General features: G+C 35.0%; 9 protein-coding genes and 1 long non-coding RNA gene across 20 annotated transcripts in view; 4 read left to right on the top strand and 6 right to left on the bottom strand.

Annotated features, from left to right (window-relative positions):
- Window positions 1-1075, top strand: part of LOC140976934 (NADH dehydrogenase [ubiquinone] 1 alpha subcomplex subunit 8-B) — a 3073-nt gene extending 1998 nt beyond the window's left edge. The window contains exon 3 of the mRNA XM_073441373.1: window positions 727-1075. Coding sequence (XP_073297474.1) covers window positions 727-856 — 130 coding nt within the window. The 3' untranslated portion in view covers window positions 857-1075. The remainder of the gene's footprint in view (window positions 1-726) is intronic.
- A 7886-nt stretch (window positions 1076-8961) lies between these two features.
- On the bottom strand, window positions 8962-14320 carry LOC140976933 (uncharacterized). The gene is made up of 7 exons (XM_073441372.1): window positions 12670-14320; window positions 11944-12361; window positions 11287-11431; window positions 10765-10880; window positions 10602-10680; window positions 10029-10262; window positions 8962-9658 (listed from the first exon to the last, which is right to left on the bottom strand). Exons 1-7 carry the CDS (start codon window positions 13790-13792, stop codon window positions 9329-9331), a joined length of 2445 nt encoding a protein of 814 aa, XP_073297473.1. The 5' UTR covers window positions 13793-14320; the 3' UTR covers window positions 8962-9328.
- A 767-nt stretch (window positions 14321-15087) lies between these two features.
- LOC140976932 (protein PHR1-LIKE 1-like) lies at window positions 15088-20027 on the bottom strand. Of its 4 annotated transcripts, none has more exons than XM_073441369.1 (8): window positions 19466-20027; window positions 18288-18966; window positions 17920-18118; window positions 17132-17208; window positions 17005-17044; window positions 16253-16310; window positions 16055-16124; window positions 15088-15629 (listed from the first exon to the last, which is right to left on the bottom strand). In XM_073441369.1, exons 2-8 carry the CDS (start codon window positions 18867-18869, stop codon window positions 15258-15260), a joined length of 1398 nt encoding a protein of 465 aa, XP_073297470.1. In that variant the 5' UTR covers window positions 18870-18966; window positions 19466-20027; the 3' UTR covers window positions 15088-15257. The 4 variants fall into 4 exon arrangements, with proteins under 4 accessions (XP_073297470.1, XP_073297469.1, XP_073297471.1 ...); XM_073441368.1 differs by having other exon boundaries at window positions 19720-20027; XM_073441370.1 differs by having other exon boundaries at window positions 19724-20027.
- A 1165-nt stretch (window positions 20028-21192) lies between these two features.
- Window positions 21193-26899, bottom strand: LOC140977725 (histone-lysine N-methyltransferase SUVR4-like). Its single transcript, XM_073442469.1, is given in 10 exon segments — window positions 21193-21400; window positions 21831-21881; window positions 22006-22072; window positions 22353-22597; window positions 22599-22619; window positions 22738-23152; window positions 23154-23270; window positions 23272-23783; window positions 24571-25716; window positions 25895-26899. Coding segments are annotated over 9 exon segments (1785 nt in total). The 5' UTR covers window positions 24832-25716; window positions 25895-26899; the 3' UTR covers window positions 21193-21304.
- Window positions 26900-34719: 7820 nt separating this feature from the next.
- LOC140976930 (uncharacterized) lies at window positions 34720-43662 on the top strand. Its single transcript, XM_073441366.1, has 3 exons — window positions 34720-35013; window positions 42061-42168; window positions 42674-43662. Exons 1-3 carry the CDS (start codon window positions 34945-34947, stop codon window positions 43355-43357), a joined length of 861 nt encoding a protein of 286 aa, XP_073297467.1. The 5' UTR covers window positions 34720-34944; the 3' UTR covers window positions 43358-43662.
- Window positions 36182-37986, bottom strand: LOC140976931 (uncharacterized). The gene is made up of 2 exons (XR_012175344.1): window positions 37871-37986; window positions 36182-36425 (listed from the first exon to the last, which is right to left on the bottom strand). It is a non-coding gene; the product is annotated as an uncharacterized lncRNA (long non-coding RNA).
- On the top strand, window positions 43373-48404 carry LOC140977724 (wall-associated receptor kinase-like 21). The gene is made up of 8 exons (XM_073442468.1): window positions 43373-43493; window positions 45543-46106; window positions 46303-46329; window positions 46431-46877; window positions 46964-47079; window positions 47224-47484; window positions 47794-47994; window positions 48114-48404. Exons 1-8 carry the CDS (start codon window positions 43373-43375, stop codon window positions 48180-48182), a joined length of 1806 nt encoding a protein of 601 aa, XP_073298569.1. The 3' UTR covers window positions 48183-48404.
- Window positions 48405-48804: 400 nt separating this feature from the next.
- LOC140977568 (uncharacterized) lies at window positions 48805-52327 on the bottom strand. The gene is made up of 5 exons (XM_073442318.1): window positions 51909-52327; window positions 51766-51816; window positions 49927-50060; window positions 49439-49539; window positions 48805-49340 (listed from the first exon to the last, which is right to left on the bottom strand). The coding sequence occupies exons 1-5, from the start codon at window positions 52269-52271 to the stop codon at window positions 49159-49161; spliced, it is 831 nt and encodes a 276-aa protein (XP_073298419.1). The 5' UTR covers window positions 52272-52327; the 3' UTR covers window positions 48805-49158.
- Window positions 52328-53621: 1294 nt separating this feature from the next.
- Window positions 53622-57339, top strand: LOC140976929 (probable UDP-arabinopyranose mutase 5). Of its 2 annotated transcripts, XM_073441365.1 has the most exons (3): window positions 53622-53831; window positions 54956-55089; window positions 55304-57339. In XM_073441365.1, exons 1-3 carry the CDS (start codon window positions 53718-53720, stop codon window positions 56352-56354), a joined length of 1299 nt encoding a protein of 432 aa, XP_073297466.1. In that variant the 5' UTR covers window positions 53622-53717; the 3' UTR covers window positions 56355-57339. The 2 variants fall into 2 exon arrangements, with proteins under 2 accessions (XP_073297466.1, XP_073297465.1); XM_073441364.1 differs by lacking the exon at window positions 53622-53831 and having other exon boundaries at window positions 54956-55085; window positions 55160-57339.
- LOC140976928 (sterol 3-beta-glucosyltransferase UGT80A2-like) lies at window positions 56988-63475 on the bottom strand. 7 transcript variants are annotated; one of them, XM_073441363.1, is made up of 15 exons: window positions 63206-63475; window positions 62936-63076; window positions 61436-61611; window positions 61055-61297; window positions 60718-60829; window positions 59795-59965; window positions 59651-59714; window positions 59410-59467; window positions 59132-59309; window positions 58710-58840; window positions 58389-58433; window positions 58197-58273; window positions 57941-57988; window positions 57701-57850; window positions 56988-57336 (listed from the first exon to the last, which is right to left on the bottom strand). In XM_073441363.1, the coding sequence occupies exons 1-15, from the start codon at window positions 63213-63215 to the stop codon at window positions 57333-57335; spliced, it is 1608 nt and encodes a 535-aa protein (XP_073297464.1). In that variant the 5' UTR covers window positions 63216-63475; the 3' UTR covers window positions 56988-57332. The 7 variants fall into 7 exon arrangements, with proteins under 7 accessions (XP_073297464.1, XP_073297458.1, XP_073297457.1 ...); XM_073441357.1 differs by having other exon boundaries at window positions 58389-58491; window positions 63156-63474; XM_073441356.1 differs by having other exon boundaries at window positions 58389-58491; window positions 63206-63474.
- Window positions 63476-70400: the final 6925 nt, after the last annotated feature.

Here is a 70400-nt window from a genome sequence, read left to right as displayed (position 1 = left end):
ATAAGTTGTTATTGGATTAATTAAGAACTGAATTCATTGAAATCTTTGAATGGTTGTGCACCCAAAATGCAACCCCATTTTTTATGCATTCTCATAATTGAAATATCTCGTTCTGTATTCCTTTTAAAATCATTTGTTTATTTCTTTCCACACTTACAGTCAGTGAGTCACTATCTTCCACAACTCTTTTTTGGAATTTTTCCCTTCTCCTTTTATAATTGGTTTCTAACTGTTCATTTCGAAAATATTAAAGCTTCATCACCCCAGTTGTGTACGTGAAATCATACATCTTGCTAGTTCTTTGAGTTTGCACTGATTATTTGCAGATATAGTTTTTTGTCTTGGTATGTGTATTTTTCTTGTCTGATACCGGTTTGTCAGATAGTGACCCATATTTAACGTATATGACAGTTTCTGGATAACATTGATGAGATAAAAAAAGGCCTTCTTCAATATGTCGATGAAACCTTCAAACCTCATAGAGAATTTGGGGATTTTTTCCGCTTGCACCCATAAGGAAATCTATGAGAAAAATCTCCTCTCTCTTTCAAAGTCTAGCAGATTCGCAACATGGGGTTGAAATGCTTATGATGAAGTTGAGACTGAAGTAGGAATAAAAAATGGAAAATGTTGCTTGAAACTCAACTTTCTCTGGCTAATAAATCTCATAAATGTCGAAACTTTTGCTTGTGCATTTATGGATTCACTGAGTTTTTATCTCTGCAGACTTAGAGATCTTCACCAGAGTTGCAACAAAGAATTAGATTCATATGCTGGGTGCATGTATTACCACACGAATGAATTCGAACTATGTCGCAAAGAGCAAGCTGAGTTTGAGAAAGCCTGCCCCTTGTGATGAACTCAACATCTCCCATCCTGTGAACATAATAAGTAGTTCTGCAAGAAGCAGATGTTGTTCGATTCGATGTACTTGGAATGGATCTTTTTCTTTGTTGTATGGTAAAGATTGCTTGCCGAATTTGCATTTCCGTGTCCAGAAACTCACCCTGTTTTGATGTGAAGACTCTTTAATTTATTCTTATCGCTCGGTTCAAGTTTAACCGTGTTTCATTTTTTGGCTGCCTTTATAGGTCGGTTTTCTAATTTCCGGCTGAATTGCAAAATTACTAATGTTGTTAATGATAATAATTTTTATATTCTTTAAATAAAAATCCTAATGATATTGATAAAAAAATTAAAAAAAATCATATGAAATAAAGTATTAGGACTAATGGGCTAATAGCATTCGTTCAACACACTTGTGAATTTCATGTATAGCACAAAATCTCTTATAAAAAATTAGTTAGCTATTAATGTTCATCTTTCAAAAATAGGCTAAAAAACACTTGTGTAGAAAATGTAGTTATACGTGTGTGTGTAGAAAATGCTTGAATTCACATCACGTACTCGTGCATGGAAAAAACTCGCAGTTTTAGTAGAAAAACCCGAAAAAATTAAAGATCGATATATATTTTAAGCTATGTCGGCAAACAGGAAATGCAATTATTGCATTTCTTGTAGTGATTAAATGCATGTCGCGAGGTTTGTCAAAGTTGGGTGGCTGATTGGCATTATTTGACTCAGGAAAGTTCGAGGAAATTTATCAAACGCGTTTTTCACACTGACAGGAAGCTCTATAAATAGAGCTCCCTCCTTTCATTCTAAAATCATCCATTCTTCGAGTTTTCTCTCATCTTATAATATTCTATAATATTTGTGAGGTGTTTGTTCTCCTGTATTAAGAAAGTGTGTGTTCTCTTTGGAAACACAGTGAGTGAGTTGTACACCACAAAATATTATAGTGGAAATTCTTTTCATCTTGCCCGTGGTTTTTACCATAATAATTTTTAGGGGTTTTCCACGTAAATCTCGGTGTCCAGTTTATTCTTCATTTTCGGGTTTTATTATCTCAAATTCCGCACGTGGGACCAACAAGTGGTATCAGAGCCTTGGTTTAAAATTTCTTAAAATTCTGAGTATGCTTTGTGGTTGCAGCCTAGACTGATCTTACACATCAGAAAAGATTTTTTGAGATTTTTTATTTAAGGCGGGATTATTTTGTCCAGTCTACTAAAATTGTTGTAGACATAATGGCGGGAAGGTACGAGATAGCAAAGTTCAACGGAAGCAATTTTATGCTGTGGAAAATAAAGATACAAGCAGTTTTAAGAAAGGAGAATTGCTTGGCAGCTATTGGAGATAGACCGGTGGAGATTACGGATGATGGAAAGTGGAATGAGATGAATGACAACGTTGTTGCCAATTTACACTTGGCTATAGCAGACGAAGTATTGTCAAGTATCTCTGAGATAAAAACAGCCAAAGTTATCTGGGATACTCTGACAAAGATGTACGAGGTCAAGTCGCTACACAACATGATTTTCCTAAAGAGAAGGCTTTATACTCTTCGGATGGCGGAATCTTCATCGATGACCGACCATATCAACATACTTAATACTCTATTTGCCCAACTCACTTCCATGGGGCATAAAATAGGGGAAAATGAACGTGCGGAGCTTTTACTTCAAAGTCTACCAGATTCATATGATCAACTTATCATCAACATTACCAACAATATTCTTATGGGCTTTCTAAGATTCGACGATGTATTAACTGCGGTTTTCAGAGAAGAAAGCCGGCGCAGGAATAAGGAAGATAGGTTGGTAACAACGAAGCAGGTAGAGGCTTTACCGATGATGAGAGGAAGATTTATGGACCGTGACTCCAGTGGGAGCCAAAGACGAGGTAGATCAAAGTCGAGAAGTAAGAAGAAAAATATTTACTGCTTTAAATGTGGCGGTAAAGGGCACTTCAAGAAAGAGTGTACGAGTATCGAGAAGAGTTCTCAAGGAAATGTGACCAGTACTTTAGGCAGTGGTAAAAAAACTGTCTATACAATCATGAAAAATAAATTTCTAGATCTCGCATCTACTTAAAATTGTGAAAATATGAAAATATCTTTCATTGTAAGAATTTTCTATTACATATTATTCAGCGAAGCAGCAACTGTTGCAGAAGGCAGACACAAATTTTGTGACACATGGATTATGGATTCAGGAGCGACGTGACACATGACGTCTCGTAAAGAATGGTTTGATCATTATGAACCAGTCTCATGAGGATCTGTATTCATGGGAAATGATCATGTCTTGGAAATCGCTGGGGTCGGTACTATCAAAATTAAAATGTTTGATGGAAACATTCGCACCATACAGGAGGTACGACATGTGAAAGGACTGACGAAAAATCTTTTGTCCTTGGGGCAATTGGATGACATCGGGTGCAAAACTCGGATCGAGAACGAGATCATAAAAATTGTGCAGGGTGCGCTTGTGGTTATGAAGGCGGAAAAGATTGCTGCAAATCTGTATGTACTTTTGGGAGACACACACAAGGAGGCAGAACTAGCTGTTGCATCAAATGGTTAAGGAGAAGAATTAACAGTGTTATGGCATAGAAAACTCGGGCATATGTCAGAATGGGGGTTGAAAATTCTCTCAGAACTGAAGCTGCTGTCGGGACTTACAAAAGTGTCATTACCCTTTTGTGAGCATTGTGTTACCAGTCAACAACACAGATTAAAGTTTGGCACTTCTACTGCCAGGAGCAAAAACATATTGGAGCTGATTCATTCGGATGTTTGGCAAGCACCGGTTGTATCCCTAGGATGAACGAGATACTTTGTCTCGTTCATTGATGATTTTTCTAGGAGATGTTTGGTGTATCCAATCAAGAAAAAATCAGATGTTTTCCAGATCTTCAAAGATTTCAAAACGTGGGTTGAACTTGATTCTGAAAAGAAAATCAAGTGTTTGAGGACTGACAATGGAGGAGAATATATCAGTGACGAGTTTGATGCATTTTGTCAACATGAAGGCATCAAAAGATAGTTCACAACGGCTTATACACCTCAACAGAATGGAATGGCGGAGCGGATGAACAGAACCTTGTTGGACAGAACAAGATCTATGTTGAGGACTGTGGCTCTAGAAAAGTCATTTTGGGCAGAAGCAGTCAAAACCGCTTGTTATATTATCAATCGTTCTCTTTCAGTGGCGATTGATCTGAAGACTCCGATGGAGATGTGGATTGGCAAGCCGACAGATTATTCTCATTTGCATACATTTGGAAGTCATGTGTACGTTCTGGACAATGAGCAAGAAAGATCGAAGTTGGATTCGAAATCCAGAAAATGTATCTTCTTGGGTTATGCTGATGGAGTTAAGGGGTTTCGCTTGTGGGATCATACTGTTCACAAGCTTGTCATCAGCAGGGATGTTATCTTTGAGGAAGATAAAATAAAGGGAGACAAAGGCACACTGAATTCATAAACTACTATATTTCAGGTGGAAAATAGGACGGATGAAAGTCAAAATTCTTGTGAAGCAGGACCAAAGCACGAAGAACAAGAACATGTTGAGTCTGAAGTTTCCAATGTGAGGCAGTCAGCTCGAGACAGAAGACCACCAGATTGGCTTTCAGATTATGTCACTGAAAGCAATATTGCATATTGTCTATTATCAGAGGATGGTGAGCCATCGAGTTTCCACGAGGCTACTCAAAGCTCGGATGTATCCTTGTGGATGATAGCAATGCAAGAAGAGTTGGAGGCATTAGACAAGAATAAAACTTGGGATCTTGTTACACTACCACGAGGGAGGAAAGCCATTGGAAACAGATGGGTCTATAAGATCAAGCGTGATGGCAATAACCAAGTGGAGCGGTATCGTGCTAGATTGGTGGTAAAAGGGTATGCTCAGAAAGAAGGCATTGACTTCAATGAGATATTTTCTCCTTTGGTTCGGCTTACAACAGTCAGAGTAGTGTTGGCATTGTGTGCGGTGTTTGACCTACATCTAGAACAGCTAGATGTGAAAACAGCATTTCTTCATGGAGATCTTGAAGAAAAAATTTATATGCTTCAGCCAGAAGGTTTTGCGGAAAAAGGCAAAGAGAACTTGGTTTGCAGGTTGAACGTGTTGGTACAAGAGATTTGATTCCTATATCATGAGCCTTGGATACAACAGACTGAGTGCAGACCCTTGTACGTATTTCAAGAGGTCCGGTGATGATTATATTATTTTGCTGTTGTATGTGGACGACATGTTGATAGCAGGCCCCAACAAAGATCAGGTCCAAGGATTGAAGGCACAATTGGCTAGAGAATTTGATATGAAGGATTTGGGACCAGCAAACAAGATTCTAGGGATGCAAGTTCACCGAGACAGAAGTAACAGAAAGATTTGGCTTTCCCAGAAAAATTATTTGAAGAAAATCTTGCAACGCTTCAACATGCAAGATTGTAAGCCAATATTGACCCCTCTTCCTGTTAACTTCAAGTTATCCTCTGAGATGTGTCCTAGCAGTGAAGTAGAGAGGATGGAGATGTCTCGAGTACCATATGCATCAGCAGTGGGAAGTTTGATGTTCGCTATGATCTGTACAAGACCGGACATTGCTCAAGCAGTGGGAGCAGTTAGTCGGTATATGGCGAATCCTGGAAGAGAGCATTGGAGCACTGTTAAGAGGATCCTTAGATACATTAAGGGTACCTCGAATGCTGCATTATGTTATGGAGAATCGGATTTTACACTCAGGGGCTATGTTGATTCAGATTATGCTGATGATCCTAATAAGAGGAAATCTACTACTGGTTATGTGTTTACACTTGCAGGAGGAGCAGTAAGCTGGATTTCAAAACTGCAGACAGTTGTGGCGTTATCTACAACAGAGGCAGAATACATGGCAGCTACTCAAAGTTGCAAGGAGGCAATATGGATTAAAAGGTTATTGGAGGAGATCGGGCACAAACAAGAGAATGTTCCTTTGTTTTGTGATAGTCAGAGTACCTTGCACATCGCAGGAATCCAGCCTTTCATTCCAGGACTAAACACATTGGAGTACAATTTCACTTTGTGCGGGAAGTAGTAGAAGAAGGAAGCGAGGATATGCAGAAGATCCATACAAATGATAACATAGCTGATTTTCTGACAAAGTCAGTGAACACTGATAAGTTTGAGTGGTGTAGATTCTCAAGTGGTCTAGCGGAAACGTAAGCAGCAGGGAATGACAAGATTGAAAGGATGTGTGGAGATGTGTTTGATTCTCGATCAAATCTCCAAGTGGGAGAAATGTCGTCAAACAGAAAATGCAATTATTGCATTTCCTGTAGTGATTAAATGCATGTCGGGAGGTTTGTCAAAGTTGGGCGGCTGATTGGCATTATTTGACTCAGGAAAGTTCGAGGAAATTTATCAAACGCGTTTTTCACACTGATAGGGAGCTCTAAAACTTTCATTCTAAAATCATCCCTTCTTCGAGTTTTCTCTCATCTTATAATATTTTATAATATTTGTGAGGTGTTTGTTCTCCTGTATTAAGAGAGTGTGTATTCTCTTTGGAAACACAGTGAGTGAGTTGTACACCACAAAATATTATAGTGGAAATTCTTTTCATCTTGCCCGTGGTTTTTACCATAATAATTTTTAGGGGTTTTCCACGTAAATCTCGGTGTCCAGTTTATTCTTTATTTTCGGGTTTTATTATCTCAAATTCCGCACGTGGGACCAACAAGCTATACATGCATGCAACGAGTTCGGTTTCGCATAAAATTACATTATATTTTCTTCCATGGACTTCCCAATGATTGCAGATCAGATGCAGTAAACGACTAGCATGGTGTATGAGTATGAATTCCAGTGCAAGGCTAAGGGAACCAGTGTACGGCTGCACCGGCACGATTTATCAGCTTCAACAGCAAATAATGGAGCTCCAGGCCGAGCTAGCCAAGGCACAGTTGCAAGTGTTCAACATGCAAACCCAAAATTCAAGTTTATCCCAACACATGCAGAAGTTATTCAAGGCATAAGACCCTAAGGTGCCAAGTTATTTTATTCCAAAAAATGGATAAATAAAAAAGATTATCTTGTTAAAATAAATACATTTTCAAAATATATCCAATAATATTTTGTTCCTTAAATTTTTTTTGAATATATTCACAATTGTTGGAACTCAAAAACCCATGAAAATATATAGATCTAAACTTGACCACTACGTAATAGTATTCTTTCAAAATTGTGAATGACATATATCGTAAATGAATTCGGAAAACTTAGAGGATTCAGAGTGCATTTTGACTGATTAATATGCAATCCATGGATTCGAAATGCATTTTTATTGTTGATACAATTTATGAAAGAAATTCAAATTTGTTTGCATTATTAATTTTATTAATCACAATGAATTTCAAATTTTAAAATACTGAAATTATTTGAAATATGTTACGACTAATATAATCATAATGTAAATATGTTGGAGATGAATTTGAATTTGCTTTGTTTAAGTTATTTAGCAATGATATAAATTTGAAATCATGGATTTCAAATGACTCAATCCAAATGCGTTCAACATGATATAATCACATCATTCCACACAACACACATATTTTATCATGAAGTATAAATCGAATTAATTAACAATTTAAAATTACTGAAGCGAGAGATAAATTTGGAGGAAAAAAAATAAAAAATCATTAGAGTGATGGTATGATTTTGAATATTGTCGATATATATTCGGCATCAAATATCTAATTTCAATAGATGGAGGATCAAAATTTAATTTAGAAGAACTTATCTTGGCTAATAATTAACCGTCACGTCCTTAATAATTACTTATAACACTTTTTAGATTCATAAAATTACAAAATTATACTTTTACCTTCCAGACGCAAGAAGTGGAACTTGGTAGCCAATGGATCGTACTTGCTTGTATCTTTTTGACTTGAATAGGGAAATATTGATGATTTTCATACTATGGAAATTTAGGCAGAAAATTATAAGGTAGAGATGGAATAATATCAATAAATTTATTTTATTTTTTGAGTTGGGTAAAAAAAATTTACTGTTGAATATCAAACTCGATATCTTGTCTTTGCTAGCCAAATTGCTAATAACAAAAATACAGAAGCAGTGACCAAAAGTAATCTCGTAGAGACAAAACACTAAATGAAAATAAGTATACTATTGAAAGTATGGTTATCGTGTATAAAAGAATAATAAGAAAATAGTAACTCAAACCGAGACATGTAACAAGTATAATTTTCTTAAAACAGATTCATCCCATCTGGTATATGTTTCGAGGATTTAGTCGGATGACTATTTCCCAGGATACAATGGGCAGAGTTGTAGCAATGTTACACAAATCATCACACTGAAGAACGAGATAGTACCAGAACGCAGAACTACAAGCAGCTTGCGTCGGTTGTAAACATAAGAAAGAAAGCAGGAACAAGGGACATATTGTATGTTCCTGGTTTGTTTTCGATCTTGGCAGGCAAAAGCTGATTGTGTCCATATACGAAAGGTCACAGTCAGTCAAATGGAACACCAACAGTCATGCATGTGGAAGGCCTCACATGGCACGTGAAAGGTCTCTTCCGGAAAAAAATAAAAAAAGATGTTGGCTAATGGAGAGATAGTTGAAGAAGTGACAAAACCATATACTATATATATTAAATTGCCATTATGGGCAATATATGTCATATATGTGCGTTAAAAATGTCTCAAATAATAGTTATAAAATAAAAATGCATAATAATCCCCCTTTTTAAGGCCAAATTGATTTGACAATGTTCAAATTTAGAAATACGTCATTTTAATTTAATGAGTGCGAATACAAAAATGTCTAGAACACGTCTTGACCCAAAAAAAAAAAATTAAATAAATGGATGAAATTGGATATAAAATATATATCTTAAAAAATTTTGATTTGGAAAAGTTTGTTATTGTATTTTATTTCAAACAGAAGATGATATATTATTATCTAAATATAATAATGAAAAAAAAAATTTTTAAAGCAGAAGTGAAAGCTCCATAAGCCTTTTTTATAGGCGTATTATCATGATCATATTCTGAGGCTGTGGGATGATTCCATGGATTGAGTTTCAACTATAAAAGTAAAATGAAAATAGGGATAAAGTTTCCCTTGTACGTCCTGTCGATTCATTCCAACTAAAGTAAGTGAAAAGTAATATTTACATTTCACAAGTTCAAAACACAGCCCAGAAAAGCGATGTGCTCCCTCGAGGACGAACCCGAGTTCGGAAAACTAGTTTCCAGAATAAATGGATCCAAGCATCTGTGACTGGCTCGAGATTGAAAAATCGAAGAAAATGATGACTTAGCGACGAACAAAAAGCAGAATTTTCGATGAACCAAGAGTGATTAAGCTACTACATCAAAAGGAAACAGCTCAAAAAAATATTTCCTCAATGCAGCTTCCAAATGCTGTGAACTTACAAAAACAAAGGCTCGTAAGAAGTGGAATTTGGCTACTTCTGCACAACTGGTTCGCCAGCTTCCTCGTTTTTGACCATCGCTTTTCTAGTGAGCTCATAACCAGCAAAGTTCATGGCGCCTAATGGAGCAATCCAAAAGAATCGAGGCACAGCTCCTTTGAATAGTCCAAGGGGCCCTTCATGTTGTAAAATAGAGAGGGCTACCATTGATATTGTTATAGGTCGCCCTGGAGGAGCAGTCATCATTCTTGTCTTCATAACATCAAATGGAGTTGTTACGACAGCAGCTAGCCCTCCGGATAAAGCTCCGACTGCGATTGTTTCCCAAGGCTCGAGTTCTCGTTCTAAAAGCTTCTGGACAGCCTGGAGGGGAGTCATTGATAATCAGTGGAAATAAGGAGTTAGATGTAAGACCAAATTCGATGAGAGATCATGCATGATAGACATAAGATGTAATATACCAAAACACCAGAGACTTGCATGATTTGCTCATGAAATCTGACATTTCCGACATGATGCTTAAAAGTCTAAAGCATTGGTAATCTCTCCTAATTTAGATATTATAACAAAACCTCCACCTCTTTATATGGTTATGAACACTTGAAAACAAATCTAGGAGAAAATCTTGTTCACAGCTAAATTATAATAAAATAATATCTAAGATATGTATCATAGTCCAAATTCAAAATCAGCACATCGATCTAACAGTTTTCAAATCAAGAATAACGAATACCTTCTTTGACTCAGCATAGAGGCCCATGCCTGCAACATAAAATGGAACCTCGCGAAAGAGGGTTGCACCAGTACCACGGAAAAACCCCTTGAGACCATCTTGCTGCAACGTTCCGACAATGGCTTCCCCTACATTTTCAAATAGACCAGCTTGCAGCCTTTGCTTCAGCACCTCACAAGGTATCCGAACCGCTGTTCCCAAAAATGTGCTGCAGAATGATGCTATAGATTGAACCTAAACATCATCCACTGAATAAGAAACTCTATATTTCATAATGCCATTAAAATTGAAAGGGCAGGTTAAAACTACATATCCCTAACCCAATAAAGCTTAAACAACTACAAATGAGGAACTTTATAACAGTATATCCTTACACAAACAGAGTCAAGAAAACATACAAATACAGCCATGATGAATGAAACTAACAATGCTAATTTTGATAACACCAAGGCAGGAAAACACAGTTGAAGGCACTTTTTTAAGGTAAAGGAGAAGAAATTCAAATGATTGAAAAATTGCTAAACATATAATAGGAAAGTGGTACGCTTTACAATGCACATTCATGACCTGTACCTGTAATTCTGGAAGTGTAGGTGCAACGTTTATTAAAACAAGCTTGCTTGCTTCGAAAATTCCCGTTCGCAAACCATGGCTGTGGTGTTCATTACATCAAATCTCAGAAAAATAGAGTAAAATCATTTCAACGAAAAAGAGAAAATAAGATGTTCAGATGTACCTTGAAAATTGACCTAATATAGCTGGAATGGAACCTCTATAAAATCCTCGAACTCCAAGTTGAGGAAGATTTGATATAACTTCTGAGAAGGTAAGGGTTGAAGCTTGCACCCGTGTCTAACAACCATTGAAAACAATCAGATCGCCTATCCGAATTATGAAATTATGAGAGAAGCAAAACACATATCACATATTCACACATCTATTAACCTCATTCATTAGTTTTATTGCATGCTTTTACTCGTGGGACATGTTCCAGATAATCATGAATTATAACTAATCAAAACACGAACGCACATTATCATCACATGATATGCCAAAATTTCATAAAATAGATTTAGTCAATAATGCACATTTTTACCAAATACAAGAACACAATTTTAATTTTTAAGTGTGCAAATGCATTTAAGAAATTTAATTCAGGAGGAGAAATCAGACGTTTTCAGTAAAATATCCGAAATACCCCGAAGATATCAATATAATAAAAAAAATTGCACGATTAAGTTGTTTCTCAAGACTGTACCTTAATTGTGTCAACTGGATACAGGAAAGATGTAGACAATGCAGAAGAAAGCCCTCCAGCCAATGCTGATTTTAAAACACTTCCGGCAGGTAATTCTACTGGTGGAGGAACAGCCACCACCGTCGCAGCTTCAAACCAGATACTTCTGCACATCATTGATGAGTCACAGTAAGTCTCTATCAGCGAGTTGATTATACCATGCCATGTAAGTCTCAATGCTCACACCTAAATTCTCCTAGGAAAATTCTTAAATAATTTTAGATACCAGATTCAACAACATAAACATTTAAGTAGTTTCAGGTTTGGTGATTTGAATCCCATTTTGTTTCATGCCTGAAAGAAGAAGAAATGTGAAAACAAGAGCAACTCTTGGAGTTTTCATGGAAGAAGTTCACATAAAACTCGATGTTTTACGATAATCCATCTAATAATAACTAGTATGGTAGTACAAATACGACTAATGAACCAACCCTAAAACTTTTGACAATTTCAGCATCTAAAATGCCTTCTTTGAATCTCATTCATCCCACCTGCTCCAAGTTTACGCAAATGAATTTTATCAAATAAGCAAAGTAAACAAGAAATTCAATATGGTATCAATACTCTGAAAACATTTCGACAAAGGCTGCACAAAAGGATATAGTAACTTTGAATTACCGTGGGTCTTCTTGAAGTCGGTCTGATGGGAGCAATAGCATAAAATTCCTGAAATGCCCATAAGATATCGATTCCTCAGCATCGGCTTTCAGGAAACGCATCATGGCAACAGCATTATCTTCATTCGCTGGGAGTCCAGCATTCTTCAGTGATGCCAAGATCTCACTTTTCTGTAAAGTCCCGGACTTGCTCAAACAGAGACTGGTGTAAGCACGAAGTATTGTTGGTTCTTTCTGTTCCATCAAGGATAAGAATTGTTTCCAACCAAAAGATTTCGAGAACAACTGACTTCTAGCACGGCGCATAAATTCATGAGCATATCTCTTTGGCAGTTTCCTTTTTCTCATAGCAACTTCAAGATCTTCCATTGTAACTTGTCCATCTCCATCTCGATCCAACTCCTGAAAAAACCTCCTTCCTGAAAAAAAATTAAAAAAGAGAGAGAGTGATGTAGTCGAGATTCAATGTGAGACTGATTATTTGATGATGAAATTTTTTTGAATTTAAGGGGGAACGGTAAAAACTAAAAATACTTTTGAATAGCATTATATGGGGTACAACCAAAACACATCTATTTTACAGGGACAGAGAATAGACGAACTTCGGTCAGTTACTGAATGTGAGTACGTGATACGAAAGAATTAAAAATTAAAAACACTATACTTCACAACACTGCTCATTCTTAATGTTAGTGAAAGGTGACTTGAACAGAATAGTAATGCATACCTTCAGCTTCTGTATACCTGAAGAAATCCTGGACTGAGAAAAGTTTCTTTTTGTCAGGGTGGTCTTCTTTTGAAGACCTACCTATCTGAGGTAGAAGCTCAATTAATTCTGTAAATGAGACAGTAGATAGAGTCGATCTCAATCGCTCAACATTGGATAGTGGAATACTTAGCAAACCAGTTGACACCTTTTGTGGAGAAGTACCTCCATTATTATTATCTACCTGATTAGCATCATTACAAACTCCATCATCCCCCACATCCTTTACAGAAGGCACTTCAACAATACCAGATGGCACACCTCCAACTCGTGCAAACTTCATGTTTCCCAAAAATCCATTCACATCTGCCGTTTTACCTTCTAAAATACTGGTAAGTGCCTTAAAGTGGTCAAACTGGTTAATGGGAGGGATCGAAGTTTCGTGATCAGCATTCGCACACTCATGTTCCGGAAAACCCCCATCAAACTTCGGCAAATGACTCAACTGATCAAACATTATCCCTATAAAATAGTCAAAAGACAAATCTTTTCCTTCTTTAACCTTGGACTCCTGCTGCTTGATTTCACTAGCAACTCTTGGTTTTGCTTCCACTTGCGCTCCTGACCCATCACAACAAGAACTATCCCTGCGACTCATCTTCTGTGTCCATGTTTTCCCAGATTTGAATGGGGTTGGGATTCCCTGAACAAATCCATTAATAAAAAACGCCCATGCCACCTCGATGTGAAAGCATTTCCAATTTTCTTTCTCACGATCATCACTTCCAAATCTCTGCTTCACCCCTTTCTTCGACGAATGGACGTTCATATCCTCAACCCCAACTCTATCATCATTACACACACCATTGGCACGATTTTCCGTAAAAATCCCTTTCCTCTCATCAACTTTAATCACCATAAGTTGATCAACACTCGCACCACTCTTTCTTTTCACATTTAACGGAGCTACCACTAGCTCTACATCATTGTTATTATTACTATTATTCAGATTTCCATTTTCTGAAACCCCATGAAAGCAACTCACAACCTTACGAAAATTGGATTCAATGGGCAAAAAAGCACTCTTAAAAACCTGAATTGAATTAAAAAATGACTCCAGCGGGTCATTCCCTGTCACAACCATCACTAAAACCCTAGCTCACGAACACATAAAAGAAATCCCACAATCCAACCAATGAAAAAATATCAACAAAATCCAAATAAACCGAAACCCATCAAGGAAACAACACCTTTTCAACGAGCTTATTCGAATAATCTTATGAAATCTGCGACGTATAGTCAACTCTGAACGCCCATTTGTCAGTTCTTCTTGTGCTGTGTGTTCTATATTGCATTTACATACATGTAAATTTTTGTGGATGGGTTTTTCCGAAATTTAAGCATCCAGATGCTTTTGTTGTTTGCACATGTATATATATATATTATATATATATATATATGTTATATATGTACATTTGAACAGAAGTAAAGATAAACTTGGATAATGGGATGAATTTCTGAGTCACCAGAGAGATTAACATTTACATGGAAAGGAAATTTTTTTAAGCTAATATAATGAGATCTTGATAAGGGATTTTTGTAAATTTGCGTTTTCGATTATAAATCTAACCTCATTTCAGGAAATCCCAGTGCAGATAACGAACTTTAATTCACATCGAATATTGAAGTTTATGTCTTGGAATCACCTCCAATAAATATTAAAATAAATAATTATTTAAACACAAATTTTATGTATTTTTTTCCAAAATTTATGTAACTATTATTATATATAAACTGTCACATGGATTTATTCGACTATATCTTTAGTATACTACCAAAAAATATCCTATGTAACATGGGCACCTTAAAATTTTTTTTGAGTACACATGGATATGGCAAAATCCGTGCTGTTGAATTTTTTTAAGGTTGACCAGTTGGACGCGACAATAACACGTTTCGGCAAAAAAAAAATTTGGTTTTTCTTTTTTAGATAACTGCTCTGAAATTTACATTGTTATATATTTACATAAATATGTATATATATTTCTACAATATATTTATATAAATATTTATATATTTTTTTAATAATTGTCGCATTCTAACACTTTCGTGTCTTATATTTTCAAAATTTGTCGTATCGTCGTATTCGATACGATACCCATATCCATGCAGCATAAAAAATATCAATCCAATAGATCAAATATTGAGTTAATATCCGAACGTAGGATCGAACTAACCCTGAATATGAACTTCATTAGTAATTTTTTCAGTTTTTAAAAATCTGGTTAGTGTTTATACAGAGTGTAACGTTCAACAAACTAGTGCTGGTGAAGATACTATCTCCATACATCATACAATTTGCAGAAAACACTTCCCATTTCAATAGTTCTAATCAGTCATTCACACAGCACCCTGAAAAGATTTGAGTACTATATGAAAGAAAAAATATATATGTTCAAATCATATTACATTACAAATTCAACATCTCATATCAGTACTTAAAATAATGTCACAATAAACTATTCAAATTGGTTTTAAAATTTGACAACAAATGTATCCATGCTAAACAAATTACTCTATAAATACAAAGATTCCCCATCAAGAATCACTCAACTGGTGTCTTTTTCGTTGAACTTAGCTAGTTTCTTTATCAATGGACGATCAAATCCACTAGAATCAAGTTCATGATCCTCGAAGGATTCCCTTTTGGGCGACAATGAGTTCTTACATGAATATTCTTGATCTGTGGGAAGGCATGGATCTGATGTAACTTCTTTTATGTTGGAACGGTCATTGATTGAGGGCCCTGGCTTGTCGTTAACAGAGGAAGGTGGATTTTCAACCATTTGACACTGCGAAAGCTCGTTTGAGTTTTGTAATGATGCTTTAGACTTGTTTTCTTCCATCTTTCTCTGCTGCTCAAAGATCTTTTGAAGATGTTTCCCTTGCTCTTCAATTCGCAATTGAAGATTTCTTTGAATCTGCAGAGAAAAGGGGACTCCATACATTTTCAAGACTGTTGCTTATTAGCGTATATAAAAATGCTCATGTTTACGAGATATAATCCATAAACAACAATTTATTTTTATAACTTTGGGAAACAAAAACGACCCCTCATGCAGGAGAGCTAATATAGAAGAACTCCTATTAAATTAATTTGGGAAACAAAAACGACCCCTCATGCAGGAGAGCTAATATAGATGAACTCCTATTAAATTAATACTTCCAGTAAAACAAAAGAAAACCTTATATGTATATATATGTGTGTGTGTGTGTGTGTTGACGAAAGTAAAACTCTGAACTACAAAATCGCACATCCAATCCTCCACAAGGAAAGACAGTCTCTTCTCAGGAGGCAAGAAACTAACATTCAACTTAGTTGGCAACACGAGCATCATTTGCATACCTCAAGTTGTTCATGGAGTTGCTTCTGCACTTCCATCTGCAGTCTAAGCGCTTCAGTTATTCCCATGGTCCTGCCACAAAAATAAACGATATTAATATTTAAAACAACATTGTTTCGAATCCCAACCGAACATAACAAAAGAAAAGGTCAAATGTGAGAAATATGCCATGTGTATGAAAGAGATAGAGAGAGATTTACGTCTTCAAGTCCAGGGACATCATCTCTGCCACATTTTTTGATTTCTTCTCCGACGCTCCTGACATCATAAAGGATCATTTTTATAAAATCTAAAGAAAAAATAGGAATCTATTAATGGAAGAGCAAGATCAGATTCAGTAAGTCATTATTTATCATCGAAATATTACGAAGATAGCACTATGTCAACTACACCAGCGTCTAGCAGGGTAACACTGAAGGATACATAGTTTTTTTCATGATTTAAGGGTAATTGTCAAGTAACCGCATCCAAATAGTTAAATAATGTCTTGCTGTATACAGATATTGTTAAAATATCCTGACAAAAAATATAAATTAATTAAAATATAAAATTCTTTATTGGGTCACATCCAATGAATTCCAACTTTGAAAAAAGTGGTTTCTAACAGTATTGGAAACAGATTGTCACATGTTCAAGGCTCTAGTTACTCCATCATCCCCTTTTTATTTTAATTGAGTCGACTTGGTTGGTTATTTTTGGGGCTTTGCTGGCCAATATCTCAACAAGTACACATATGTAGCTCAAATATTAACGTCAGACATCATGTCTATCGGTTGCATGCGATGAGACGTGTTACAGCATAAAATTATTATAGAACCACTTCCATGAGCCCGAGTTTTTGGGAAAACAAGTTTCTACCAAATACGAAATAAATGGCAGACATGTTGAATTGTTCAGATTAGCCCTCAACCATTACATTCATGACAAAAATTACAACCGAGGCAATGGTTACCTTCTGATGACTCTGGCTTGTATCTTGCAGTTCTATATTTCTGGAATTACATAAATAGTATGTTGAGAAATGGTGTAACATACAAACCAAAAGAGTACGAAAATAGAAGTTCAAAGACTCAAAATACCTGCAAGTGGCTTTTCACATGATAAATGGTCAGGCCTTCAACATTCATGAGTTTCAAGACAGCTTTTGGTGTAGCTCCTATGGAGTACACACCACAATGTTAAGACAATTGTGTTGGGTTTCAATTAATACCAGAAATAAAACGGATACAGTTGAAGATTGCAACATGTACTGTAGCATGCTCAAACAGCTTACATACATTGACAAATTCCCCAGGGCCACAAGCTCTTGTAATTCTCTGTTACGCTTCTTTTTACTTCTGTTTTTAGTTTTCCCACTCAACCATCAGGTGTAACTCAAACCCGCTAATTGATTGACCATATAAATCTCTTGTAAATTACTTTATAGGCAATCACTTATTCTTCTATCTGAGGTCAACATTGATTGCTAACAGAGAAGCAGCTCAAGGAAAATGCTTCAGAAAATATTTTCGACAAAAATTTTTAATGAATTGTCTGTCCAGTTAGTGATATCGCTTTATGAATATATAAATTTTGTTAAAATGTAGAATATTTTAAAATCTCAAAATGTAGCTTAGAAAATTAGAATAAAATATAGTAATAGAGCATTTATAGAAAATAGTAAAAAAAATAAAAACTAAAGTAATGATTATGCTTTCAGCGTGAAAATAATTTTAGGGAGGAGAACGGAAAACAAGGGTCGTAATTAATTTTATTTTCAAGAATGGAGAAGGAGAGGAAGAAAATGAATCCAAATATCACCCAAGTTTTCAAATATTAAGTTGTTAACGAGATCAAGAAATCAAGCATAAATGAACCGAGTACTCACGTTCATTACCACCGAGCTTAGACACAGCATCCACGAAAACTTCATGAAGTTCCGGTGTCCATCGCATTCGAGCTTTGGTTAAAGGTGCAGCACGAGGAGAGCTAAGTACAGAACAGCATTGTCCTCCTGAGGTGGGAGAATTCTGATGCTGATGAATTTGCGGATGGCATACAGGGGCATCAGGTGGCAATTCCAGCAACTGGTAAGTCATTGACAGTTCAGAGCAGAAGAGAGACATGCGATATTAAACAATTGAACCCGCTCAAAATCTAGTTTTCCGTGAGAATGAAATTTAACAATGTGTATTTGAAATGATGTAATACTAATACAATTCAAATTTCATATGGTGTGACATTTGAGAATCAAACCTCGGCATTGAGATCTGGAACATTGACATCAACAAGAAGATCACTCCAATTAGTGTCCAGTGTATCGTCGACTTTGATCAATTGATCCGCCCATTCGTGCCAATCTGTATTCTTACCATGTTCATCTGATGCCAATACACCTCTACCTTCCACCAATTCATTCTGGACATGAATATTCAAGGGAATGTCAAGAAAATTTTGGGTAGCATCATTATCCCAAGAAACATCTTCGGTATCCATAGAATAGCCACTTGATTCGCTAGCTTGCAGGAGGGAATGTTGGTATGATACAAAAGAATCCTCATCTTTCAGTGATTCGGAAATTATTGGTGACTTAGCCAATTGACAAGAATTAGGCGAGTAAACAGTTTTGTCACTAGAGGAGGGTGTTATAGGACATAAGGACGTTAAATTAGTAGTCAGTTCTCGAGCTAAAGTAACCTGAGGCGAATCTGGCAGCTTCGGAAACTTTTCTTCGAATGGAGAAGACAAGACCCCAAAAGATGTGGACATAGGTCCAGACACTCTTATTTCATTCAGATGTGCTTCACTGGATTTTTTCTTACACAATATAGGGGGCATATTCTATTCTTTCCATAAACAGGAAAGAACCAGATCCTATCAGAGTTCTCCTGTGCCCTCAAAGAACCACACCTCTCAAACCTTTAACTTTAAGAATCTGTAAGAATATGTCAAATGAAAAAGTGAGAAGCGACTAAGAAATCGGATTAAAATAATACCAACTTCCTTTAATACGTGTGCCTAAATGATGTGAAATCAGCTCCTAATATTTAGCTGGACTAAACGTACGGGATACTATTTGACATTCCACGCTCTTATCTGATAGAAAAGTAGGCTGATTCAATTACTATCAAAATTCATTAAAATATTCTGTGCTTCTCTTCGAGAAAGGCAAAATCTAAGAAAAAACTAAGTTCAACTACCGTAGAGCTATCCAACCACAAACTAAAAATCATAATCAAATACAGAAATTAAGAAGGAAGCAAGAATTTGCTGACACGATTCAGGAATTAAAGCTTTCATTCATTTGATACCCCATAAAGAGCCAAAAGTCAGATACGCCTAATCGGTTAATGGTGTATCTTATCCATCTATCTGTGAATCAAGAATTAGAAACTTGAACGCGAAACTTGAAAAACAAAGAGAGAATCACGAACAAAATCATTTTCCAAGTTCCAAAAACTCGGATACAGCCGCCCGTTTCAACACCACCACCCTTGAGCAACCCAAACGCATACAAATAACTACACTATAATTAAAAAAAACAAAAAAAAACTCGATGTGGGTACATAAAAACACGGCTCAGAAACGTACAAAACGCAATCTTTTTGGAAACAACTGACAACCCAATTCAATAAATGGAAGGGAAACAAAAAACAAAGTTAAACATAACAAAAACAGATGAAATTACACACGAAATGGTGAATCAGAAGTGGGCGTTTGGCCAACAGTATATGGGATCCAAGAAAGACGGGAATCAACCAACTAGACTCGAGATGCAGCAGAATCCGACGGAATATCGATAGTGTTGGCCGAGTAAAAATAAAATAAAGCTTAGTAAAGATTAAAGAATGCTGACAAGAAACATGAGTGTGTCACAGAAAACGATAAAATTCACTATAATACAATGTTAAATGAATCTGATATTGGAATTAGTAATAAAGTTCTAAAACGGGAATCAAAGCATGCTGACTTTGCTAAAACCATATCCTATTTTTTTTCTAGCACACCAAAATAATAATAATAATAATAAATTAATAAATAAATGTCTTAGCTACAGACGAATCGATGATTGATGGTAGCGTGTGGTTATGGTGTTTGTCTCATCTTGGCCGTTGATTTTTTGGTTGCCAGATTGATGAATCTACGGTTGAATCAATTTGAGACTAATCAAAAAGGTTAAAAAGTTAAACACCGTTTTAGGTAATGATTATGACAGAAAAGATTGGACTCGTGTGGTATATGAATTCATTTTAGAAAGTTTAAAAAAATTTTAAATTGGTGAGATCATTAATCGGATAATTTTTCCGTGACGAGGATTAGTATGATGTTTGAGCTGTTATATATTATTTATGAATTATAATATCATTTAATGTAATAATCCGATTGCTCAATATATTATATTATACTTTAGAGATGTATAAAATATCATTTCTTAGAATTAATCACCATCAAAGAAGACCTAATCCCGAATACTTTGCTCAAATATTTAAATATGATTTTTCAATATTTTAATAACATTTACTTATTTTTACAAGATTTTATTTCTTATCAATCAAGTATAATTTCTTCTTCTTTTTCCCTATGATTTATGAAACATATTGATAGATCCATACATGTATATGTTTGTTTGTTTGTTTGTATAAGAATTGAAAGAAGATGACATAAACAAGTTGGAATTAAGTAAATTAAATTTATTGATGTGTATGTGTAATAATGCAATGCTATCCCATCCCAATTCAATGCTTTTTGTGGTTGATGTTTTGTATGGTTGAAAGAAAGACCACGGATTGTGATATGTTCAATTAATGCAAAGTATACAATTGTTGTTATGAAAATATAACATATTATCTGTATATCGTATTTTGTGAGACATATCTCTTATTTGAGTCATCCATAAAAAATTATTATTTTTTATGCTAAGAGTATTACTTTTTTATTGTGAATATCGATAGTGTTGACCCGTCTCACATATAAAGCTTCGTTAGACCGTCTCACTACTCATTAAAAAAATATTTAATTTAAGCATCCGATTACCCTCTCTTTCAATCAAGAGACCAATTTAGATGGTCCAAGCATTATAATTTAAAGAACTTATATTATGCATAATTTATGTGAAAGAACTTCAATGGAAAAGAGACCGACAGAACTAAGGTCAGGATGTTAAAATTTTTGAGAATATACGTTCATGTCTTGAATTAAATGTATCAGAAAATTTCAAAACTGGGCTGACATACAAAATCCCAAGTCATACAATTTCATTCGTTGGATCCAAGTTATCTTTTGCTGTCTCTGCAGTATTCATCACTTCCGCGAAGACATTTAAATGCATTGATAGGATGGTTAAGATCAGCAAAGTCAATTCCATTATCCTGCTTAAGAGGGGAATGGAGCTGTCTTGAAATGGTGACACATAAAACCAGTTAATATGCAAGGTCAACAATGGTGGATCCAAGAATCCAATCGAGGGGGCAATGCATGAGAAGGAGATGTAATGTATTAAGTGTCCAGTTTTTTCGAAATAGTAATTTTCTTCTCTACAAAGTACATTCAGTCCTGAGTTGCTCTTAATCCATCCTTGTGAAGGAACATGCAAACAATGCAGTTGCTTGTGGACAATTAATAAACTTGTTATTTATGCTACCAAAGGAACTTGAAGTAAATGCAATTTCTAATAACCTTTTCTCTAGCTTCATGAAGTGCAACTCTGAGTAAGTGCAAGTCTATCACTGCATTTTCATGGGAGTCGGAAAGCTTTAGACGGAGATTTTTATTTTTTTTAAAAAAAAGACTATTACTTACAAAAGTAAGCTCTTCCAGAGCATCAACTTTCCTCTTAGTGAAGAATGCAAGCTGCATAAAGAAAGCAGAAGGAAGAAAAATTCATCGGTTTCAAAATGTTTCACAAGAATTGATGTTAGTTTGTCAAAAACAAGGAAATGGCAAAAGGAAAATAAGTGGAGTGGTACACTCATACATGATAATAATGTTGGTCCGGAGTCTCCACCTGAACAGGAATCTCAAGCAAGTTTGAATCAAAACACCTGTCATTGAGAAAATGCAAAAATGAATGTGGATATAAGTTGCAACAATCATACAAAATCCCAGTTCGAAAAAACTCCCGCTGCATTTCCAATTACATCAGTATGCAATTTACACCAAATAAATATTTTCCAACTGCCTCGTGTACTAATCAATATTGTGTACCATGTTGCGCATCCATACTGAGAAATGTAACAGAGGATCAAGATGAAAAATTCAATAGCTCAACTGACTAGTTATGTTGAAAAGGTTTGATGGCCAAAAATATATAAATAAGCTTACCGGTGATTTATGAACCTAGCAACATTTCCATAGTATGTAGCAACCAAGCAAAGGCCATCTTCATCTCTTAAAACTCCTTCTGTAACCCAGCCTGCATCGAGCAGCACTGGATACACATGTTTATCTTTGCCACTGCTATGTTTATTCCATTCGTATAATTCCATGTTTGTCAATATCTCCCCCACATACTCACAAACAAAGGCACCTTCTGGTAACTCTTCAAGAGCCCGGACACCCCAGCCTTTTACCTTTGCTTGTCAAGAAGACCTGAAAAGGTAGTGTTAGTATTAGTACTGTTTCCATCAAGAGAATTACTTACAACAATAAGAAAAAGATCTACATAAGTGAAGCAAAAACTAAAATCATGATATTCTCAAATACGAACCTGTAATTCCTGTGTTATACCTCGCCGAACGACTTTATTTCCACATTCCATGTTGCAGCCACATTTTCTCCAGCATTCTTTAATGAACTTTCTCAGCAGGTGACCTTTGCATTTTTGGGTTCTATTGGCATTCTTGGCCCTCTCCAAGGGGCAATCCTGGCGGTAAAAGAGGTGGTGATTTTGAGGTTCTTGGTTCATGGAAATACAAGATCTTAAAAACTTTTGATTCAGCAGTCCTTCTGGGGTATAAGCAAATTCTCCTCCCGTGTCACCAGCACATGCACAAGGTATGGAGGACAAAAGACAATCCCCTGTACAGCTTGGGCAGCAGTCCTCATTGGCAATTCGAGCTAATGACACACGAACATATGCAGATTGGTAAATTGTGTTCCATGGATATAAACAAAACTTGTCGGTTCTCATGGCCAACATCATCATATAGAGATATTTTTGCTTTTTCAGTGCCTTTTGTTATGTCAAGGACTTTAAGAACCACCATTTTCTTGCTACTGTAATCCACAGACTGCAGCCTGCAGCTGCAAAGAATGACTGGAAGAGCAACTCAACCTTTTTCCCATATTCCTTTCAGGACGATCTGTTTCTACAATTTCGTGATGTCCTGGTAATTTGTTTTTGTGAACTCCATCAACAGAATCAGCTCTTATTTCCTAATAACTTTCGCAAATTTCATTCAATAACTTCTCCAGTGAAAATTTAGGCTCAACAGTTTTGTATAATTTCTTATATATGCTGTATACAAATCTCAGGAGTTCATCTGAATTTGGACTGTGAAAGTTATATTGTCCTTTGACATTATCACATTTTAAGGATCGATGCACATGTCCACATGATGATGAAGCGATATCGTGAGTGGCTTGAAAATTAGTATGATCACTACTAGGTGTACCTGATCTGTTGGTATCTTTCTCTTGTGAGAATGCTGTGATACCTCGGTCAGACATGAAAGGCAAAAATGCATGATTGACATAATACAAAAATGCGATAAGATGCTCATCAAGAGTAAACCAATTGAAAATTACCAAAGATTATGAATTCCCAGAGCATACATCGCTCATGGAATAGATGTAATGAACATGGGCTATCATCCATCTTGGGACCCTTGGGTGCTTTCCCATGCACCATTAGTCATAGCACTATACTCACACTCTAGGAATATAGTTACAATAAAAGGCACATCTTATTACCATGAGCTATCGTCCATCCACTTTTTATTTTAACGACCACGAGCTCTCATCCATCTTGGGACTTCTCAACCTCAGGTACTTTCCCATGCGCCATCATTGTCTTTTATTGTAACGATCATGAACTATCATCCATCTTGGGACTTCTCAGCCTCAGGTGCTTTTCTATGTGTCATTATTCATAGCATTATCCACACCAGACAATGACTTTTTTCGTTTTCTCCAACACTCGAACTCAGGACCTTCAGGCTTAAGTACCTAGGTTCCTAGAGTGCGAGTACCAATTGTCAGGGGTGGAATAATGCTATGAGTAATGACCATGGGAAATCATCAGAGGGTGAGAAGTATAATCAAACTCTAGAAACCAAGGAACTTAAACCTGGAGGACTTGGGTTCGGGTGTTGGGAAAGACGAAAAAAATCACTGCCAATATGAGAAGAGGTACTTAAGCCTGATACTCTGGGAATTAGACCCTTTGGTCTTTGGTAATTAGACCCTTTTGCTCTGCCTTTATCTAGCAAGAAAAAATATTATTTCGATTGAGACACACACACACCCAAGTGGCATCATTTTATTAAAAGGATATTCTACATCCTAAATATTGTAATTGACTAAGTCTTGGTACCTAGAAAATGATGATTTTTAGATTGAAATTTGAAGGAAATGCAATACAGATGTCCGGAAGAAGTGCAGAATTAAAAACCTTATCATCAGCAAATTCAAAGATAGCATCAGCCAGGGTACGGTAACTGTCTTCTTCAATAAGCTCCCAGTTTTTGTTGTACAACTTCAATAGTTTCTTGAGTACTGGTTTTACAGTTTCTGCTGATAGGCCCAAACTCCTCATCGTACCAAAGGCCTTCGCAATCCTTTGTTCCAGTTCTGGTGTCATTGAAGATCCAAAACCTCGATGGGTTTGCAAGATTATTACCAACTAGGCAACTACTCAGCTACTGTTCACCGATTTAGCAAATCATATAGTTTGTCATGCCTGTCAGAAAGAGGAAGGGGGAGGAGAGAGAATCCTACAACATACTAACATATAAGAAAACAACGAAAAACATTCATGAGACAATGCCTACAGGCTAAAACTCATGTAATCTTTCTTAGTTTATACCACTCTATACATGTGAATATATATTGAGATATATATGATAGAAAATTTTCCTGAAAACTAAATTACAGTACGATAAATCATAATCTTAGGTCTTTAACAATGCTCAAATTTGATTCATGAATATATTCTTTGACTTCTAACAACATGCATATTCTTGAAAAATTCTTGCATTCAGAGTAGTTTATTAGATCACTCGTCAGCCTCAATTTTTTATTTGAAAAATATATAGCATGTCATATAAATGCATACTCCAAAGATACGACAAAATGCTTAATCTTGAGAAAACACTTCCAAATTAAAGTACAGCCAAATTCAAAAAAAAATAATGCTCAAATGTTCCACTTTTGGGATGAGAATTAAGCCTTTCTTTCCAGACATACATTCACACACATATTGCATATCGGTCGATTGCATGGTAAAACAGTGCACATAAACATCAAAAAAGAAACGAGAAATTTAAATGATGATGTCCTGGTAGATTGGGTGAGTTGGGTGAGCGATTTACCGAACAGAGATGTGTACTTTCCCTGTGAAAATTTCGTCCTGATGGGATGAGTCTGGTTGAGCTTGATGTGATGAGATCGGGTGGTCTGGCCTGATTTGGTGGGATGACTTCGAGTGGTCTGGTCTGACCCGATGGATGAGCTTGGGTCAGACGATCTGCTCACATTCAACAAAAAATGTCAGTGGGACGTCAGAAGGATTTTCGATGTGACCAATCCGACATTTAAGTCAGTACAAGGTTCACTAAGTAGAGAGAGAATTTATTGAATGAATTAGAATGCAATATATCTTTCCTAAATTAGCAAACTTGAGTTATTATAGGAGAGAAGATGACCTCGTTTATAGTACATGAACACATTTCATGATTAGACAACTTCCCATGCATTCTTCTCTGACGACTGCTCATGCCTTGTCCTCTGTCAGTAAGCATAGCGACCCATATTGCTATAGTCTTTTCATGGATACTGATTGTCATGCTAATGATGCATGATGACCCATACTGGTCGGTGACCTCAACCTTGGACAGACGAAAGGACCCTGACCGAGCTAGAGGACCCTGGCGAGACGAGATGGACAAGTTCGGGCGAGAGGACCCTGGTTGGGTGACATGAACCCTAGCTAAATTTTACCAATACTCTACTCTTGAGAGCAAATTAAAATCTAACTCATTTAAGTTTTTTCTTTTAGTCCAAATCCAAGAATGACCCGAGCTATTTACAAGACATCACTAAAGAAAAGGAAGGAAACTATTGGCATGATTCGGTAGATGAAAAAACCTGAATAGCAGGACAATAATAACTCAAAAAAAAAAAAAACATGAACCCTTTTCATAGCAGGACAATAATAACTCAAAAAAAAAACATGAACCCTTTTCATCAGATTCGTGAAACTTTATCTACATTGCGAAAAACACCAGAAAAGATAAAACTTTAGGGTCCTTACGCGAGTAATACTTAACGCTGCAACCAGTAAGCGCCTCCACATGCATTGCAGGGAGTCACTTGGGAGACGAGCAAAAGGAAAAGGTGCGATCGTTTTCGTAGGAAAAGTGCGAGTGGAAATTGAACTACAACATTGGAGCGGACCAATTTTATGTGGGCCACATGATCACTTTGCATAAAGAACCTAGGAACAGAGTAGGGTACTACTAAATATGTGACCCAGACAAAAAAAAAATACCAAAGAAATTAAATACATGTAGGTGAGAATTTAACCTAAATCTGGAAAAGGAGATACAATTGACGGCAGTAACAAGTTCCAGATATGGCGTGAGCGATTGCGACAATTCTTTACTGAAGAATACGAAAGGTTTTTCGAAATTTGGATCCATACGTCGAAATTGGCGACATAGCAAAAAATGTAAGAGATATTATTGCCAACGGTTGTAAATCATACCTAGCTAAAACCTTCGACAGTAAAACCATATGAGAAATGTATGATCAAAGAAAAAAGAGCACATAAAAAATTACTTCTTTGAATGTCATCCCCACGATGGATGTATCTCGTTGAAATCTTATTAAGAAAAAAATCGATGAAACAAAATCATTGTTAAAGAAAATATTATGATATTTATCGCTACTTGTTAATTTCTTCATTAAAAATCTTGTCATGAAAAATCAAATGGAAAAAATCATAGACAAGGAAAAAAGAGTTCAACTGTGAAACTTCCCAATTCGCAAGCATTGCTTGAAATTATTTACTTTTCATATACCGATCTTGTACACCGATTTGCCAAAAATTGATGGAGATGACGAGTTTGTAAAAAGATCAGTCATATTATCTTAAGTTATTACTAAATACATAGATATTTCAAATTGCGAGGAAAATCGGACAAGTGCCGTACTGGTTTTCATTGTCTTCGAATTAGAGAAAAGTATACGCTACTTTTGCAATTTATGAGATATGATTGATTATACATAAATTACCCTTATAAATGGTATTTCAAGATCAAATTTAATAAAAACTCATAACACGATATAAATTGATTAAAATTTATTATTAAAAGTTTATGCAATAAATTATCATAAAAATATATAAAATATAAATGGGTTAAATTTTATAAAAAAACAAGTGTAAATATAATTTTTGTTAATTGATGTATTTGGTTTAATTTTATCAATTTTGTTTACAGATACAAATTCAACTTCTCTTAAACACAGAATAGTAATTTTAAATCAAGTAATCAAGTTTATTTTCGAAATAAAAAACTATTTTTCCCAATATATTGTTGTTTTCGTATTAAAAACGAACGAATATTGAATTGTGAGACAAAATAAAAATTGGAATTCAGCATGTAACATTTGATGAAGCACGAAATTAATGAACAAAATATAAATTCAAAGTGTAATCTTATCATATGAGTAACAAATCTGGTGGCATTGTCTGTTGAAAGCACGAGAAAAATTATTAATATAAATAAGATAAAAACTTGTTTGAGACTGTCTCACGAGTCATATTTTATGAGACGAAACTCTTATTTGGGTCATTAATGAAAAAATATTACTTTTTATGCTAAGAGTATTACTTTTTATTGTGAATATCAGTAAGGTTGACCCGTCTCACAGATAAAGATTCGTGAGACCGTCTCACAAGAGACCTACTCTATAAACAATACTTCAACACATAATAATATTCGGCACTTAACCAATTAGTCTAACATCATGTCGTTGCATAGAGTTTTTTTTCCCTCTAAAAAATAGGGCAAGGCGATTTACTGGTTTCGAACTTGAGATCTATCTTAATTTTTGGGAAAAATATATCATTGAGTCAATAGATTCGTGAGACTCGTGACGACGAATTTTCTATAATTTAAGTCCATGATTCAAATAATTATTGTTCGAAAAAAATTTGTAATTATTTTGTTGTAGTTTGTAAAATTAGCGTGTGAAGAATGTTCTGTTTTCTTGAAAAACGATGATATAAATTTTTTTTTGTGATATGATGGTAATATTTTTTTAAAATACAAATATGATATTGCTCCAGATTAGAAAGATATAATGTAACTGTTTGCACTACTGACGGCAATTGAGTGTTTACCCGATTCTTGCTTATCTCAGACGAAAAAAGTACAAAGAAATAACTAAATCTACCTAAATAGGTTAGGAAAACTAACCTCAATCAGCAGACTCGAACTTTAGGTCAACAAATCTCAAGGCCTCAACCTTAATAATTGAGCTAAGACCTCACCGACAAAAAATGATGGTAGTATTATTATTTAATGATTAGTTTGTTTAGTAAGATAAGACGAGACCAAATTAGTTGGTATTTCTTTATAGTAATGGATAGATATATAAACTTTTAAGATCCTTATGCTGGTTTGATCTATTTTCTAAACGATAAGAAGACGTGTAGAATCGTAGATTCAACGGGAAGACGAGAGATGCTGAAATGAAAATTTTATTTTTTAACTTTTTATATAAAAAATAAGTTTTTATTTTTTAAAAAAAAAATTGAGTTGATGAGCCCACCATTGAAAACAACAATGAATAGGTGGTGGTGGCACTAGATAAAGTAGCAGCAACAAAGGACCAACTAAAATAATATCTGAACAGTTTTGAAATCCCTCTCCTTCTATTATGGGTGACCTTGTGAGTGAGGACATAAGCACGTTGGAAAGACTCGTCTTAGTACGGTGAGGACAGTCGTCGAATCTGACGTGGTGAATCATATCAAAATATTGTACATCTACTATGTGAGTATCACCTCAGCTATGACCACAAATGTGAACACAATTATATATACATTTTGATATGTTCTCCACCAACCGTGTCCACCGTTAAAGTGATTGATATTCACATATTGTACTTGATGAAGTTATCAAAATTGTATATTTACTAGGTGAATATTAGCTCAGTGATTGAGATATATATAAATACGATGAACATCATATCAATAAATATATATATAATTATATTCATAAGTTAAGCTAGTGAACTGCCATTTGACGTAATTCATTATTTAATTAATTGTCATCGAAGATATAATAATAATAATTATTATTATCTTATAATCTAATGGATGACTCTTTCATGAGACGGAAAAATAACTTAATATTAATTTTGTATTGTAATGCTTGTCATTCCATTAATTAAGACACCGACCTTAAAAATTAAGTTTCATATGTTTAAGACAGATTTTCTAACATTGTTAATATTAACATAAGTTAAGGAGGTTTAATGATTCATCGTCCCTATTCTGATCTAAACCATAGCTTAACTAATCTTTCATTAATTTTTAAAAATAAATAAATTATCGCTATTCTTCGTCCCTCTTGATGACAATTAATGCAGATTCTATGGTTCCGTACAATATAATGTTATGCACGTACATTTTATGATATTCAAATCCAATATTTCGATATTTATTATTCTATCATTCAATATTATTCTCAGTTTTATATGTGACATCCAAGATTTAAAAAAAAAATTAAAAATGAATCAAAATAAACAAATAATATAATATGCTAGCTAGCTACAATCTACAACTGTAATAATAATAATAATAATAATAATAATAATAAACAACAACAAAAACAACCATGCATAGGAGTAAATGATCGTTGGATATTAAAAATCAAGCAACTTTCGAGTTTTACAAGGAAATGATCGCTTACAACACTGAAAAACAACACAATTATTTCTTACAATATCTGAGAAAAAAAACACGCGTGCACACACACAAGAACTTCCGAAGCATAACGCCCAAATATGAAGTTGAGAATAATGGGAAAATATATAAATGTTAACCATTTTGGAATCTTTAGATAATTCATGAAATTGTCAAGATTCATCAATGGATCCCATCTATTGTTCCCCCACCATTTGGCCAACATAGAGGAAAAGGCAAAAGACAAGATGAAAATTGAAGTGTTGGGGGTTAAAGCCAAGGACTGGACTTGCCTAGATGTTAGCATTTCTCCATGTTCAACCATTTGGTGTCAGTTGCTTCACAATTTTAAATCAGCGAATTCCCACTCCCAACACTCGTCGAGGGACTGTTTGTGTACGCGGCGGCCGCCGCTGCCGTGTATCGACATCATGTTACGAGAAGAATGGCTTAAAAATATCTTCGACATCGTGGAATCAAGGAGGAATTAAGAAGAATAAAGGAGGTGTAAGAGGGCGGATGATTGAGTTGTGCTTTATATAAGGGGAGATTTTTATTGCTTAGTTCAAGGTGAATTAAATAATGGCGGCAACAACAAGGGAATTGCAAATGGNACATCCAATAGGTGAGTGACACATCATCGGTGCTCACATAGGTGTGTGCGGTAGGTGTGCAGCATATCAAAACTATATATATATATATGTGTGTATATGTATATGTATGCTATCGTCGATGAGGTGACACTCACATATTAGATATGATATCATCGATGAAACCCATCAAAATTGTACATCCAATAAGATAGTCAAACACCATCGCTGCTCACATGTTTATGTATGTATGTATATATATAGAGTTTTGATATGTTGTACATTCGATGAGGTGACACTCATATATTAGATGTAATGAAACACATCAAAATTGTACATCAAATAAGTGAGTGAAACCCTATCGCTTCTCATCTAAGTGTGAACGACGAATGTGCAACATATCAAAACTCTATATACATACATATATATATATATACATGTAAGTACATATATATACACAAATAAATATATATATATATATATGGCGAGGTTACCCTTTCGTGAAGGGGTCAATTGACCCCTAAGGTTTGAATAATAGTAATAAATAATTATAACAATACTTTTCGCGTTAAAGTTCAAGCATGGTGATAAATTTTATATTGAAAATCCCTTTAAAGTTTAAAATTCTGATAAAAGAATTCGAGAAAATATATGTTTTCGGCATGGGGATTCAGAAAGATGGCTTTTTAATTTACTTTCAAATAAGAAATATTATTATTATTTAGAAAATCACAAATTTCAATATACATACACGTACATGTATGTATATGTTAGAATGAAAGCACTCATTATCAAACCCACTCACATTATAATTACAACGAATCATACGTGATTAAAGGGTATTCAAACATCAACACTAATAGCCATCGAACCCACTAAATCGAGGATCAATTAAAATAATGATGTCTTCCATTGATAAAAGAGTTGAATCTTTATCCATTACTCCAAAATTAAATTTATAATAATGTGACAATGGAAAACTATCTTTTTGATCACACGTGTTTGTCACTTTGTTATTTTATTCATCTGCTTATCGAATTTCAGTTTTATTCATCTATCTTTCGATTTTTTTTTTATAATTTTAGTTATTTTTCAACGAAAGTGTCAATGTTTCATCACACATATCAACGTCCAGGGGCGGAGCCATAATTCAAAATTACCTGGGGCTGACTCCGTCTAATACTTATTTAATAAAATACATAATTAACTAAAAAATTTAAAATAAAAAATATGTAAACATTGACTTCATGAAAACATAGAACAAGACTATCTAATACCTTCAAAAACATGGAGCTAAAACACTACTGAAGTTATGTTTTTCGATTTTTCTTAGAATAAAACTCATTAATTATTAAATCGTTATCAAAATTTTCAACCAAATCTCGTCCGATGTAAATTACCATAGAATCTCCGAAATATTATGCTTCCATCTTGTTACGAAGAGTTGTTTTAACAAGTTTCATTGATGAAAATGCTTGTTCCGTTGTTGCTGTAGAAACGGGACGAGTTAAAACAAGATGAATGAAGCTGTCAATTAAATAAATATATCATATTCGATAAATAATAAACGACGTAAATAAAAATATATAAATCACCTGTCAATCAAATCGTAGGTTCCTGACAATTAATCTTCGACATAGTTCAAAAATAGTTGATAAATTCTGAAATCTTTCATTGCCAGCAACATCAACTTTATAGTGATCCAATTGCATTCTCAAGTGATGCAAATCTTGTGAATCGAAATCAATATAATAGAATTTCTCAAGAAGTCGATAGATATGATCAACATTAAGAAACTTAAAGTTTATTTGGGTTCCAAAGCACAACTAAATTTAAGAAGTTCAACTGTCTCATCCTTAAATCTATTATTAACTTTTCAACTTGAAAATCTATTGTAGCTGTAAATATATTAAATTGATAGTGGTGCTCAACTGTGATTGAATAATTTTTTTTTGGCAAGACCGACCTGTAACAAATTTTAAAAACTAAAACCAAAATTCCAATTAAACAAATTGATTTTTAAAATTAATTCAGCTCGATAAGTTATTTGGGTTGAAATCGATATTTTATTCACCCATAGACTGAATTGATGTATGGCCTTATCTTAATTCCAAAAAGATTTTTCAAATTTTTTACTCTTAAAAATCATTGCGGTCAAAAGCCAAAGTCAGTTCACATCATTTTTTAAAACCAACGGTAAAAAAAAATGATATTGACAAACATCAAAGAATAATATGGACATTAATAGAAAACAAAAAGCTTGATACATTATTTAAATCATTATGCACAAAATTCAAATAATTGATAAATCATATAATATCACATACTATGATTCACATGAAAAATTTGCGCTTTATTTTTCTCAAAATCAATTCTTATAAACATACACTAGTTCATACTAAAAAAATTAAAATTCTATAAAATTTTTAGTATTAATAGAAATTAAATAAAGATATAATAAAATATGTAGTTACTGCAGAATTGTATTATCATATTAGCTAAATTTAATATATTTGTGTGTTATTGTAAAAATAGCCTAAAAATATATTTGTAACTTAAAGCTAATTTAAAAAATCAACTTACATATTAAGTTCTTCAACCTTTTGAGCAAAATACGAGCGAAAGTCAAAATTGATTATAGGTATTTACAGAATATCGTTTAAAAAAATTACTCATAATTAACAAAAATTCTTCAAATTTGCATCAATAAAATAAAGCTAACAAAACACAAAAATAAAACAAAAATAAAAAAATACAAAAAAGCCAAAAAAAAAATTGTAAAATTTAGGTGGGAAGGCGAGGGTGGCTGCGCCCCTGTCAAAGTCACATTAGTCTCATAAAGAAAAAATGACTAAGATTACTAAAAAAAAAATATCAAACTCGTAATGAAACAAAGTACATGACCAAAAATGATTTTTTTTACTTTCATTTATTTTTAAAAGTGAAAATTACTATTTGTGTTTCTTAGGGATAAAAATTAGAAATAGATATTGAAAAAAAATATATAAAAATAAAAGTTGAAAAAAGAGTAGTTATTTGTATGCGGCATTGTGGCCAAGAGGCAAGAAAATCTTCCTCAAACTGATTTTCCTAGTTGGATACCATACCATATACAAATATCACAAAAACTCTTGTTAGACGGTCTCACAGATCAATTTCGTGGGTCGAATCTCTTATTTGGATCTCTCATGAAAAAGTATTACTTTTTATGCTAAAAGTATAATTTTTATTGTGAATATCGATAGAGTTGATCCGTCTCACATATAAAGATTCGTGAGACCGTATCAAAAGATACCTATTCTACAAATATATTACACTTTAATAATTATTTATATTAAAATTTCAAAATAATAATCAAGAAAAGATGTTGTTCCAACTACTGGCCTTGTTGATCCTGTCACGATAGCAAGGTTGTAGCTTTGTCTTATTTCGTACTAAATTTTAATTTCATTCTCATCATCTTAGTCCAAGTAACTTATTTTAAATANCAATAATAACTATCATATTTAAAATACACAAAAAAGTTTGTGAAACTGTTTTATAAGTCAAGTTTGTGAGATGAATTTCTGACCCAACTCAACTTATTAAAAAATAATTTTTTTATACAAAAATATTAATATTTATAGTAAATATAGATATGATCGACTCATATCATTGATATAAATCTATAAGATCGTTTCAGAATATGCCTATTCTTTAAAATAAAAATAATATCTTCATTGTTATGCAAAATATATTTAAGGCAAAAACTAAATTAGACGGTCTCACGTATCGTATTTTGTGAGACAAATCTCTTATTTGGGTCATCCATGAAAAATCATTATTTTTTATACTAAGAGTATTATTTTTTATTGTGAATATCGGTATGAACGTAGGGTTGATTCGTGTCACATATAAAGATTCGTGAGAGAGACCTGCTCTATATTTAATGATCTTAGGTAGGATAAAAGCATGTTTGTTAGAAAAGCCCAACCCCTATCAAACGGCCCGGCCGGGATTATTTGTGTCGGACTCGAGTCTAACCTACATCTCTGTAACGAGGATTTTCTTCTTTAGATTAGAGCACATCATCAGCTTCAGTCATCTCCCTCAAAAAACTGTAATTTCTCTCCTTATTATCCCTTTCGTACGTTCATATATATTATTCAATGATGATAGAAGTTTTTATTGATTTCTTGTTTATGTTCTGATGTATAGCAGGGGAAAATGGTTTCAAATCAAGAAAACACCGTTCGAAGCTTCGACATTGAAGAAAATTGTAAAACAAGCAGTCCCTTTTGCGCTTTAATGCTTAGTTAACTTTATTTGGGGTTTAATGTGTGCGATTGTGCAATTGAAGAGTTTATTTTCTGTTGAAGTTTCTATTTTTGCTACATTTTGTTGCTTGTATTAATTGTGGCGTGTGGTCTGACATGACCTATAACCCTTCGAAACCACACTGTCCTGAAGGTGGAGTGTGGAGTGTGGAGTAGAGATGACAAAAAGGGTAAATTAAAACTTGCTCAGGTGACTGCTTCAGGTGGACGTCCGTCTTGGCCTGTGAACCAATATTTGTTTCACATCAAATTTGATAACTCGGTGACACTAAAGTCAAAGAAAATCTTCAGTGGCTGAAAATTTGGTTCGAGTATGTGCAGTAAATCGATATACCGAATTTGTGCTTCGTCCAAAGACTGGAGACTAACGGAACCCGCCTCATGCAAAATAATTTTAGGACCCGCTACCCTGCTCTTGCAACCTATAGGCTATAGGTATCTGATACAAAATCCGATTGTTTGGTTAACAAGAAAACTGGTCAAGGTTGATTTGGTTCCTTAGACATGCATAGAAACTTGAGGATATTGATATATTATCTCCTTCACAAATAGCCAGGTTTAGTGCCTGAAGTAGTACGGGTTGCTAAACTTTTGTGTACCGGTATGTGTATTTTCTTCAAGATCATTGTTACTAATCAAAACGTTGTAGATACATTACAAGCCATTTATTTCTTAATTTGTTCAAATTCTTACTCTCACGTACTGATATTTGGATTGGCAAATTGAATTACGTAGTAAAAGAAAGAATTACCAGGCTTCAAGAGGCTGAATTATTGGGCTACACACTAGAGATCTAATATTGTTTGGTCACTTTGGTGCACATGAAGTGACTGAATTTGGTTAAGTGGGTTGGGGTGTGTGGGTGTAGACCAACCAAGACAGTTTCTGGTTTAGTATTTATTTCTTACATGTATGGCTCAATTGAATGATCAATATCGAACACCCTTATTAAAATGATTGGTCGCTAAAATTGAAACGTCTATTTCTTAAATACTACTGAAATTTTTGTTCGAAGCTATGGCCGAAAATACACACGTACTCATATACATATAGATATGTCAATCATGCATTTTAAAAGGTCATCCAACCACTGAATAAAAATAAATGCAGTTAAAGAAAACGCAAACGTGACTTCCACTTAGAAGTTACTGTTTAAAAATAAACACCAACATAAATCTAGAAATCTGACAATCACCGAAGCATAAAAATCGTGAATATTTTGAAATACTGTTTAAAACCCATGTCTCATAATCATATTATGTGGAAGAAATGCAAGGTCTTCGGGTTCTCACGTGCACCCCAGCTTGGCCTACTCAGTCTTCAGCGTCTCTAGTCTCCTCGTCCACATGATCGCCTGCATCAATCACACCTTGTGAGTCTAAAGACTCAACACACCTGAACCGTTACAACAAGTACATATATATATCATGTAAGAGTGAAAAGTACTGTAAACAAAGTAATTTTCTTGATGTTAAAAAGCATGAACATAAACATATTCATATCAAATCATGTCATCGTATACATAATAATTTTTCTTTCATTGAATTCAGATAATTAGTTGTGACTTTCGTATCAGCTCTAGGTCGATGAATCCATCTACATATAACCGCGGTACCCTACGGCGGGGACATTATCGACATTTTTACTCGTCCACTGAGCCTTGACCTTACGTGTTCGTGTTCATTTTAGTCACAACCAACTTACCTCCTTCAAAAACATTTTCATTACTTGTAAAATTTATGCATATACATATATTTCTTTAAAACCAAGCATGCAACGTGTTTTCCAACATTCACATAAAAATCCATGTTCATAATCAACATATACATTTCAAATATGCATTATCAATTGTCAGGGCACTGCCATGGCTGATAACCTAACTCGGTGCAAAAAGACCATTTCCCATTCAAACTTACCAAACGCCACATATTTTTAATCATTTTTTAGACGTAAACTTGAGCTCACGCTTTAACTTCTATAATCTGTTTAAAACTTAGACTGGAGTCTCGGTTTTAACCCGAATCAACCCGAAACTTAACCATAGTTCAGATACTCCTAACCAAACCCCGTATACCCAATTTAAACCATCAATAACCTCGGACACATCGACCTATCAACACCCAAAACGAGACATGCTGACTAAAATCATTAACCCTCATGTACTGGACTAGCGCTTAGGCGCTGGCTGTGTAGCGCTGCGGCGCTTGGTAAGCGCCTAGGCGCCATGCACCGACGCTGCGGCGCTACAAGCACCGAAGCTCAAGCGCTGCGACACTAATTGTGTAGCGCCACAGGCGCCACTCCCGCGAACCAAAACCCCAAATTTCAACCTCGAAGCCAAACCATCCTACACCCACTCGGCTCGGACCAGGCTCGAACCAACCTATCCTAGGCCACAAACGACCCTTCCTGAACTGCCCTAGCCATGGCCCTCAGCTCCATGCACTCGAATACACGTGAACCACCCGAACACCCCAAACCAAGTCACAAACAAGAAATTCGATCTGCCACATACCAAACCAATCCAGTTCTGAAGTCTTCACCTAAACCTATTCTAAAACTCTTGTAGAACGTTCCCCACCTCTCAAGAACCGGCAGCCCCCTTCACATGAAAGTCAAAAATCATATGCATGAAGAAAAAGTGTAAAAACTGATCCAAATCAATAGATCTATCATTCATCATGTAAAATAGAATCAAAATACATAATATGACGTGAAAGATGAGAAACCGAAGGTATAGGGCGTGCTTTTGCGATTAAACGCTCGAAAAACAATGTAAGCGATGCGAGAGATGGATACCGGAGGGACGAGACAACGTTTCTTATGAAAATCCTTGAGAAAACCGATCAAACCTGCTGCTGGAACTCATGAGTGGCTGCTGGAGGTGGGCGTGCAAGGGTTGAGGAGTGGGCGTTTTTTTTTTTTTGATTAATAACATTAGGGTTTTTGGGCTTAGGTTTAAAAAAATAAAATGTGTAGGAGTCTAGGCCCAAAATATGTTAAAATAAGCCCATCAAGCCCAATACCACACTCGTAAAATATTTCGTTTAAATTAGTTTTTCAAAAATATTAACCGAGTCATCAAAAAGTCTTCCATTTTGCTAAAAATCGCCTACCGGTTTAAAATATGGTTCAATGTATAAAAATATCTTAAAAAGCCAATTTTCGAAAATTACAAAATAAATACACCATATATTAAATAATTAAAAATAATTATTTAATAAAACATTTTCCTCAACGGTCCCCGGTTTCCGTTCTTTGTTCGAGCGTGAAATACTACTAAAAGCCCTATATTATGCAATTCAAGTAACCATGTCATATAATCATAGAAATCATGTCATGATCCTGTACTTAATGCATCTAGAATAATAAATCAGACATTTTCATAAAACCCTAGATTTGCATGCAGTCGGGTTACGTCGTTTGAATTTCTAGACCTTACAAAAATAGTTCGCAAATCCAATGTGATTTTATTCTAGCTAGAAAACCTAACTAACAAAAACTCCGAAAAGTCTGTAACCTGCCTTACCAGCTTTTCAAATTGATCATAACTGGATCTACAAAATAGTGTCCGGTTTTGAACTTGTTTTTTCAGATCATTGCTGCATTTTTTTTCCCTTTTTTTATGTTGTCTGCAGTTTAACCATGCCATAGTTTTGTGCTTTCTGCAGTTTATTCATTACTACATACTAGGAGTGGGTTTTGGGAGAAGACACCTTTACAGTAGGATACAGGAAAGAATGATGCCAAAAAAAAGGTGCTTCAATGGCTACCTCAAATAAATGAGGAACATGAATCTCAAAAAATTTCTTGTTTCTGTTATATTTTTTTCCCTATCAATGTATCCATTTATATTTTAGAAAACGGATGTTGTGGTAGCTCGAGCATGTTAAGAGCTAGTAGCATATTTCAAGGGTGGCGAAACAATGTGCGGTAGATGAATGTCTGCTATACGTTAGCATCATATCATTAGCAATGATGTAAAAAAGGGCTTTTTATCTTTCTTTAGCCATAGATTCCCCCATTTTTGCAACGTACCTGTCGAAATTGCAATGGAAGCCCAAACTCAGCTGCAATTCATTTAGATTACAGAAATCGTTTCTTCAGCCAATTTTTTAACAATTCCCACTAGCATACCATGAAATGTGACTTTGGGCAACTATTCACTCAGGCTTCTGTTATCAGAAGAAGTGTATATTTTCCCTACTGCCATGTATTGATTAGTTAAAAGACTCTTTGCAAAGAAAAAATTCCATTTGTTTGCTTATTGTTCAGGCAGAAGTTCATCTAAATCGCCAGTTTTGCAAATTCTGAATTCCGTTGTTTCTGGTCCTCATCTTTTGGAAACTCCTGAGACGCTAATACATTATAATGCTACTTCTTCATGATAATGGATATCTTCCATACTAAGTTGGTGTTGTCATGGATTCTAGTCATTTAAAGGGAAAACTGCTCCACACATGTCTTCTTCTTTTGTTCCTGCATAGGGTGTGTTCCCTTCAAATTTCCTGAAAATCATGTTAATTTTGTTAGCCATTGCTAACATCATTTTTTCATTTGGTGCTATTTAATGGTATTATTTTTGGATTTAGTAAGGCTTGGCCCCATAGTTTGTATTCTTTTACTGGGAGGTTTGTTTAATTTTTTTTTAGCTATTTCCATCTTGTTTGTTTCCTTATATGAAGTGCAGGTCTTTAATCCTTTATCTGGCTTGAACTTTACTTTTAGGCTAACCGTCAGCCGTGGACCTCTGTTAAGATATTCATGGATGCTGTTTTTGCTGCAAGGTACTTAAAACTACCTAGTTATTTAATTTCTGTCAGTTTTTCACCATCTGTCTTCTTGAGCTGCTTAAAACTTGTTCCTTTTTTCCTGTCCACAGATTCAATTTAGCAACATGAACAACTTAAAGGCTGCAAATCCATGGCATAAAATCATGGTTGCTATAAAGCAATTCTACCACACGAACAGGTCTACAATTATTGCCTATTGTTGTTATGTTTCCCTTCTAACTGCTCTCCTGTTATTCTTTCACCAGCTGTTTCTTTTAATACAAAGTTCAACTGAGGGTATGAAAATTTGCAGCAAGAATGACATGAAGAATTTGGTTGACGCCCGCATCATTAAAACATCATTTGACCCAGAGATTTGTCGCCACGATTTCCATCAGAAGAACTTACTCACAAGGTCCCAGATATTTGAGGCGAGACAAATGTTTGATCAAATGCCTCGAAAAAATACATGCTCGGTAAACATGATGATTTCTTGTTTTCTGAAGCCGGACAATTTTTTTGATGCTAGGGAGATGTTCGATAAAATGGGTGATCGAACAGCAGTGTCTTGGACGATATTGATTGGTGGATATTCACAAAACAAGCAACCTCGTGAAGCTTTTATCTTAGAGGATCGGCAAACTTGGCTTTGCTCTCACTGGGGAAGCAGTTTCACTCTTCCATGACAAGAAGTTGATTTATGTCTTAACGTTTTTTGTGGCAGTGCACTTCTTGACATGTATGGAAAATGTGGATCCATGAAGGATGCTATTGTAATTTTTGAAGAGATGCCTGTCCAGAATACCGTTCTTGGAATGCATTGATCTGTGCGTATGCCCAAAACGGAGATGACAAAACCACATTGAGGTTAGTTCCCTTGTGTTTTAAGAGCCTGCAGCCACCGCGGGCTTGTTGACGAAGCATTACGGTATTTCAATTCAAGTTGATGTGCTCTGTAGAAGGGGATGATTCAATGAAGCTGAGACAATCATGGATGCCGTTCGAGCCTGATGAAATAATGTGGTCATCGGTTTTAAATTCATGTCGGATCAATGAGAATCAAGATTTTGCTAAGAGAGCTGCTGATGAACTTTTTAACATGGATGTGCTCAGAGACGCTGCTGCCTATGTCACCATGTCGAATATTTATGCGGAGGCAGGCGACTGGCAACAGGTTGCAAAGGTAAAAAAGGCCACGAGAGTCACATATTCACTGCTAACGATAGGACTCATTCGAAATAAAAGCTTGCACTATTCAGTACACCAGATGGATCTCGTATACTTGTTCTAAAGAATTTAAGAGCTTGTTTTGATTGCCATGCCGCGATAAAAGCGATTTCCAAAGTTTTCCAGAGTGAAATCAGTCAGGGATTTGAGTAGGTTCCATCATTGGGGATTACTGGTGACAATATTGCGTGCTTGCTTCAATGGAGAAACTTACCTGGCATGATACTGATATAATACTGGGAAGAGGAGCACCAATGAATTTTTGTAGCAAAAGCGTAAATAAAGTGAATTGATAGTTAATAATAAAATGGCTGATATAAAGATTAGTTAATGCATTTGTTTTTATAACTGAAATTTTAATACATGACCTGAGGCCTCACAAGTTTTAATAAAAAATACATAAATAAAATGGAATCAACCCAAAATTTGAAGTTTAATCAACTTCTTGGTGTGAGAGTGATGCAACGATATCATTGTTTGGGGATGATGTGAATCTCAATCAACGCTTCAGGCTTAGCGACGCCGCGAAGAAGTGGCTTTGGTTGTCTGATCAGCTTTAAATGGATTTCTAAGGTATTGTGTTTTCGTGTAGAATTCTTTTGCTTTTTCAATGGAAAATGCATGTGGTCAATTTTCGAGATAACTTGTGATAATCGTCATGTTCTTAAGGGGGTGCTTTAAATTTCCGTTGATGTAGGGTTTACCATTGCATGTTTGTACTTCTACATTCACCATCGGAATTTAATGTGAGATGACCAGCTCTCTACGGGTAGTTACAAAAGTTTTCAGGGGTTCTGTTGTTTGTGTGTGTGTATATTTTTATACTATGCACTCGTGGCGTGATGGTTGAAATGAGAATGATGATTGTAATATTTATGATACTGTTTGCAGGATGTCACAACTTGCGACATTTTTATCTTTTGATAAATATTGATAAGTTTCTATTTATTAATGTTCTATTATTTGTTCATGACATCTATGATATTCTAGGATACAAATAAATTCAAGACAAGGGAGGAATTAGTAGCTGAGGAAAGAGATTACGAACGCAGAAGGACGTCTTATCGCAGCAAGAAATTGAAACGAAATACTACAGAGGTTGGAGGTTTTTATTTTGTATTCTTTGTTACATGTTAAATTGTACTCCTCTCCTCTTGTTCATTGTGCCTTTTTGATGTGGCACAAACTTTTGTGTGAGAGTTGGGACAATGAATTTTTTGGGGTATCTGTGTTTTTGTCCTCAATATAGTGGTACCATCATTATGTTAAAGGAGGTTACTTTTGGAAAAAATTCCTTAACAAATTGGCTAGGGTGAATTCTTTGTGGCCGTGCAGTGCCAGAACCACGTGAGATATTTGAATCACACCATGTGCATATTATCACCTTTTTCTGCATAGAGATGGGAGGGGCATAGGCCCCTGCTGTTCAACCCCAATTTTTTATGTCGGCAATTTATTTATTTTTACTACGATTTCACCTGGTATTGTAGCTCGCTTGAGATTATATTTCCTTTAAATTGATGTTCTGGTCAATAAATCACTGTACTTAGAAGTTAGAACTTGAACTAATATTTTATAATCCCTCCCTCATGTTGGCCTAAAGGTCATGAGGGATATTATAGGGGAATATATGGAGGAAATCAAGCAAGCTGGAGTGATTGGTAGCATGTCAAAGACAGCTGAAGAGGCAGATGCATCTGCATCTGAATATTCATATAGGCATGAGAGTGCTACTGTTGTTTCTGGATCAAGAAATTATCAGGCAACATTATATCATGAAGGCCAATTACATGATAACGGAAATGAGTTTCACTCTCGTTATGGTTCAGAGGACTTCATGGATGGGGTTCAGGCTCAAAGACGAGATTCCAGTTGGTATATCGGCTTACGAGATCCTAATAGAAATACTGTGAGGGTTGGACGTGATAGAGATGATTACTCAAGAAGCCATGAGGAAAGACTGATAGGAGTCAATCACAAGAACAGATGGGTAGTGGAAAAAGGACCGATAATGTGGAAATCTTCGAAGAATGTTATTCCACACAATCATGTAGAACGCCACATGAACGGCGAAACAGTCATAGAAAAGAGAGAGGCAAGGGTCACCAAATCAGTCGTAAAAGAGAGAGACATGATAGAGGGAAAAGCAAAACAAGCAGGGATCGTAGAGACAGAGAAGAAGACAGAGATGAGTATTGGAACAGAGGGAGAAGCAAGACAAACCGGGATCTTAGAGATAGAGAGGAAGACAATAACAGGCATTTGGACAGAGGGAGAAGCAAAATAGACAGGGATCTCAGAGATGGAAATGAAGACATTAGTGAGCACAAGAATAATAGATGGAGAAGCAGAACACACAGGAATTTTGAGTTTGAGGACAGATACCATCCTGTGCAGAATTATGATGACGCATGTCCTTCGATGTATGTGATATTAAGTGAAACGGGTTGGTCAAGTTAGTGATGACATCTCCATCTATGAAAATTTTCATTGCTGGTTCGTGCATGAGGTAGATTTTCTTCTGATGTTGTACTGATTTCTCTACTTCTTTGAGATCAATATTGACGAGTCTGCCTTTTATTTGTGCCTTCATCAAGTGTGTCAGCAAGAACTAACGCATGATGCATTGTATATGTAATTGAATCTTTTTGAAAAATAATACAAACATAAATTAAAAGCAATTTTTATGTTACTGTTTATGAAAATGAAAATTTTGTATTATAAATGGGACACATCTTTAATTTTATTTATTATTTATTTCAGAGAAATGGAAAGAACTCGTCAAAATGACGACCCACATTTTACACTCAAAATTGGGAATCGCATTGTTTATATTGGCGCAGTTATTCACAGCAGAATCAACCTGTTATTTCTCCACTTTACATATTTAACCAAATTTCAAGTGTCGACTATTTATTTTGAGATTAATTTTCTCGGTTTCTCAGACATCTTTCGACAGCATTAAAGTTGAGATGTAATAAAAGATGTCTTCTCTGAAAAAAATAAAGGCAAAATATTAATTTAAGTACAGTAAGTGTTGATGTTTGATATTTTTTGTCATGTATATTTCGTTGAATTAATTATAATTTTGTGACTATGTTCTTTTGATCAATTTTAGTTTTTTTCGTCAAAATCATGTAAATAAATGACTAATATATTTGTTAAAATTTATAATTACGTTTACAAACATGTGTACATCTCAAGAAATTTTTAAACAACGTAGTTATAAAAAATTGTCAATAAAATTGGTCATTTAATTACATTATTTGAAGAGACGGATTAACATTTATCAAAAAACATAGTTACATGAATATAATTGATTTAACGAAATATACATAACTAAAAATATCACACATCAATATACGTTGAACTAAAATTGATATTTAAATACTTTGGATTGTCAAATATGCTTTGATATATGGAAATACAAGGGTGTCTAAAAGTGAAAATGCAATGTATCGAGTTAATATCATATTAATTTTTTTGGAGCGAGAAAATTTAATCTAAAATAGTAATAAGCGAAATTTATTCCTGGGAAAATAAATAAAAATAAATATTTTTTTTAGAAATATAATCAATCATGTTGTGAGGCTTCATCAAGAACTTAGAAAAACATAAAAATGCAGTAACTTTTAACTTGAGGTACGTAGAAATTTTCATTGGCATCCTCATTTAGTGTAAAATAAGAACTTGACCACTCATTTTGGTTCCTCAACATAGACCAACCGCAGTGTACGTTAAACTAAAAGACTAAAATTTTTGCATTTGCACAAACTAAAATAATGATTAATTTTTAAGAAGTTTTTGGCTGTCAAAAATCCATCTTTGGGCACATCACTTGATATATTTTCTTGAACTAAACACGCATATTTTCTCCATTCACACGCTTTGTGCCAAATTCGAGGACATCCCCGTGAATGTAGTCGGGTTTTCATATATTAGACATTCATGGCCAAGAAAAGTTGATTTTATCCGGGGGTGACTATTACTAAGCAAGAAAACAATAGATAAGATTATCCAACTTCGATTTTAATGAGGAAAAGGTCTTGTATAAATGTGTATCACATTTTTGCTGTCAAAGAAAGATACTGGTTTTTTAAAAGACTGCCACATACATTGAAAATCTGTGACAAACTTCTCGTGTTAAATCGGATTAGTAAAGAAGGAAAATGAAAGAAAGATTTCTGAGATTTAATCTTCTTTATGTAATGCTCACATCTCTCTTTTATGTCCAATGTTTTTCATTGCCATCTACAGGAAATCCAGGTTTATAATGTTTTTGTTCTCTTTTATGTTATCTTTTTTCACTTTTAAAGATCTTTTTTTTGGTGTCATTTATGTACTTCAAGCTAAAGGGCTTCCTCAATTTTCTCATTGTAGAAATAAATTTATAATAATCTATGAAACAAGTATATTCAAGAATCGAGAATTTACCTTCAATTTTCTTGATCATATGCACTTGTGACATGCAGTTTGCGGATTAAATTTCTCTGCATTCCCTTACCAACCGATCGGAGGATGCACTCAAGTTGAAGAACAACTCAAAGACTGGAATGGGTTCTTTCCCAAATCAACTTGCTGTCAAAACGTCCTCCTTGTTTTTCTGCACGCCTTAGCCCTTCAAGCCCTTGAAAGTCCAACAGGAGATATCTTCATAGCTAAAGATCACTGGAACGACTGTTCTGGACCGTTTACTCTACAGCCAAACGTGTCGGCTCACAACTGTGGATATGATCACTTTTACAGAGGAAGTGGCCAATGCTCTAAGCTTCAGTTGTCGAATATTAAAACAAATGTTACAGGAAAATGTTCACTTTTCAGCTCTTCCACGTTTGATTATGCTTGTGGCAACTGCACCTCTGCAATATCGAGAGAAACCGATTCATTGTTAGATCACTTGAAGATTGATAAAAGTGATCACGTAGAAAAGGCTACATGTCTAGTGGCTGTTATTGCCTCACTGATAGCTGAGAAGATGAATGGTTCCTCTGAGATCGGTGGTTTCAATAGATGCTTGCCTGCTTTGGTCATACCAGGTGAAATGAGCATCATGTTTCAGGACTCCTGAATCTTAACCGATAAATATTTGTTTTCTGATTTTGATAATCGAGCATATGTGCATTAAGCGAAAGAACTAGAATTTTAATTTCAGGGGCGATTTCTGTTTTCTTGAATGAATATCCCTTAGGCCTTAGTTGCCGATCTGACATTTCCTCATTTGTTTATGTGCAGAACAAGTGAATTACATCAGACTCAACTGTAAGTCAAACTTCGTTTCATAGTCACCTCACTTGCTGCAGTAAATGACATGCACACTTGAGTTCAAAATCTAATCTCACCCACCCTTAAAATGTCATCAGATAATCTGGCAGAAGCTCTCTTAGCAATAATATTAGCGACGGGTGGGCTATTGACCATTATCACACTAATAAAATATGCTATAAAAAATCGGAAAAAAGAGGAAAAACATCTCAAAGACAATGGCCTCACTGCCTCTTGCACAGCCCTCTACAGATTCTCAAAAACGGAAATTGATAATGCGATTAACTTTCTCCCCGAAAAGAAGTACCTAGGAAGAGGAAGTGCAGGGGAAGTTTACAAGGGCAGGATCCCGAGCGGACAACCAGTGGCAATCAAGCAGTTATATCAAACAAACACCACAGATACTTTTTTTAGAGAAATCGAAGGCCTTTCGAGAGTCAGGCATGCAAACCTAGTCTGTCTCTTTGGTTGCTGCTTTGAAGATGGGAAACAGTATCTAGTCTATGAATATTGCTCTAATGGAAATCTTGCTGAACATCTCTTGAGTATGCATTCTCGATAATTCTTAGAATATTTCATACGAAGTTCTTTGGAAAATACAGATGTCTGATCATTTCAATATGATTAGCAGGGAAAGATAGTGTACTAACATGGGAACTAAGAGTCAAAATCTTGAGAGATTGTGCGCTTGCTCTTAAACATCTGCATCACCATGTAGATGGTTGCATCGTTCACAGAGACATCAAGGTAATACACAAAATATTTACATATCTGAGTACGAGATGCAAGTGTATCAAGAAAATGTATCTGAATTGTTCTGTTCTTCAATGGCTTTGGTTTTTCTTTACCTAATTCTTCAAAATATTTTGCACTTCTCCTTGCCATCTGCAGTTAACAAACATTCTCCTGACTCAAAAAATGGAAGCAAAGCTTTCTGATTTTGGATTGGCAAGAATAATTGGAATGGAAGAAAGTAAAGTATTTACGGACGTTCGGGGAACCATTGGTTATATGGATCCTGAATACATGAGTAATGCCAAGCTGACCTGTGCTAGTGATATATATAGTTTTGGTATAGTCATGCTCCAACTTTTATCGGGGCAACGAGTAATAGAGCTAGACCTGAATGCAAGAGATCAACTGATTAGAAAGGTAGCTTTTATTAACACTCAGCTAGTTGCACATCCGTGAACCTACACATACAAGCCTTGATTTCTTGGTGATTCATCAAACGACCCAGTGTCAAATGCAGGGCCTTGAGTCTCTCCCTTCCTCTGGCAAAAATTTAATTATGCATCCGTTGTTTCCTATAATGTTCTCCATCTGTCCTATTAGCACATTCCACAATCCTATTTGGGGACACACGAGAGAAAATTTGGCTTATATATGGTTCATGCATCTTCCACAATATGTGTTTACTAATAAGCTTAGAAAGGCAATGATCCTCAAAACTTTTTCCAGGCAAAGGATGTGAACATGATGAGACGACCACTGACAGATTTTCAGGATCCACGCATGAATGTAGATGTTAACTCCGTAGATTTCGAATCCATACTGCAGATAGCAGTGCTCTGTGTAGCCAGTTCAGGCTCTGGCCGTCCCACGATCAGTGTGGTTTGTGACGAGTTGGACAAAGCTTACAAAAACACCATAGCTGAAATGGTAGGTGCAATCCTAGTATACTGCATTTTCAGGTCTATATGCGTGTGTACCTGCATGCACGCACCTGCATTTCAAATCTTAATATCTAAATTGTGATCATATGTCTGATTCACTTGCAGGAAGCAAGAGAGGACAGGAAGTTATTAGAAGCCACAGCCTCAAAATCTCCCGAAGTGATGCAAGTGTAGTTGATTGCAAATATAGAAATCTATTGATTTTCTTTTAAAGATAGATCTTACAAATATGGCTTTGGAGTTGACTTAAATGCAGAAAGTCCTGTACATTTTGGAGTCTAAAGGACCTGACGATAAGGACGTAATGTTATTAGCATTAAAATATATTCCAATCCGAATCCAAATTTTTTTACAAATATTCTAAAGATAAATGCTCATTTAAACCCTGAATCTATCATAAAATTCAAATCGTTGTTATATACTAGTTTATCATAGATAGAAATTTCTCAAGGATATTTATACCTCAAAAAATATTTTGAAATAACTTTAAAAGAATACAAACTTTTACTTGGAAATATCTGCACCCAACCTGTTGTGTATACAAATTTTGATCGCTCTCTCTCTAAAAAAGGAATTAAATTAATATTGGATCAATAAAAGAACCCGAACTAAAAAAAAAAAAAAGAGATGGCTGACTAAATTCATCATAAAGCAATCTATTCGGTGCTGCTTCGACCAATTCAGGTCTTAAAAGTTATGGTTTGAACTGATATTTAAAACATAATCAAATGAAAAGTTATGGTTTGAACTGATATTTAAAACATAATCAAATGAATAAATTGGTTTTGGGATGATGGACCAAAATGTTAGATTAATAGAAGGAACGTAAAATTAGATGCATAGTAAATGACAACACAGCAGATACATTTAAGGGTTTTTTATTAATAAATTTTAAATAAAGAAAGAAATGGAAGATTATTAGGTGAAACTAAAAAATATGTCAGCAACATAAACAGATTTGAATACAGCTTCCCTATTAAATTCAGGAAAAATGACAGATATAAGATATATACATGAATACGAATTACATGTGTGTCAAGAACTTGCGGGTGCATTCCAGTGCTTATCTACAACGTTGAGCATCGTACCAGCACTATTAATTTGCGTCAGTATATCTTATTCACCTTTTTCCTTTTTTCCCAAAAATGTCTCAACTTTCTATCCTGTTCACTGGATCATCATCTCCGCCGACAGAGTTAAGCTCACCTCGTGATATGATATTCAATATTGTTTTCGTGGCTTGGCTGACAGCACGAGACGTTTTATTCACAGCACCAGAAACCACCGGTTGCAGCGAGATGTTTGGCAGGCTAGCCCTCTCCTGAATCATGGCTTCTCCAAAAAAGAGTGCAATCATTTGATCCATTTGGATGGAAAAACTAACGATATGAGCCGAAAATGAATAGCTATCTAAAAAATGAATAGCTTACACATTGTCTGTTGTTGAGCAATAGAACCTATTTTTCGAACTCCGGCTTCTGCTGCTTGAACAGCTCGAGTAGATTTTTTGACTCCGTCTGCTATTTCTTCGCTGGAATCAGAAAGAACGTAACATATTATCTTGAAAGATCGAGATATGCATTTGAAAATGATACTACCATCAATAAACTCAGACACTGAGAAGGAAAGTTTTCCAGTTGCAGGATCAATAGAATGTTTTGCAGTTGGAGGATTGATTTTACCATCCTAAATCCTAATTACCATGCCCTTTTACATAAAGCATCAAAATCCACAATATTAATTAGAATTCCTTGAAAATACCCAGATTAGTAAATATAAGTTTATGATTGCCTTTAATTTTTCCTTTTTTGGCACAAATTGAAGAGGTTTGGTTCTTAAGAGAACTTTATAATAGCTACTTGATTGTCTACAAGAACCAGAGACTTGACATAAACATAGTGGAGAAAAGCTTATATACCTCATGTCACTTAACTCTAGAAGGAGATCACTAATTTCCATGGCAGACAGTCTGATCGCAACCATTGTACTGGGGAGCTCCTCACGAGCAGTATTGGCTAGTTTTGAAAGAGATATCGCTGCTCTTCGCATCGCCTACAAGGTAAGACGAAAACAAATCCCTAACCCATATGTCCAATGTGGGGACAATCATAAATGAAATAAAAATAAAAGAAGAAACAAAAAAAATAATAATAAATCCACAATATTTTCATTCAAGATAAGCTATTTCATTTAGAACCTTATAGGTTGCATTTCGATAAAGGATTTGATTTGGAGGAAATTATTTGAAATCTAATCATTTGAAATTTAAGGATTTGAAATGACATATAGGTTGTCAATTATGCCATTTCAACAAATTCCTTCCAAGTTTCAATATGAAAAGGAAAATGCTTCAATTTTTTCCTTAAATCTAAACACAACCTTATGGTAGGTGTTTGATGGATTCACTATTTTTCTACTTAGACTTAAGCATCTCAAAACCACAAGTTCATCTATTGCTTGCCTTCCAAGCTCAACCACCTTGATGGCTTTTGTGCCCCCCGAAAACCCAAAAAAATAACATAACCCCCAATGTAAAATCAAAATATTTTAAATGTCTGATTTCTAAAAACACGGAATTTTAAAATACATTTGATTTTATATATGTGTTCTATGATTTTTGATATTCCATGGGGGTGAAAAGTTGCCCCACAATTGCAGTTATATTGTCTATGACATGATTGTTTATTGCAACAGAAAGGCAAATTCTAATGAGAAAAGCTGAAAGACACAATCAAGAGGTGGGCGAACTGCGTTAAAGAGATTTTCACCAAGAATGTAGGAGAGCAGAAACTAAAATTTTAGTGTCGCTCTTCAATCATATATCCAGAGTTTCGTACTAGCATCTGGAGAATTTTAAGTCTTGAGTTCACTAGGAATTCCAATTTTAGAATGTTTCAACATACATAGGCAAAAAACAAAATTATTAGGAAAATGTCCAAAATTTCTCCTGCAGAAACCACTTTCAAGATAATGGTCCTTTAGACAGTGTAAAGACCTTGTGACATGGCCAACACCAACAAGTTTGGAACTAATGATGGTAGGATAAAAGAGCCTAACAATAAATTTTCTCTACCACATAGGATATTGAATATATAAACTTTTTGAGGCAGAGGATAACAGTCAGCTCCAAAAGCTGTATCCTGACAATATTGAAATATGTACCGACATATTCAAACAGCATATGACAGTAACACAAGGCTCTATTTCAAGATGTCAGTATCTGTACTCCCCAGTTGAGAGAAAAAAAAAACCCAAATACAGTCTGGATTTGGTGAAGAAGGTATTAAACAAGCTATAAAGTGACACTTAGGTCGCATTTGGATTTAATGATGTGAGTTTGAATGGATCTCAAACGACTCCAATTCATCATTGTAACTAAAACATAAGTATAAATTGTAGTAGGAAAGATTTGAAATTCAACGAATCCAAAGATATCCAAACATATAGAAAGGATCTGGATCTTGGATTTAAAATGCCTTGATTTCAAATCCATTCATTCAAACACAACCTTAAAACATAAAATACCCCAAAAGAAATCATCTTTGAATACTTATTAGGTGATAAAACTCAAAGGAAATAGTAAGGTTATACATCCGTTTCCACTTAATTCATGATCAAACATTTAACAAGCAATAAACGTTGTGCCATAGGCTCAAAAAATAGCTCAAACAAAAAGAATATGCCGCTCCTAATGAAAAAAAAATGCATTCCGAATTATGTTCTAAAAGAAAGGTTATGATAATGGTGCAACACTTACAAATAAAGTTGGCACAGCTGCAACAACAAGGCTAGCAAACGCGGCACAAGTCTGCAAATAAAATGCTTTCAAGTTCGCATTACACCATGTAGAAATCATAGATTAAATTACAAATAATTTAACAAAAAAAGTGACCTAATTACCGTGCAAGAGATGAAGACGAGGAGAAAGAAAACTTGGTCACTGAAACTCAATTTAGGTGGCGGAATTAGATTAGCTAAAAAACTGGGGTTCCTCACTTCAACCTTCAGCAATCCATTTCCAGGCTGAGTATCCGACAATACTTCGAGATGTTGGATAGAGTCATTCGACGCCGTTTTATAATCGGTGTTCTCCAATGAGCACGAAACTCTAAGGCACAACCGGGGTACTTTCGTTGGTTTGAACCTGAGCGCAAGGCTGAAAAGGCATTGTGAGCTTGTTGAATATAGTATCGTTGTTGAGTTGAGGCGGAGAGCCGGCGACGTACTGGCGGCGAGCAGCGCTGCCGGGGTTTTCATCTTCATTACTGAGTTACATCAAGAACTCAGACCACTTTATATGCAGACTGAGAACAAGTTTTGTTGCACGTTGTACAACAACAGTGCTTTCTTTATTATTATTATTAATGTTTTTGTTATAATCGAATTTCGAATATTTTAAATTTATTAATTAATTTTATTTTTGGTTTTTCGAAAAATTACTATTTATTTATTTTTTTGGAAAATACATAAATGAATAATAGTTATAAATTTTTAGCTCTTCCTTTGCCTTTAGTATTGTTAAATGTGATATATTAAATTGGTAAATTTCATTTTCTTAACTTAATTGTAGAAACGTAATCACATTAGGGATGATAATTTTTTTTCATGAGTAGGAGTCTGAAAAACCCGAAATATAACGGGTTTGGAGACTAATTTTGGGTTCAGGTTCACCGAAATAGCTCGGGACGAGTACGAGGATACTATTCTCATCCTCGAACCTACCCTGATATTATTATTATGTAATAATAAGTTCAGGTTCGGTCATTCTTCGAACCTGTCTTTGCCCCGTTTTATTACTATTTTTGAAACGGAGATGGAGATGAAGATTTGATCTCTGCGGGTTTGGGTTTGAGGATTCTCCAAACCCGAAAGAAGTGGAGATGAAGATGACAAATTCGCCCATATCTTTTCCTATCGTCATCCCTAGTCGAGATCACATTGTGATGTTAACTTCCCGTCAATATATGACTGAATTGCATATGCAAGGGACTACCTAGCAGTCTAGCACATCGGTAAAGTTGTCATGATATCCTAATATTAACTTCTAAGCCTATGCTAAAGCTTAGAAATTCTTGATGCATATTGGTGTTACATGCCGGCACGTGGATAATATTTTATTATATTTTTGTTGATCACTAAAAATGAATTTGAATATAAAAGCTGTAGTTTTAAAAAATAGCTTTTATAAGTTCAGTTTTTTTAAGTGGCGTTGTTAAAAAAAAAAAAAAAGAAAAGAAGTGGTTTTGATCTTTAGATAAATATTAAAAAGTGCGATTGTTTTTAATTTTTAAAAAAGAATAAGAGTAAAAAAAAAACCATAAATTTTTTAAAAATGAATTTTGTAATCAAATACGACAAGAGTTTTTTTTTTAAAAAAAGACTAGTCTCTTGTGAGACGATCTCACGAATCTGTGAGACGGATCAAGCTTACCGATATTCACAATAAAAAATAATACTCTTAGCATAAAAAGTAATATTTTTTTATGGATGACCCAAATAAAAGATAATCTTAACATAAAAAGTAATATTTTTTTTATAAATGACTTAAATAAGATATCTATATCACAAAATATGACCACGAGAACGTCTCACACGAGTTTTTGAGACAACAGGGTTTGAGCAGATAACGATCTCTATACGAAAATATAATGTCCAGCAATGAATAATGACCGGAGACAAGAAGCAACGAGTGGAAAGAACGATTCATGAATGAGAACTCCGCCCACACTTCTCTCACTAACCATTGACTCTGCACTTAACAACTTCGCCCATATATCTGATATCTCTTTTCTGCCTCATCACATTCTTCTTGAGCTTTTCCTGGTATGAATCCTTAAACTCCGTCTAAATTTCTCTTTTGTTGGTTGTATTTGTGTGCAAGATTGTTTCTTGTTTCAACTTTTGCCTGCCTTTTGGACTGTAATGAAACGGGTTTGTCTTGGTTTTTGCGATTGGCTTGTGTATTGATGTTATCCGCTGGTCTTCTATATTTTAGGGCTTTTACTATAGTGGTCATTTTTTTCTTAATGATTTTGATAAGAGATTCGATCCTTGACGGATTATCGCACTGTTATTGGACCAAGTTGTGTGAATTTACGGATTACAGTTCGGACTTAATTTTTATGACCGCCCCCGTTGGTCTGCCCATATCTATATTATGTATGCCTTTACTGAAGAGTTTGCTACAGTGATTGTTGATGCGCCAATTATTGAAGTTTCATTGGTTTATCGCTGAGGAGGTTTCTGATTTTGATTTATCTCATGATTTAGACTTTTAGAGTGTTTGTCGATTCTAAAGAATTTTCAAAAAAACTATTTCCTTTAGAATTAGTGGCTTTTTTCGAGCATTGAAATTGTCAGATTAATGGAGGAACAATATTATTACTTCAGTTTATGCCAATTATGGATAAATCCTAGGTTGCGCTTGAATTGATATATTTGATCTGGGAAAGGATTTGAGGAATGAATTTGCATAATGGCTATTGAAATTCTTAACTTGATATATATTTGATTTGAAATTCACTTGAATTTTGTGTATCGAAATAAGTTAAGATCAATCAATCCAAGCACAAGCTTATTCGATTTTCCTTGTTTGTTGGATGTCTGGTTTTGTCACTTGGTACATGCTGAGTTTTTCCTCTCTTTGTTTAGTTCTATTGACTGAATGATAAGCATCTCATGTAATTAATTCTCCTCAACTTCTTTTGAACTTCGTTTTCGCTCATCTTGTCACGCGTGCAAACTTTTTAAGTCATAAGTGATAATGATCCTATAGCCTCAGTGTAGAAGAAATTTGACTTTTAAGAAAGCAAAAGATCGAAGGAAGTAGATTTTTTTTGTCTGATCCCTGTTGATATGGTTTGTTGGCTGAAATAACTTATCCTCATCGTTGCTTATTTGCTATTATTTTCTATGCACATTCACGCACAAACTTCATTGATCGTTAGAGAACACTGAAAGCTGGGAAACTGAATGAGAGGATATTGAGGTTGTTTGCGGCAACTGGCAAAGAAGAAATCCTTTCTGTCATCGAGGCTCTTAATATTCAACATAATCTTGTCCCTGTTCTTCCTACCCGTAAGTCATCTTGCAATTATTGTTCTTTCTGAGTTTTAACTTGATCTCCTTTGTGATTTTCAAATTCATGTCAGGGTGCTCTGACAAATTTTGATACCGTGGACATCGAGTCACTGTGTGGCAATAAGTGCAAGCTAGACGCTAGCCCTTATTAGGAAGACAAATCTGCTCTCATTCGGATTTCTCTTGGTTAAATTTGAAAAAATGTCTCAGATTAGCATTAGAGACGAAGAGGTAGATATTGTGGTAGGTGCCCTTCAGCCAGATCTTACATCGTTCATGGAAGAGTGGAGACCAATTTTCTCCCGCTTCCACCTTATAATTGTCAAAGATCCTGAACTCAAAGAGGACCTTAAAATTCCAGATGGATTTAACATGGATCTCTATGCAAAGCCCGATATAGATCGTGTTGTGGGCTCTTCATCAAGTGCAATTTCTTTTTCTGGATACTCTTGTCGGTATTTTGGCTATCTTATGTCTCGTAAAAGTTATGTAATCTGTATTGATGATGATTGTATACCTGCTAGAGATAGCAATGGGTATATAATTGATGCTGTCTCCCAGCATATTACTAACCTTGCAGCCCCTGCTACTCCATTTTTCTTCAACACTCTCTATGACCCTTTCCGCGAGGGAACTGATTTTGTTCGAGGCTACCCCTTTAGCTTAAGAAATGGGGTGGACTGCGGCCTTTCTTGTGGATTGTGGCTCAATCTAGCAGACTATGATGCTCCCACTCAAGTCCTCAAGCCAGATCTGAGAAACGTGAGGTATGTCGATGCAGTTCTCACCGTACCATCAAGAACCATGATGCCCGTTAGTGGAATCAACATAGGTATCAATAGTGAGTTGGTGGGACCGGCTATGCTTCCAGCTTTTCGCTTGGTGAAGGAAGGAAAGCTGAGGTGGGAAACGGTGGAAGATATATGGAGTGGGATGTGTGTTAAGTTAGTTTGTGATCACTTGAGGCTCGGCGTGAAAAGTGGGCTTCCCTATGTGTGGAGAAAAGAACGAGGCGATGCTATTGAAAGTTTGAGAAAAGAGTGGGATGGAGTTAAGCTGATGGAAGATGTGGTTCCGTTCTTTCAATCAGTAAGATTGTCTCAAGAGGCTGTTACAGCAGAAGATTGTGTAGCTGAGATTGCTGCATCTGTAAAAGAAAAACTGGGACCAGTTAATCCAGTATTTTATCGTGCTGCTGATACTATGGTCGAGTGGATCAAGATTTGGACACGAGTGCGCGGACCCAGTAGAGTGCAAACTCAATAGGCTCAAGACACCACTGGTTGGTGTTGATGCATAATTTTTTCTAATTTGTCTCTGAAACCTCTGTTTCATGCGAGGTTTTTACTAACTCATTAAATACTTTAAAGTTTTCCTTTTATTTGATTTCTCGACAAAGCATTTTGGTGGGGATGTGAAAATAATATATATGACATTTAATCTTACGGAGTTTCAACTTTCAAATGCCAATTTTATAGAGTTTGAAGTGCATCGGCTTTCATGTTGTTCATTTAACCTTTTGATCTGTTTTCACTCTTTAAGCCTTCGTTGAGATGGAAGAATTCTTGAGGATTTCAGAGATCCATTATTTATTTGGAAATTTCATGAGTTTGAAGTTTTTGCCATTTCAGTTGTGACTTGTTTGTGAAAATCTTATGTTCTAACTTCTAGATTTTGCAGACTTATCCCTTTCTAAATAAATGATTCTCCAACTGAACACCAATTTATTTTTTCATTAAAAAATTTTTCTTTTGATGAGGAAGTTTCCGTACAAATGCACTAAGAATTAAATCTTCAGGAATCGGAAGTCTTGCTTACATTATGTTTAAACAGCAGACCAAATGGATGTCCTTTAGTTGGTAGATTGGCACATCTATTTTTTCAGAAAGATAGTCTTCATGACTTTGAAATTCAAAAATCAGATAGTGTGATATAAAGTATTTCGTTACACATCAAACATATGAACTAGTAACTTGTATATTTTGTGACTACTACAGTTGTTTCTTTTCTCTAATGTAGACGCAAATATTTCAAAACTTGCACGAAAACGATGGAAGCAGCTTTAAGGTTAAAATCTCCCACAACCAAAGCAGCGTTTTATGGAAAACATGCCAGAAGGACGTGGCTTTTCAGGCTCTGATTTTTTGAGGCTACTCACTGGGAAATGCCTGTAGAAAGCTTGCACTGCCCCTGTAACCCCGTCCTCGGTTTCCATAGCCTTCGCCAATTTTACTGCTTCTTGTTTCACCTGCGTTATGAAGCATGCATGAATCAGTTTTTTTCAAGTTACGGACTCCATTCATTGATTATATTACAATCTCGAGGCGTTGCACCAAGAGTTATACCAAAGTCAGAAGCTCGAGAGAGTGAGCCTCTAATTATTCTATATTTTCATGTGTGTAAAGCTACAGACTAGGAAGCGGAGTCCTGGAATTAAATATCCAAGATTTATACTTGTGAAGCTAGTATGAGGTAAGATGATGGAAAGTTAGCCGAGAAGTCATTTTGAAATCCTATGCCATGCAATTGAAAACAACTGAGGAATTAAATCCATATTTCATAATCCAGCTTAGACAAGACTAGATTCTTAGAATAAAAGTTGTGTTTCATACCTGAGCATTGAGCATGAACCGGATCGCATCGACCAATTTCTCGAGTGAAAATTCATTGACAGGAATTGGTGCTGGACCAACTCCCCGAGCATGCACCTGTGCTCCCCAAAAGGGTTGATCTCCAAAGAAAGGAACCACAGTTGTCGGGCACTAAGAAACAGTAAATTGGGAAAAAAGTGGGCAATGAATTACTTGAAACCATAAATTTTGAAATAATTTAAAGGATAAGTCGCCACTTACTGCAGCTTTAAGACCAGCAGCAGTTGTTCCAGCACCTCCATGGTGTACCTAAAATGCAACAAAAGACACGTCAAAATTTCATGAACAAAAACATCAGCTAAGAACAGCCGATGGTAATGAAAGTGCAACTTTATGAAAGTTTACAACATATGACATCAACCTACTGGATGATTTCCAGATCATGGTGGACGAAAACATGAAAGCTATTTACTTCTTTATAAGTACATTTGAACAAATAAAAAAGCAGGGAATTTACCACAGCTGCGCATCTTGTGAAAAGCCAATCATGGGGACAGTTTTCCAAAAGGTAGACAAAGTCCTTTGGCTCTGCCACTGAATGCACAAAATACAGATGATTTTTTATGTCTCAGTCTATTCAAATTGACAAAAGAAATCAACAACCGATAAATTAACAAAACGTTGATAGCAGAAACATGAAGAAGCGTACAGTCTCCCAGGCCACCCCAACCTTTGTTGATAATGCCCCGTTGTCCTGTAATTTCAAGAGCTCGAACAATTATTTCAGTCATCTTTTCAGGCTCCTCAACTGGCTGGAAAGATGCAGAACCAGAATGAAACAAAAAACATCAATTCTACAAAGATCCAAAAGCTGTGTTTTGATTGTTTCTCTCATCTTGACAAATCATTCTATGTGATCAGATAATTGTAGAAAATTGCATATGTTAATGTCTTGATGATGATATGCAGATACTAATTATTGTTCATCGTAAAAAAATTTCTGATAAGTTACAAGACACCAGGAACTTACAAGACTTCCAAAACCAATGTAAATAGGCTTCTCTTTATCTTCAAGCCACTTCAAAAGCGATTCTGGAGGTTCGTAACTCGAGGCAAGTTCCAAAAAACAAAATCCCACTACATCAATTTTAGATCCCCAATCTGCAGGCAGATAGAAAAATCCAATGCAACATTAACATAATGCGAGAGTCCATTATTCAAGGACTTGGTATCTCTTATGGCATTGCAAACATTTTATTACAAGACTGGAGAGACCAGAAACCAAAAAATGCAGAAGCAATTATATCTCAGAGTCTAAAAAATATTAATCCACAAGGATATTCATCAGTCAAAACAAAATCATGCATGAAACTTGAAACTTGGAATATGGTCGCAGCTATAATTGAAGTAGCTTAATTTAATACATCAAACTCATAGGTCCAAAGAACTAACCTTTTGGTTTAGGAACAAGGTGGGGACTCCAAATATATCCATAAGGCACGGCTGAAGAAGAGTTATAGGAACCACTCAAATAGGTCATGGGCCTTAGTTTTAGTTTTTTCTTCCTGAATTCATTTATCATGTCGCGTATTCCCAGCCAGATAAGTGCATCAACAATTTGATATGATAACTGCGATAGACAGCCAACTTCTTAGAAATCAGATTCTAAAATGACATATTTCCAAAATTTCAGTTAAACCACAGGCATATAAATGTTATTGTATACGCACTCGATAACCAACTGGTTGCCTGACACGAGAAAGAGGATGTGGAAACTCACTGGTTGGCCTGCAAGTTGTACTTCTCAAGATAATTTTATTTGGAGATCTCACGGTAAACAGGGATGTGGGAAATTTAGATCTAATTTCGTTTTTTTTACAAATTGATATGCATCAAGGAAGTGCTTGCAATATCCTCAAAACTACATTATTATGGTGGAAGAAATGCGATGGAATGAAGGGTAACACTAACGTCCAAGGCATCGTAAAAAATATGTGCAGTGGTACTTTGAGTGCCTCGGCGACATGCGTATGTCCTGAACAAGGAGTCCAAACAATAAGATGATATCACTAGCAAAAGCTTCGAAATTTTTTTCAAGCAAAATAAATATCTTACCATATGCAGGTGGATTGGCAATTATGGCATCTACCTTGAATGAGATATTTGTATCGGGATCAGGACTAGTACACGCAGGAAGTAAGGAAAAGATTATCTCTTTAATTTGGCTCCGTTGGAGATGTATTTCAGAAGGTTCAGATGGTAAGAATCCTTTGTTCTTAACCATATCTACAATAAGCATATATATGATGGTCGCAGCCATTCCTCGAATTAAAAAACTAACTCATATGATGTAAGCAAATGTGGACAAGTAAAAACACCATAAGCTTCAACAAATTTGACACTGCACTAGTGCGCATATATCAAAGCTATTCGGTTATTTCAGTGGAATCGGGACGATTTTGTCACTCCACACTTCAGAAACGACGATCTCTTTAATTTTGTTTAGTGGGAGACATATCTCACGAGGTCCAGATGGTAAGTGGCTTTGATACTTTTGGGAGACATATCTCATGAGGTCCAGATGGTAAGTGGCTTTGATACTTTACCATATGTCCATATCTACAAAAAGCATGCACATGAAGGCCACAACCATTCTTCGAATTAAAAAACTTACTCGTATGACATTGTACACAAAGTTGACAAGTACAATACCATATGCTTTAACAAATTTGTTAGTGTGTTAAAGCACATATATTGTATGTTATTCTGCATACTTGGAATTGATTATTGTAACACCCCACATCAGAAAATATGGGATGAGTAGAAATATGATTTTTGGCCATCTGATTTTATACAAATACATCACAACATGATTTGCACAAAAATATTCATCCAGTGTCAAGTGCATTACTTGATGGAAGCTTTTACCATAAGATAAGAAGCATGCATAATGATTCATTCTAAAAATAAAGACTAACGGCGAAGACACAAAGTTGAAAACGTTCCAAGAGAAATGGGAATTTTGATCCAGAACTCACAAGCAGCTAGAACTTTTGGGTCTCCACCCAGAGGGTAAAATTCCAATCCAGCGGCCATAACAAATTCTTTAAAATTTGAATGAGTGGCTAGTCTCACCCTGTGGCCATCGTCCTGTCAAAAGGTTTCCAGCATGAATTAGTCAAGAACGAAGCCGTAGCAGCAACTTCCCTTCACAAATGTCAGTATCCTAGATATTAATCAAAGCAAAAAATTGACATTATTTCTAATCGATAGAGAAAATGGCCTTAGACCAAAGCAAAAATTGGGTAAAAGAACATTCGAAGACAAAGGGATGAATATGTGGGAACATGCTTAATAACACCAAACTCGTCTTACTTGTAAGCGTTTTCCGATGGCTATAAATGGCTGTACATCTCCCCTTGTTCCAACAATTAACATCACAATTTGAAGTGGTGGCAATAATTCTGTATCTTCAGTAATCTCGATATCTTCAATTATATCACCATCATCTATAACTTCAGTACCAGAATTAGAACTCTGTGGTTTAATATTTTCTCCAACATCAAGTTGTACCGTTCCATCATCTTGAATGGTGGCTAATCGCTTCACTAGTTTAAGCTGTCAAAAGCAGGCCAAACATATTAGCTTAGAGGGGCTGAGTTTTGTTCTTTAAAATTATTTCCAAATAAACATTACATGGAAATACTAAAGAATATTAATTCAGCAAACAAACAAGCACATCATCTCGCAGCTAACCTTCTTCTTCGGAGGTAAATTTTCGTTTAAAAACTTTCTTAGCAACACACTGAGAGAGTGATTTATTTTTTCCCTCTCAACCATAGCAACCTGACTGGAGGTAGGATCCGACAAGTCTTCTGGTGACTGCTCCATAAAATTGAAATTCTCTCCAGGAAGTTTCCTGTCAACAGATTCTAAGCAGTGCAGATCAGGCTTAATGCAGCATAAAACATAGTTACATAACTGATATCCAAAACTAAAAGAGCATTTCCTTTCAAAATAAAAAATGAAAAACGGTATCTTAAAAAAATTCAATAACTAGATCATTAATCCATCAGAGGTCCAGAAATTCAAAGAGCCCTATTTTCTACAAATTTAGGCCTTAAACGATTGAGAATAAGGAAAATACAGATTGACTGAAAATTCCCTTTATGTTCACAGTCTTAATCACTATTTAAAGTGACTAATCAGCTAGTGAAAAAATCTAAGCATGTGTTAAATATAGATTTTGAAAATCGACAGTAACTTGGATAGCATGAAACCTTTTTATTCAAATAATATTATAAAAGTTACAGAGTCGTTATCAGTCATCAGGATTCTTGATCACGACGGATATTTGGACTTGTAAAGTCCAATGGCACGTATTGTCAAGGTGGCATTATTTAGTTTAACAGCATAAGGACATTGATCTCATCTATTTGTTTTATGAGTACTCATCAAATTTACCGACATCGACATGAGTGTACTTATTCTTATACCATCCAACGCTCTTCTGGTATTTCCTGTGAACATTAAAATACCAGAAAGCTCATTCTTTGGCGCAATGGTAAATCAGACTCTAGGTGTATTCTCCTCTCACTACCATATTATCCCAAATGCTGGTGTATCAGGAGCTCCCATTATCTTCAATCTTGCTTTTGAGTCTTTGTCCTAATATAACACATTACATGACTAATGCACTAGAAGGTTAGAAACCACTTTGAGCTCATGGGATCTGAGACAATTATAAGTATAAGGTAGAATTTGTGAAACATCATGCTGAATATCAAAGTTGTACACATATATGTTGATCGGTTTTGGGTAACAAAAGCTCAAATAAAATTAATTTAATTCCATAAAATATGATGAGGATTGCGCTCCAAATCCCGGTATCTTATTGGAAATGTCCTCGGGGCCACGCCAGTAAACTAGGAATAGGTCGGTGATCAAATTGAAAAAAGAAAATTTTGTGGTGTCAGCACTGTAGAAATTTGTTACTCCCCCAAAACTAGAGTAAACCGGCCCTGCTTGTACCCTAGGCTTCAATAGTGTGTACCAGCCATACAAAACCTGTTCTAAACTATACTCAAAAGACTACCACCCCTATGGTTCTCAACGAAGAGAGGAAGCACCAGTTACCGGTAGGGGCCTGCTCAAAAGAAAATAACAACAATTTCCAATTTTATTACATTAGAGTCTAATCTTTGTCCCCTAATTGTTGATTTTCATGATATTAAACCCGTACTAGAAGATGATTACCTGCGGAGCCGGAACGAGGATCATAATGAGAAATCCCATTTACGCCCTCACTAGTTCTTGATTCTTCTACCCTACCCTTACCATCACCATTTTCTCCTTCAACCTCGACCACAAAATCTATAGGAAACTCTGCCATTACACCTATGGAATCAAAAAAAGAAACCCAAGTGAAAAGAATGATTTTTTCAACCATAACGGTTGATGGGCTCACCTTTCTCACCTTAATTACAAGTTAAGAAATCCAGGAATTAAAGATGAATTAAAAATTACATTCATGCATGCAAACCCGCCGCTTCTTCTGGAAGTAACTGGAAAAGGTGTGGCCAACAAGAAGAAGAATCGAGTTCTGTTCTCTCTGGTCTCAAGAAAATCAAACTATCGAAACACGGAGAATAATTTTAAGGTGTTCGATGGAGAAAGTTTGATTTTGATTCCGTTTGTTAATCCTTTTAGTTGGTTTCTGGGAAAAAGTGAAAGACGCGGAGGTGGAAAGTGCGCACGTTGTCAGGGGGCATCTGTCATTACCAACTCTCATGCAACGTGGTTCGATCTTGTGTTTCTGGCTATTTATTTTTGCGAGCAAAAGTCCAAACTAACGCCAAACTAACGCGACAAGAGAGCTACTATAGTCCGGTAAAAAATTATATATTGACGGAGAGAATCGAATTCATATTATTTCATTTATTCTCAATATCTTATTCATTTAGAAGAAAATTAAAAATTATGTTTTCATAACGTTGTCTCGAATCTCGATGAGACATCAATTTTTGGGTAAACTAAAATAAAAATATTGCGAGAATTATCATGACGAAAGATAAAACAAAATCCAGAATTCTGATTCAAAATACTAGGTTGTCTAGAATAAGCGCAACAATGGTGGACGGAAGACATGAAGCTAGCAATCAAAGTATTTTGCTTTGAGTAGTAATTAATTGCATAATATCCCTTTTTTTATTTTTTATTTTTTAACTTCATAAATAATAACTAATAATCGTTTCTATGAATCTAAGTCTCGAATGCTAACTAAGCTGTTCGGAAGGAAATGATTGGACAAATAGACTTCAGGCTTGTAGATTTGGTTTAATCGGATGTCAAAAAATAAAGGTCTAATATTCCAATATCTTTTGAGGAGCGATATATTATTAAGTCAAAAATTTGTGTGAGACGGTCTCACGGATCGTATTTTGTGAGATGGATCTCTTAATTGGGTCATCCATGAAAAAGTATTACTTTTTATTGTGAATATCGGTAGGGTTGACCAGCCTCACAGATAAAGATTCGTGAGACCGTCTCACAAGAGACCTACTCTATTATTAATACTATTATATAATTTTAATTTTTTATCAACTCATTAACTATTCCATGCGAAATTAAAATCGTAATACGTTCAATCCTTCGACAAGACATAAAATCAGTACGTGATGTGTCTTTGAGCTGCCTGTCCCTAGTCCCAAAATTGCCTTATTATCACCACTGATTTTATGTCTTGTCGAAGGATTGAACGTATTAGCGATTTTAATTTCGCGTGGAATAGTTAATGAGTTGATAAAAAAAATTAAAATTAGATAATATTATTAATAATACTATTATCACCACTGATTTTATATCAGGTCAAAAATATTCGTTTCACAAAATTGACATGTGAGACGGTTTCATAATAGCTTTTTGTTAATGATACCTTACCTTCATGACACATTTTTTTGCAAAAGATTAATGTACATATTTATCCTTGAAAATCATATTCTTGTGAAATAAAGTTTATTAGTGTGAATGACTTGAAAGCGTGGGTTTTAACGGGTCGGGGAATAATCCACCCATCAAAAACATGCTTATCGAAATAAAACGCTAAACCGATAAAAGTATTCGCATTTATTTCTGGTGATTGTTGGCCATCAAATTTTTTACAACTAGAGAGCAAATCATCGTTTCAAAATATAAGACTTTCAGAATTCTCATATTATAAAAATATGACAAAAATTTGTGTGATACGGTCTCACGGGTCGTATTTTGTGAGACATATCTCTTATTTGGGTCATCTATGAAAAATTATTATTTTTTATGTTAAGAGTATTACTTTTTATTGTGAATATCGGTAGGGTTGACCCGTCTCACAAATTAGGATCCGTGAGACTCTTAAATGTTATATTTTCTGTAGATAAATGCGAGTTTAAAAATATATATATATATTTCCGTACTTTTAAAAATGAGCGAGACGTTATACTCTAAAAATATAATACAACAATATTATCAAGATTCAAGAACGACGTTAAAATTTATATTTATCCTTCAAGTTTGAAAACAATGTCAAATTCATATCGACTTTCAATGTCATCACGCCTCACGTTTCGGGTGGCCAATTAATTATCTTCTTTTTGAATTGTTTTACTTAAACTCACTTTGGTTATTTTAAAAAATAATTCAAATCTTTATTTTTACAAAAGTAAATTTTTTTTTGCTAAGTCATGTATTTTTTGTCAATTTTATATTGGAAACAAACTGATCGAGTTTTTACAAATAGGCCGAAAGTTATAGTTGTTAGTCAATGAAAAACTTTATTTTTTTATACTCGTGGCAGCGCATGATGCACATAGTTTTTAAAATCAGACTAGATCGGACCAACGACAGGGAACTGACAACTGATCTGGTCTGGATCTAGTCTAAAAATCGTTTTAAAGACAGTGAACCGGTTAAAAACTCGTCCGACCTATTCACCATTGTGAAATAAAGTTTATTAGTGTGAATGACTTGAAAGCGTGGGTTTTAACAGGTCGGGGGAATAATCGACTCATCAAAAACACGCTTATCGAAATAAAACGCCAAACCGATAAAAGTATTCGCATTTATTTCTGGTGATTGTTCGCATTTAAAATATATTTTCTATTATATTATATTATATTTTTAAAATGATAGAACATTTTTTCTGTCGGACAATCCAGTTGAACCGTTTTTATCAGGTAAATCGGTTTGATCACCGATCCGATTATGAAAACATTGATTGTGCTTAGGCTTATGAGTATGAAAGATGTGTGTTTATATGATGATGTTCTCTCATATCTCTTATATATCAATCTTATCATTTTCCTACAATCGACATTATCCCCAACAAAGATAATATTATTCGTTAAAATTTGATATCGCTCTTTTACATTCCATCTAGCCAACCAGATCAAGCTGCACAACGTCACCAACTTGACATACGAGAACTTCTCAAGAGGTCATTCAGTTCAGTGTTACTCTTACTCATACATACTTAACCCAAGCCAAAGTAAATATACAACTTTTTGTCTCCTTCTTTCATAATTGTTTGTGCCTGCAAATTCAATTATCGATATTGCCTTTGAGATCTAACTCTTCTTCTCTCCTACTTGGGTCCCCATTCACTGTTTCACCAACTTGGCTCAATATCAAATTTGATAACTTTTTTTCCTGTGTGCGCAAATACATAAATGTCTAATTATGAGTATGTTGTAAAGAATAAGAGATATCTGCAATTTGATTTGTAAATTGTGAGTTTTGGTTTATGTTGTTGCTTCTTAGTTTCGGTTCGATTCGGTTTGCACTCTAGCTTAAGTCCAATCCATGCGTTGGAATCTTCAAATAATGAACTAAAATGAACTTTTTGATTTCGATTTGAAACCAAACTGAATTTTTCTCATCAGTTTCATGGTCTTCGGTACATCACATAAATCGAAACCATTAAGAAAAAAATTAATTTTATATCTGAATTTTATCAAAAATTTTAGCAATACCTCTCAAAATATATGAAATCCTATTTCCACCGATTTCAATTTCCCAATAACCATTCGTTATACGTTTCTTCTAATTATATTATACTAAACTTATTGGATGAATTAAATTTTGGTGATTTAACGAATAAAGCCAAGCTGAACAGAAATGAGATAAACTTAAAATATTACAAGAGAAAATCCGATTGAGCTTAACTGATATCAAGGTCTACTAAACAGATAGTTGAAAACCAAATGGACAAAAATATAGTTGAGTAAATAAGCATATAGAATCCGTAAGCTATTCAAAGTTACAAAATTGAATTATTACATAAAGTTTTCTTTGTCAACAGTATCTGATTTGGCAGAAATCCGCGAACATTATCTACAGTGTACGATTATCAGAAAGGACGGTGACATGGAAAAATAATTAATGGCTATGATATTTGGAACGGATATAATTTTTATTTTGACCGTTGAATCTATATATATAGATGGGGGAACTTATCAATCGTTTAGGCTCCCTGGAATCATCGCATGAGTTCAAGCGTTCGAGCTTTCAAGTGTTGGTGTATCATATTTTCGCACCCGAGACGCAACGGACGTTTAAATTTTTTTTGTTTGGGCGTCGTGTGTTTAAAACCATTCATAGGCCGTTTTAGAATCATACCTTTGCGTTTAAAACGCTGGACTCCAAACTATTCCGATTTTTACCCGAAGATAGACCTTCTTGTAAATTCTTACGAACGACTTGTTCATTTGATCGCCTAATTGGGTCCACGATCGAAAACTTTGTTCCTCACTTGGATTGCACTAGTATTTCCAAATGATTCTGCGTTGAGACTGTAACCTCCGAATTTCCAAAATCTGGAGACAGTGCAGCGACAGGGGCGCGAAGGAATTCACATTGTCAAAATTTTCCCAATTATTTTTTGTATATTGTCGAGAGCCTTTTTTTAAGGTGGGAAGAATATATTGATTCTTAATAAATGATTATTGGAGCTAATTAAGTCAATAATCCAAAATTGATTATTTGAATTATTTTGCTTCCAATTTTAACTTGGTCGTGAGCTTTAAGAGGAGGGAGAGAAAGAAGATTTCTTTTTTGTGTTTTGTGTGCAATATTGCGTGCAAAACTTGCTTTTTATTTTTGACCTCATATGATGTATATATAGTGGTTGACTAGGATCCCTCTCTCACAAGAACTCCTCATCATTGTGGTACTAGAATTCTACATATATCATTATATTAAAACTCTCATATAATTAATATATAATGTATTTATTAACTTTTAATAATATATGATATATTAATATCATATACACATATTTTATATCACCATATAAAATACATACATGTATATGTAATTAAATAGTCATTATTTAATTTATAAAATTAACTCATTGGTTAATTTAATTCTAGACTCCTCTAAAATATTTATTAGAATTTGTGCATGTTAGCAGTCATCACTACTTGTACAATCATTTAATTAGTAAATTCTCAATTAACTAAATAAATGATTTCGAACTCATTATAACCACAATCGACGATCCGAGAGCGCCGATGTATCAACGATACAAGTCTCATTCATATAATGAAAATTGAAAATTTCAAAAACCAAAATTTTCACTTACTATATTGGCCAGCTGTCAGTTTTAGTAAACTCCTTCAAAAAACTGGCAGTTCCACTTTTTTCTTAATTAGCAATTATGCTAACATTTCCATTTCTTCCATCTTATGGAATGAGATCATAAATCCTTTTATAAGCTTCATGTTTGATATCCATCAAACAATATCCGCCAAATTCCAACTCCTTGAAATTTGATTATCTCAACGGGAACACATAATCCGATGCTTGTGTGACCGTCAAATATTCAGGAATACAGTTAGTCATGTGTTCACATCTCTATGTGATTCAGAATAACATTTATTCTTATTCAGGTTTACCCTAGTTAATCCAATTCTTTTCATCAACTCTTTGATCAAGAATGTCAGAACTCATTTCTGATTGCACCCATTGGATTATGGTAAGAGCGTCTAGTAGCATCGCCCCATGATCCCCTAAGTATCAATGATAGTGTCTGCAAGAATCTTTAGTCATGGTTAGCGTACAATACGGTCCCTTCAACATATATATCTCGATCGAATCTGTAACCATTGGTATATCGAGAGTTGCATATGCGATTTATCTTTGAGTGTTAATAGTGACATGATATGTGCAACTAGGAAAACACCTTTCCCTAAAGCACATTTCTTGATCTGGCCAGAGACTCCTTGCACTATTAACTCATCAGATCGTATATGATATCTTCACCCATAGGCGAATGGTGAATCCTCGACTACAAAGCATTTGCTCTTATGTATTTCGAAACTACACCCAATCTCGCCACCTGATGACCCTCGATGGAGTCGGTAAACGGATCAAAGTACATGCTAGTACGTATAGTCCCAACATTGTCCCGGGTCAAAAGATTAATGATGTATAACCATAATTGCGGACTATTACACTCAATAAGTGAGAACCACTTGGACAGTTCGAGGAAGGGTTGTTCAGTGAATCATCATATGATCACCCATATGTGTGAATCGACATCTCTATGCCCTTGCTAATGAAACATTACTTTTACTCCACAGATGCTCGTCTCGAGCTCGAGCGATCTTTATCTTTGTTTTAGGAGGCTGATTCGACTAAGAACCTGTTTAGAATATACGATACACTTCCTAATGAGTTCCATGATCTTATGTTGCGACGCAGACCTCATGACACCTATTATATATTCAAAGACTTTATCTATGCAGCTTGCATGAGTATACAGATAAAGTATAATGCCATAATCGAATAGAATCGTAAAAATATCATTAAAATAAATATTGTTTTACATTAGAGTCAATAAAAGCTCTAGCCACATGTTGGCTTACCGGACACTTACTCTACCATCAAGAGCCGAACTTCTTTCAAGATTTCTTAGCACACACTTAAGTATTATATCAGATCATTTAGGATCAATTAGTACTTAGTATTTTCATTTCGAAATACTTATAAACTGACAGTTGGTGTATTGTTCAGTGTTGTTTAAGTAAGTAAGCTAAACTAGGGGGTTTAGTTATGCATTAATAAAGTCTTACTGATAGGCTCGTAATAATTTGCATTTTTGTTGTCATATTTCCTATTGTTGTTACTTTCAACATATCTAATAGATACACTTTTGTGTTATTTTGTTGTAGGAGGAATTTTTCTGCTCTTGAGATAAATATGAGCTAAAAAAGTTGATTTTATATCACATTTAAAGTTGTCAATATGAACTTTGTGGAAGACTTGAAGCAGAAAAAATTCAGAAGTGAACTTTCCACAATGCGTGATCAAACCTTGTGACTTTTCTTCTGCTGTATGTGAAACTGAGAAATTCAAGGAGTGAATCTTGAAATTTGGGAAACTTATGCCAAATTTTAGTGCTCTACTTATGGTTTTTGATTTAAAAGTAACTCTTGGAGAGAGAAGTTATTGAGAGAAATAAATATTATATAGAACTTTATTAATAAAAAACTTATTTTTTTAAAAAAAATATTTTCAACATAGGTTTTTTTAGTTAATGGGCTTTTTCATTTGTCACAATTAACTATCCATACGTGAAGAAGAGAAAGAGGCACACAAAATATAAAACTTTCTCTTCTTTCTCACCCTTTTCAATGTGAAACACAAGGAATTGTATGAAATTTTCATCTCTTCTCAAGAGCTCTAG

This window comes from Primulina huaijiensis, chromosome 5, assembly GCF_012295235.1.
Source record: "Primulina huaijiensis isolate GDHJ02 chromosome 5, ASM1229523v2, whole genome shotgun sequence".
In the NCBI taxonomy this organism is placed as follows: domain Eukaryota; kingdom Viridiplantae; phylum Streptophyta; class Magnoliopsida; order Lamiales; family Gesneriaceae; genus Primulina; species Primulina huaijiensis.
This window is presented reverse-complemented; position numbering and strand designations above follow the sequence as displayed.

Coding starts and splice junctions, on each gene's coding strand:
- LOC140976933 (XM_073441372.1), bottom strand. CDS start 13,792: ATGGTTGTGACAGGGAATGACCCGCTGGAGTCATTTTTTAATTCAATT. Junction 10,681..10,764: donor ATATTAGGTCAATTTTCAAG/GTACATCTGAAC, acceptor TGAACACCACAG/CCATGGTTTGCGAACGGGAA. Junction 9,659..10,028: donor TCTATGCTGAGTCAAAGAAG/GTATTCGTTATT, acceptor ACTCCCCTCCAG/GCTGTCCAGAAGCTTTTAGA.
- LOC140976932 (XM_073441369.1), bottom strand. CDS start 18,869: ATGCCCCCTATATTGTGTAAGAAAAAATCCAGTGAAGCACATCTGAAT. Junction 18,119..18,287: donor TTCCAGATCTCAATGCCGAG/GTTTGATTCTCA, acceptor ATGACTTACCAG/TTGCTGGAATTGCCACCTGA. Junction 16,311..17,004: donor CAAGCCAGAGTCATCAGAAG/GTAACCATTGCC, acceptor TTATGATGTCAG/GAGCGTCGGAGAAGAAATCA.
- LOC140976930 (XM_073441366.1), top strand. CDS start 34,945: ATGTATAGCAGGGGAAAATGGTTTCAAATCAAGAAAACACCGTTCGAA. Junction 35,014..42,060: donor CTTCGACATTGAAGAAAATT/GTAAAACAAGCA, acceptor ATGATATTCTAG/GATACAAATAAATTCAAGAC. Junction 42,169..42,673: donor TGAAACGAAATACTACAGAG/GTTGGAGGTTTT, acceptor GTTGGCCTAAAG/GTCATGAGGGATATTATAGG.
- LOC140977724 (XM_073442468.1), top strand. CDS start 43,373: ATGGAAATGAAGACATTAGTGAGCACAAGAATAATAGATGGAGAAGCA. Junction 46,107..46,302: donor GCCTGCTTTGGTCATACCAG/GTGAAATGAGCA, acceptor GTTTATGTGCAG/AACAAGTGAATTACATCAGA. Junction 47,485..47,793: donor GAGATCAACTGATTAGAAAG/GTAGCTTTTATT, acceptor AACTTTTTCCAG/GCAAAGGATGTGAACATGAT.
- LOC140977568 (XM_073442318.1), bottom strand. CDS start 52,271: ATGAAGATGAAAACCCCGGCAGCGCTGCTCGCCGCCAGTACGTCGCCG. Junction 50,061..51,765: donor CAGCTGTGCCAACTTTATTT/GTAAGTGTTGCA, acceptor CTTACCTTGTAG/GCGATGCGAAGAGCAGCGAT. Junction 49,341..49,438: donor TGCTCAACAACAGACAATGT/GTAAGCTATTCA, acceptor TTTTTGGAGAAG/CCATGATTCAGGAGAGGGCT.
- LOC140976929 (XM_073441365.1), top strand. CDS start 53,718: ATGAGAACTCCGCCCACACTTCTCTCACTAACCATTGACTCTGCACTT. Junction 53,832..54,955: donor TTCTTCTTGAGCTTTTCCTG/GTATGAATCCTT, acceptor ATTGATCGTTAG/AGAACACTGAAAGCTGGGAA. Junction 55,090..55,303: donor CCTGTTCTTCCTACCCGTAA/GTCATCTTGCAA, acceptor GTCTCAGATTAG/CATTAGAGACGAAGAGGTAG.
- LOC140976928 (XM_073441356.1), bottom strand. Junction 61,298..61,435: donor ATTTACCTCCGAAGAAGAAG/GTTAGCTGCGAG, acceptor TGCTTTTGACAG/CTTAAACTAGTGAAGCGATT. Junction 57,989..58,196: donor TCACAAGATGCGCAGCTGTG/GTAAATTCCCTG, acceptor GTTGCATTTTAG/GTACACCATGGAGGTGCTGG.